Source organism: Nicotiana tomentosiformis, chromosome 5, assembly GCF_000390325.3.
Source record: "Nicotiana tomentosiformis chromosome 5, ASM39032v3, whole genome shotgun sequence".
In the NCBI taxonomy this organism is placed as follows: domain Eukaryota; kingdom Viridiplantae; phylum Streptophyta; class Magnoliopsida; order Solanales; family Solanaceae; genus Nicotiana; species Nicotiana tomentosiformis.
The window spans coordinates 1,212,952-1,285,040 of record NC_090816.1 but is presented as its reverse complement, the minus strand read 5'-3'; the positions used below and the strand labels follow the sequence as shown (position 1 = coordinate 1,285,040).

The 72,089-nt window shown below is 37.9% G+C and overlaps 4 protein-coding genes across 4 annotated transcripts; 2 read left to right on the top strand and 2 right to left on the bottom strand.

Annotated features, from left to right (window-relative positions):
• The first annotated feature begins 15,834 nt into the window (after window positions 1–15,834).
• LOC104108765 (basic endochitinase) lies at window positions 15,835–17,421 on the top strand. Its single transcript, XM_070201902.1, has one exon. The coding sequence runs from the start codon at window positions 15,885–15,887 to the stop codon at window positions 16,422–16,424; it is 540 nt and encodes a 179-aa protein (XP_070058003.1). The 5' UTR covers window positions 15,835–15,884; the 3' UTR covers window positions 16,425–17,421.
• Window positions 17,422–28,377: 10,956 nt separating this feature from the next.
• Window positions 28,378–30,567, bottom strand: LOC104100927 (uncharacterized). Its single transcript, XM_009608294.4, has 2 exons — window positions 30,158–30,567; window positions 28,378–29,195 (listed from the first exon to the last, which is right to left on the bottom strand). The coding sequence occupies exons 1-2, from the start codon at window positions 30,436–30,438 to the stop codon at window positions 28,697–28,699; spliced, it is 780 nt and encodes a 259-aa protein (XP_009606589.1). The 5' UTR covers window positions 30,439–30,567; the 3' UTR covers window positions 28,378–28,696.
• A 14,123-nt stretch (window positions 30,568–44,690) lies between these two features.
• On the top strand, window positions 44,691–45,083 carry LOC138891709 (uncharacterized). The gene has a single exon (XM_070175463.1). The coding sequence runs from the start codon at window positions 44,691–44,693 to the stop codon at window positions 45,081–45,083; it is 393 nt and encodes a 130-aa protein (XP_070031564.1).
• Window positions 45,084–57,103: 12,020 nt separating this feature from the next.
• On the bottom strand, window positions 57,104–57,484 carry LOC138891708 (uncharacterized). Its single transcript, XM_070175462.1, has one exon. It carries the CDS (start codon window positions 57,482–57,484, stop codon window positions 57,104–57,106), a length of 381 nt encoding a protein of 126 aa, XP_070031563.1.
• Window positions 57,485–72,089: the final 14,605 nt, after the last annotated feature.

Genomic DNA, 72,089 nt, shown 5'->3' with positions numbered 1-72,089 from the left:
AGTACAGACGTCTCCATACCGATCCTTCAGACTCTACTAAGCTTGCTCGTGACTCTTGAGACCTATGTAACCTAGTTCTCTGATACCAACTTGTCACGACCCAAAATTCCCACCTTCGGGACCGTGATGGTGCCTAACATTTCACTTGCTAGGCAAGCCAATGCTAGAATAATATTAGCCATTTTAAAATAATTTTTAAATTAATTAATAACAAAGAAACAAATGCGGAAGTAAAGTCTGAAATATAGTGAATAATCCATAATAATAGCGATGTCTAAATACCATCCCGGAATTGGTGTCACAAGTGCACGAGCTACTAGAATAATACAAATAAAGGTCTGAATGAAAATAAAGCTATCTGAAAGAACTACACAGGTATGATAAAGTGGAAGGGGACTTCAGAATTTTGAACGCCATGCAACTATACCTCAAGTCTCCTGCGAATAGCTGAATCCGAGCAAATCTATTATACGCCGCTGGGACTAACTCCGGTATCTGCACAAGAAGTGCACAGTGTAGTATGAGTACAACCGACCCAATGTACCTAGTAAGTGTCAAGCCTAACCTCGACGAAGTAGTGACGAGGCTAAGGCATGTCACTTATATTAACCTGTACGCTATAACAATAATAACAACAATAATAGAAATAAAATAAGTATCGCTTTTCAACAGTTGAAGCCAACTCAGCAGTCATAACTAATTATTATTTCAATCAGTTTCTGTTGCGGCGTGCAACCCGATCCCACAATATATACATATTCAATTCTGTTGCGGCGTGTAACCCGATCCCCATATATCGTTTTAATCAATTCTGTTGCAGCGTGCAACCCGCTCCTCCAATATATTCATTTCAATCAATTCTGTAGCGGCGTGCAACCTGCTCCTCCAATATATTCACTTTCATTTCCGTTGCGGCGTACAACCCGTTCCTCCAATATATTCATTTATCAATTCTTATAAAAGAAATTACTCCAATAAATACAACAATTAATATAAAATTATAAGACAACAAGCATACAATAATTATGATTTATTAGAAATTAGTGATAACAAGTAGCAATTAATTGTGAAAATTAAGGATGTAATAGGCATTTTAATAATTAGTATGCTAAACGTCAAGTGAAAGTTAAGTCACATAAATCAAATAATCATATAGCAATTATAGCATGGATTCAAGGCATGATATTGAGCAAAGAACAAGAGAGAAATAATTAATATAATAATTAATTCATCATTTAAAACGATTTATGATTTTTCAAATAATTATGTAAATAATTAATTTGACGACATATAGACACTCGTCACCTCACCTATACGTCGTTCACATGTATTTCACATAACAAATAATTTAAGAGTTATATACCCTCAAGTCAAGGTTAACCACGACACTTACCTCGTGTAACGACCCGGCCAGTCGTTTTGAGAATTTAAGTCCCGTTCGGTAACATAAGGCCTTGAGCAGCTTCGTATTATGTGTATTGACTTGCGTGCGTGGTTAAATTCAGTTACCAGATGATTCGGAGTGTTTTGGGATGCTTAGTCCCTTAAACGGAAGCTTAAGTCTTAGGATTTTTGACCGTAGTCGGAAATGTGTTAAGACGAATCCGGAATGGAGTTCTGTCAGTTCTGTTAGCTCCATTTGGTGATTTTGGACTTAGGAGCATGTCCGGACTGTGAATCTGAGGTATGTAGCTGATTTAGGATTGAAATGGCGAAAGTCAAATTTTTGAAGATTTTGACCGGAAGTGGACTTTTTGATATCGGGGTCGGAATATGATTCCGAGAGTTGGAACATCTCTGTTATGTTATTTGGGACTTGCATGCAAAATTTAACGTCATTCCGGGTTGGTTTGATAGGTTTCGGCGTCGTTTATAGAATTTGAAGTTTCAAGTTCTTTAAGTTTGAATTGGAGGGTGGTTCATGTTATTAGCGTTGTTTGTTGTTATTTAAGGGATCTACTAAGTTTATATGGTATTTTAGGACTTGCTGGTATGTTTGGTTGAGGTCCCGGGGGCCTCGAGTGTGTTTCAAATGCTTAACAGATTGAGTTTGGGACTTATGCAATAGCTGGAGCTGTTGCACCTGGTGTAATCGCACCTGCGCACTTTGGGCCGCAGGTGCGGCGCCGCATAAGTGTCCATGGAGCCGCAGAAGCGGTTTTGGCCCTGTCCGGCTGGGACCGCAGGTGCGGCCATAGATCCGCAGAAGCGGACGCGCAAAAGCAAAATAGGAGCGCAAATGCAGGCTCGCAGAAGTGGCCCTTGTTCGCAGATGCGGACTCAGTCCCCCTTAAGTGATTTTTGCACATGCGATGGGATTTTCGCAGGTGCGGTTGAAGGCTCGCAGGAGCGAGTTTATTGGGCAGAAAAGAGAAATTCGAGGGTTTGTTTCCCATTTCGATTTTAGGACATTGAGAGCTCGGAATTTGGCGATTTTTCGAGGGATTTTCAGAGGAAGCTTTGGGGTAATGATTCCTAACTCGTTTTTGGTTGTATTCCATTAATATATAGTTGTTTTCTCCATTTAATTTTGGATTTGGGGTTGAAAATGGGGGAAAAGTTCTTCAACCGATTTTCTGAGTTTTGATTGGGATTTAAACATCGGATTTGGATAATTTTGGTACGAGTGAACTCGTGAGTAAATGTGTGTTCGTATTTTGTGACTTTTACCCGATTTTGAGACGTGGGCCCGGGTAGACTTTTTAGGACGGATTTCGAAATTTTTATTAAAATCTTGATTTCATTAATTAGATTAGCCTATTATAGTTGTATTTATGATATGTAATTATTTTAGCTAGATTTGGGCCATTCAGGGTCGGATATTCGTGGGAAGGGCATTGCGACCGATTGATTGAGCTTGATTTGAGGTAAGTATCTTGCCTAAATTCGTGTGGGGGAACTACCCCTTACAATTTGAGTCTTCTATGTTGATTGCAGTCCGTGTACGCGAGGTGACGAGTGCGTGCTTGGACTTCTTTGTGGAAATTTGGCCTTTTAGTATTCTTAGGTCCTTGTATTCACTGAGTATAAAGTTGTTCTTGATATGGTTAAGTTCCTATTTACTAGTTTCACCTCTACATGCTTTGATTAGAATTAATTGCTTTAGGATTCACTCTTATTGCCTATTTGACTCTTATTTGACTTAACTGGAGATTTTACCCCTTCTCTGGTCATGCTATCTTTCCACAACTGCCTATCTCTATTTGGAATTATTTGACTCGTGTTATTTTCCTTGTTGTTGAATTATATATTATGGGATCATTGCTACATATTAGTTTTCCCTTGTTGAGCTGTTCTCTTTACGCTTAGCATTCCTTACTGTGGTTATTCCTTGTGAACTGGTTCTATCGTTTCTTTGTGATTTAAAATTCTTGAGTTGATTTACTTGTCGTACCTTGTATTAGTATTATTATTGCTATTGTACTTGTTGTTCTTGCATATTTACTTTGGGACTACGGAACGGTATTCTGGGAGATCCCCCCGACTTGCATATTTACTTTGGGACTATGGAACGGTATTCCGGGAGATCCCCATGTCTTGCATATTTACTTTGGGACTAGGGAACGGTATTCTGGGAGATCCCCCTATCTTGCATATTTACTTTTGGGACTACGAGACAGTATCTCAGGAGTGCCCTCTGTTGACATCTCTTTGTTATGGGGTTACACGAGGTTTCTGCCGTGCTATTATTACTATTGATATTTGCACATGCAGCGTGATAAGGTGGGATATATATATATATATATATATATATATATATATATATATATATATATATATATATATATATATGTGTGTGTGTGTGTGTGTGTGTGTGTGTGTGTGTGTGTGTGTGTGTGTGTGTGTGTGAGAGAGAGAGAGAGAGAGAGTTGCGCATGTGATGAGACAAGGTGGGAATATTATTATGCATGTGTGGCGAGACAAGGCGGGCATTTACTTTACTATTGCACATGTGGCGAGACAAGGTGGGCTATGTCAGAGATTGATTTGTGATGATTTGTGATAGTCTGGGGGCATTCCTGTTGTTGATATTTGTGTAGTGGTACACTTACCTGTGTGAGCTTTATCTTGTGAAAGTTGTGAGAAAATATTTTATGTGTTGTCCGTTCTTTTACTTATGCTTACCAGCTGGTATGAACTATGTTAGGACACTTGCACAAGCATACACGTAATTTAGCACTCTTATCGGATAAGAGGTTTTCTTGATATTGTTGAGTATAAATGCACACCCTTGCCTACTATGTGAAAATGGCTCTATTTGGCATGCGAGTCGTCAGTGCGGTTATGAGGTGTAATGAGGGCACATGATGCCAAGTATTAGAGTTCAGGTATTGAGACTCGTGAGTTGTGAATTATCCGAGGTTCGGTACCTCGTGGAGTTTGTTGACAAAAACCTGATGTGAAAGCTGTCGTTGTTGCTGAGTTATTATTTGTTCTTGTTGTATTTGTGATTTCGGATTCAGGTTGTGTTCCATTCACTCTTCAGTGTCATTTTTATGGTATTCCGCTGATACTTGTTGTTTCCCTTCTTATTGCTATTACTGTATTGTGAGCTATATTGCATAGTCTTTATGTAGATATCATATTTCTGTTGTTCATATACTTATACTTGCTCAGTTTATTTAGACCAGTGGGTGTATTGACTGTTCCTTGTCACTATTCCACCGAGGTTATTCTTGATACTTACAGGGCACAGCTGTGGTGTATTCATTCTACACTTCTGCACATTTTTTTGCAGATCCAGGTATTTGTTCGTTAGTAGCTGTGCGGGTCGTTGCTGTGGAGACTCAAGGTAAACCTGCTGCTGCGTTCGCAGGCTTCGGAGTCACCTTCAAGTTTTCGTTTGCACTGTTTATTCTTATTTCTGGACAGTTGTATTTTTAAAAGTTTTCTAGTAGATACTTTGTAGAGCTTATGACTTGTACTACCAATTTTTGGGAATTGTAAGAGATTTCTATTTTATATTGTTAGATATTATTTAAAGAATATTATTGTTTCAATTAATGTTAGGCTTACCTAGTCCCTCGAACAAGTGGCATCACGATACCCAAACGGAGGGGAAATTGGGTCGATACACCTCGCTTTGCAAATAAATTTCAAGATTCCAATACACCTTTGCCTTGCGAATTCGTGTCTGAAAGCTTCAAATCTAGTCACAAACAATTCAATATACTCAATTCGAATCGTAGAAATTAATTTCATATGAAATTACTAATTTTCCAGATTAAAATCCGAAATTCATTTTAAAAATTGACAGTGGGACCCACATATCGAATCCAAGAAAAACTCACAAAATCTGAACACCTGTTCCGATACGAGTTCAACCATATAAAAATTATCGAATTCCGACATCGGATTGCCTTTCAAATCCTCAATTAAAGTTTTGTTTGAAGATTTCTACCATTTTCAATCCAATCTTGACCCATTTGAACTCAACAATCTACCCATAACCTTATTGGTACAAGCATGTATAACTAATACTCTCACATGTAAGAATCACACTCATAATCATCCATCTTTACCCAAACTCGAAATTGAAGAATAGGTGTTAGAACTTTACCTCTTGGGTGAAGATCTTGTGATAGTTTCTTGTTGGATTTCAAAGCTTGAACAAGATTTTTGATGAACAAAGCACTTGAGCTTCTTTATCTCTCTAAAACACTCTCACTTCTCTCTAAAATCATCACATAATTACCCCAAAATAAGCCCCAAAGTCTATTTATCAAAATGGGGTCGGGTTATAAAAATAGAAATATTAACCCTCCGAAATCGGGTCTGCGGTCGCATAATGGACCGCAGAATGGGTATGCGGGTCGCACAATGCACCGCAGAATTGGTGCCCAGAAATGGGCTTCTCTGGACAGGTATGCGACTAGTTTTGCGGTCGTATAACCACTTCTGCGATCACATAATGGTTCTGCGATCGCAGATTTGGCAGCAGACTCGTATTTTACTAGCCTTTGGTAATTTGGTCATAACTTCTTGTAGAAGTGTCCAAATGATAAACGGTTTGAAGCGTTAGAAACTAGACTCTAATATCTTTCATTTTATAGGTAGATCATCACACAATTCGTTATATATAGGTAGATATGCTCATTCAAAATATGGTATTATGCGTACCCATTTGAAACTTTAGTCTATTATGAAAATTTCCAACTTAACTTAGACTTAGACTTCTCCTTAGACCACACATCACTTATAATATGCCTCGTACACTTGTTATCATATCCAATTGGTATTCATAGTATTAATTATCCTCAAATGAGAAGTAGAGTCTTCCCCCAAACACATAACATAACTTATCTCTTCTTTCACCCATTTCAATTTCCCGAATTTTTACTAACTCCCAAAATTTTTAAAACTTTTGCCAGAGTTTCCTTTGAAACTGGGCCTATCCACCTGCCAGAGAATCCCAAAAACTAATCCTAACAATACATACATAATCCAATCAACATAACACAACATGAAAACAATACTAACAGTGGCATCATAAGCAATATATTACTAGAAAAGGAACGCCATTAACATCAACTATTCAGGTGATACGTAACTCATAGCAGGTAAGCTCTCGACATCTTCATAGTGCCAAATGAGAGTAAAAGCACGAAGGGTGGTGCCGTGCCATTTTCATATCATCAGTTGCTCATTTTATTGTTGAGGAATTATAATTCTCCTGCTGAAATTATTATATCAACTCCCTTCACATGTTCCCTCCCAAATTTATAAAGTGTTAATTTATTGTTTTATTGTTGCTTCGTATTTGTATATACTTGTACAAGTTGTTTACGTACGTGTCTTGTCATAGCCTCGTTACTACTTCATCGAGGTTAGGCTCGACACTTACGGAGTACATGGGGTCGGGTGTACTCATACTACACTCTGCAGAGTACCACAGACTTGCCCGGATTCAGCTACCCAGAGGAGATTTGAGGTATAACTCCACAGCGTCCGCAATTCTGAAGTCCCCTTCTATCTTTTCTTAGTTGTGTATTATCTTTCAAACAACTTGAATTTTATTCTGACCTTTATCTGTATTGTCCTAGTAGCTCGTGCACTTGTGACACCAGATTCGGGGATGTATTTTGATAATTCGGTATTTATGGTCTTCCGCACTTTATTTCATTAATTGACTTCTATTTAATTTAAATTGCGTAAAAATGGTTAAGATTATTTTTAACGTTGGCTTGCCTAGCAAGTGAAATATTAGACGCCATCATGGTCCTGAAGGTGGGAATTTCGGATCGTGACAATAAGTTATATTTGACTAACATAGTCAAATATAGAATAAAGTTACCATATACATACATACACACACACACACACACACACACACACACACATATATATATATATATATATATATATATATATATATATGTATGTATTATAAATTTTGAATTTATAAATAAAGTTTTTAAATTTGAATTAAAATATAAAAAAAATTATCTTTTGTTATCATGTTATCATACTTAATTCGGTTAATGATCATATGCAATCATATTAGAAACTTTTGTTATCTTAATTCAAATTATTTAAACACTACTTCGCCTCTGGCAAAAAAGAAAAAAAAATATTCCATATACCTATAAAACTCTTTTACATTTAAAATCTTATAATTATAGTTCTTTAAAATCATATAATTATAGCTCTTTAAAACACTATAGCTAAATTTGAATAAAGAGAATTTCTTTTCAAATAAATGTAATATATAGAGTACACGTCTATGTTTATCCAGATAACAAAAAAAAGTTTAAAAGTTGATAAAAATTTACTTACATATATAATGAAGTAAACCTACATGCTGGAGAAAGAAACATTACAAAAATCAGTCAATATTCAAAACAAGTTTTTTTTTATTTTTGAAAAATATTAGTTTGAAGAGTCACTTTGTATAAATAAATATTAAACAAATAATAAAACTTTGACTATACAATTGCCATCATTAATTTCGATTTAACACCTTCTTGGAATTGAAGGATATAAGTCGAAACCTCTTCATTTAGTTGTAGTCAAACCAACATTGCAAGGGTATAGTATTTTTTCATTGAAGAATATTAGTTTTGAATCATTAGATTATATGAAAGATTTTTTTTCTCGAATTCAACAAGAGGGATATTGGTTCTAATTGATAGTTTCTATATCGATTTTCAAGTGTAACAAAAAGTATATTTAAAAAATATTGGTATGACGTGAAATAGTTATTTTAAAAATGTAAACAAATTATTTCGAAATGGGATTATTTTTTAAATTATAATATAATTTTTAAAATAAAAGGTAAGATTTTTTAAATTTTAGTAGAGAGTTTTTAAAATAATTATAATAGAAGTCATATCATGGATAAAATCAAGAAACCGAAATCTTATGGATTATTACATAAATATCCGGCTATATTTATTATTTACTTTTTATAGCTAATATACATAGATGATATACCGACAATACACGATTATACACCTGTTATATATGAATTATATATAAATTACATATCCTCAACTTTTAAATTTACGTGATTGGGTGAGCACCTGTTTAGGTTGATAAGATAAAGCTAAAAGAAAAATATGACAGAATTTTAACCAAAGACTAAATATATATATCTATATCTATATATATATTAAAGGAATATATATATTAAAGGAATAAAGTTACCATATATAATTGACATTGTGGTTAAGCCAAGTGGCAAGCTAAGAAATGCCAATAGTATATGATAACTTTATTCTATATTTGACTATGTTAGTCAAATACATATATATCTAAAATAAGTTCTGAATTTATAAATAAAGTTTTTAAATTTGAATTAAAATAAAAAAAATTATCTTTTGTTATCATATTATCATACTTAATTCGGTTAATGATTATATGCAATCATATTAGGAACTTTTGTTATCTTAATTCAAATTATTTAAACACTACTTCGCCTCTGGCAAAAAAGAAAATAAAATACTCCATATAACTATAAAACTCTTTTACATTTAAAATCTTATAATTATAGTTCTTTAAAATCATATAATTATAGCTCTTTAAAACACTATAGCTAGATTTGAATAAAGCGAATTTCTTTTAAAATAAATGTAATATATAGGGTACACGTCTATGTTTATCCAGATAACCAAAAAAAGTTTAAAAGTTGATAAAAACTTACTTACATATATAATGAAGTAAACCTACATGTTGGAGAAAGAAACAATACAAAAATCAATCAATATTCAAAACAAGTTATTTTTTTTTCTTTTTGAAAAATGTGTGTTTGAAGAGTCACTTTGTATAAATGGACATCAAACAAATAACAAAACTTTGGCTATACAATTGCTATCATTAATTTCTATTTAACACTTTCTTGGAATTGAAGGGTATAAGCCGAAACCTCTTCATTTAGCTGTAGTCAAACCAACATTGTAAGGGTATAGTATTTTTTCATTGAAGAATATTAGTTTTGAATCATTAGATTATATGAAAGATTGTTTTTCTCGAATTCAACCAGAGGGATATTGGTTCTAATTGATAGTTTCTATAGCGATTTTTAAGTGTAACAAAAAGTATATTTAAAAACAATTGGTATGACGTGAAATAGTTATTTTAAAAATGTAAACAAATTATTTCGAAATGGGATTATTTTTTAAATTATAATATAATTTTTAAAATAAAAGATAAGATTTTTTTAAATTTTAGTAGAGAGTTTTTAAAATAATTATAATAGAAGTCATATCATGCATAAAATCAAAAAACCGAAATCTTATGGATTATTACATAAATATCCGGATAGATTTATTGTTTACTTTTTATAGCTAATATACATAGATGATATACCGACAATACACGATTATACACCCGTTATATATGAATTATTTATAAATTACATATCCTTAACTTTTAAATTTACGTGATTGGGTGAGCACCTGTTTAGGTTGATAAGATAAAGCCAAAAGAAAAATATGACAAAATTTCAACCACAGACTAAAAGTGTGAATATATATATAGTTTTTATGTAGACAATTTCTATTAAAACTCATCCTTTTATTACGAAATAAATTAATTTTTTTTAACAAAAGAAAGAAAGACATAAAAAATAAAATAAAAGAAAATAAATACAGAAAAAAATGTATGAAAAATCTAAAAATCAGAAATAAGAGACGATAATGAATTTTTTCTTATGTTTTATCTTTGTTGAGTGTAAAAATTTCGAAGCCGATCTCATCAATTTTAAATATTTATTTCAACTCAAATACATAGATTATAAGATAAGGATATCTTAGAATATTTTTTTATTTACATTGTGTGTCATTTTTAAAAAAATTACTATTACTAACAAACTGATATGATATTCGAATTTGAATTTAAATGCAATTTAAGTACTTTTCATTGAGGTTAAGCCAAGTATGGTGTCGAGAAAAAACTACTTGGCAATTTTAAGACAATATATGCAATGTTATATAATAACAATCAATTAATCTAATATTTAATGATTCAAAGAACCAAAAATATGTATATATAGTGTCACGACCCCAAATTCCCTCCGTAGAAGGTCGTGATGGCACCTAGTCTCTAAGACTAGGTAAGCCTATCAATGCGGAATAATAATAGATATCTGAAATAAATAAACTACAATTACAACTCCCAAAAACCCGGTAGAAATAAGTCACAAGCTTCTAAGAATTTATCCTCAATGTCTCTATATATATATCAAGGTCTAAAGAAAATAAGGAAGCAACATGATAATGATAGAAGGGGACTCCGGAGTATGCGGACGCTGGCAGATATACCTCGAAGTCTCCGTATACCGGCAACTCACTGATGTCTGGACTGGTAAGATGTACATGTATCTGCACAAAAAGATGTATAGAAGCGTAGTATGAGTACACCACAACGGTACCCAGTAAGTGCCAAGCCTAACCTCGGTAGAGTAGTGACAAGGTCATGTCAGGCCCTACTAAAAAAATAAATAATGGCATGGTAAAATGTTTAACAATATAATAAGATAAAATGACAATGAAAATGAGTCAAGTAGTATGTCACTATTTAATTATACCAAATAATGGCAATTAATACCTCGCGAAAATAAAATAAAATTCTTTTTAACTATAAGAAAATCACAACAATAATCAAAGGCAACTGCGGCCATAAATCAATATCAACAAGGGCACTCCCGTGGTACCGCCTCGTAGTCCCAAATCATAAATAAATTCACAATATCTCATTTTCTTATATAACCGCGGGAGCCTTCATAATTTATTTAAAGAAAATATTTTTTTTCCGAAATAGCATCCCGCGTTTTAGCCACCCTTATCACACCCCATGACTTCTAGTAGTTCCCCTACTAGCCACGCGTATCAAGCCACCCTTATCTCACCGCATGGGTTTCAATATCCAGACCTTATACCGCCGCATGCGTATCAATATCACAATATATCATAATTTGCACCTCAAGTGCCCAAATATTTTAATTTGCCAAAATAAATCAACAACAATATTTTTTCCATAATAAAGAGCTCACGGCTCATGCCAAAATAATTTAACAATAATATTTTTTCATAAGAAAGAGCTCACGGCTCATGCCAAAATAATTCAACAATAATATTTTTCCATAATAAAGAGCTCACGGCTCTATCACAATGAGTACGAAATCTCACAAAAATATTCGGGAATAAATAACTCAACAAAATAGTATTTCAAAATTTTAGTACGTTGCTTCAATACCAAATTTAAAATATCAAATAATTCATATTAAAAATAATTAATTTTAAAGAAAACCAACCTTCAATAATGCACAGAATAAAAGAAACCAAGTTTCAACTAAACAAGTAAAACAATTAACATGAAAAGGTCAAGCAAATTTAAAATAAAAATATTTAAATCAATGATGAAGGATATAACAAGGTAAAATTATTTAATTAATATGTAACAACGATCTACACAATTTAAAGACATAATCTTTCACATTTAGCCCGTGTACATACTCGTCACCTCGTGTACACGATTTTCAATACATTTTAATTTATCACATCAATATCAATCCTAGGGAAAATTTCTCCCACACAAGGTTATACAAGTCACTTACCTCGACTTGCTCCAATTTAACCAAGTAGTATGCCTCTTTCTCGACTTTTCGACTCCGATCGACTCGTATCAAATCATAATTAATTCGATACAGTCAATAAAAATTATAGAATCAATTCCATAAGAAAATACTATATTTTTAAATAAAATCCGAGATTAACTCAAAAATTGTCCGTGGGATCCACGTCTCGAAATCCGGTGAAAGTTACGAAATATGAACGCCCGTTCAACCACGAGCCTAACCATACCAAAATGACTAAATTCCAATAACAATTCGACCCTCAAATCCTCAAATCTATCCAAGAAGATTTTCAAAAATTTCCAACTTAAATCACCAATTAACTAATAAAAACAGTGATGGATTTGGGTAATCTAACCAAAATTGAGATAAAAACACTTACCCTGATATTTTCTCTGAAAATCTCCCAAAATTCGCCTCAATCCGAGTTCCAAATCGTTAAAAATCGAGTCCCATTTTCAGAACTTAAACTCTCTGCCCAGGCTTTTTCTCCTATGCGATCGCGGCCAAAGGCACGCGATCGCGAAGAACAAAATAAGGTTACCTAGAATTAAGCTTCTGCGATCGCGGATAACTCTATGCAATCGCGAAACACAACATTCCTAGACCTACGCGATCGCTGACGCATCCACGCGATCGCGAAGGGTTAAGCGTGTGGACCAAGTTCTGCCTCGGTTCCTCTTCACAAACACGGTCTTAGCCACGCGTTCGCATAACACAGCTTGCCAAACCTACGCGATCTCGCACTCGCCCACGCGATCGCTTAGCACAAATTTTCAGCTTCCCAATTAACCCTACACGATCGCATACCTTCTCACACGATCGCGTAGAAGAAAATCAGAACCTGCAGAAACCAGAACTTCAGCTATCAAGCCAAGTCTAAAAATAATCCATTAGGCATCCGAAACTCACCCGAGCCCCTCGGAACCTCAACCAAATATACCAACAAGTCCTAATATATCATACGAACTTAGTCGAGTCTTCAAATCACATCCAACAATACTAAAAACACGAATCACACATAGATTCAAGCCTAATGAACTTTGAAACTTTTAATTTCTACAAAGGACGCCGGAACATATCAAATCAAGTCCGATTGACCTCAAATTTTGCATGCAAGTCATAAATGACATAACGGAGCTACAAAAATTTTCGGAATTGGATTCCGACCCCGATATCAAAAAGTCAACTCCCCGGCAAACTTTCAAACTTAAATTCCTATTTTAGCCATTTCAAACCTAATTTAACTACGGACTTCAAAATAAAATTTCGAACAAGCTCCTAAGTCCAAAATCACCATACGGAGCTGTTAGAATCATCAAAATATTATTCCGGGGTTATTTTCTCAAAATGTTGACCGAAGTCAAACTTAGCATTTTAAGGCCAACTCAAGGAACTAAGTGTTCCGATTTCAACCCGAACACTTCCAAATCCCGAACCAACCATCCCCGCAAATCATAAATTTATAAAAGTACATACGGGAGTTTTATTTAGGGGAATGAGGTTCTAAAAGTAAAAATGACCGATTGGGTCATTACATAAAGGAAAATTCAAAATTCAAAATCCGTGGCTAGAGATATCGACAAAATGGAGTCATACTGAAATAAATTTTCACTGGACAAAGAATCACTTAAATGTTTAGATAGCCGATTAAAGTGGATTTTAAATTAAGGATAATATCTTCACATGCATCATTATAAATATAATCATTATTGAAATAGATACTATAGTATTTTAGAAATTGAAATTTCAAAATAGAAATATTTTTTTAAACATAATAGCATACCAAATAAGAATTCAAGTCATAGTAAAAGAGTCATGTCGTAATCAAGGAATCTTCATATTGTGCCAACCTTTATGCTTTGCCATAGCTCATAAATACGAGTTATTATTTCGCTTTGTGACTATTTTTAGGTTTCAATGACACCAATAAAAATGGTACAAAAATAAAATTATCACTACGAGATTTGAGAAAATGTTAGCCCTTTTACATGTAGTGTTTCTTTATTAATATCTAATGATTATCTATAATTATCTAGAAGGTTTAAATTTTAAGGATATTTATATATAATTCAAATATTTAACATTGTTAATGTCAAATATCAAATGGAGTCATACTAGGAAAAAAAATCATCGGCTAAAGAATTTTTTAAATTTTAGATAGCCGACTAAAAGGAGTTTTGAATTAAGGATAATATTTCACTTACATTATTATAAAAATAATTATTATTGAAAAATAAAGTTTTAGAAACTGAAATTTTAAAATAAAAATATATTTTGAAAAATATCAACACACCAAATAAGAGTTCAAGTAATAATAAAAGAGTCAAGTCGTATCCAAAGAGTCCTTAGTAGTTTCAACCTTTGATTGTGTTTGCCATAAATATGAGTTATTATTTTGCTCCCTCACTATTTTTTGAATCCAATGACAACGACGATAATGATACCAAAAAAATAAAATAAAATTATAACTAGAAGATTTGAGAAATGTTTAATCATTTTCATGTAGTGTTTTTTAATTAATATCTAATGATTATCTATATTTATCGAGAAGGTTTGAATTTTAAGATTATTTACATATAATTTAAATAACTTAAATATTTAATATGGTTAGTGTCTACGCGGATAGGATACTAATACCAGTTAGTAGATTAAAACGATGACTAGACAACAAAAAGACATTGACTCGCAAGTCAAGCACACGGTATCAATTACTCCTTTAGTTAGTACAAACTTAGAAGCGTAGGACCAATTATTTAGAGGAATAGTTATCACAATTTGAAATAGTATCAAAAGAATATATATTTTTTTCGTTTTATTAATTATTCGCCTAACATTGTTTGATGGAAGATGAAATTTAAGGTGTTAACCACTAACTACATCCGTTTCAATTTACGTGACACATTTTTTTTATTAGTTCGTTCAAAAAATAATGACATATTTTTATAATTAGAAATAATTAAACTTTAAACTTTTCGTTTTACCATTTTACCCTTAATAAAAAGTTTTTATAACATGACCCCATAAAATTTTTATCCCTTAAGTTTTTATGATCACAAATTTCAAAATTCTCCCTCTTTTTTTGTTAAATTCTATGCGAGTCAAACTAACTCATTTAAATTAAAATAGAGGAAGAATATATTAGTAATGATGGCAAAAAATATTAAGTAGTGAACGGTGATTAACAAAAAGCAAACATCACATTAAAATTAAAGTGTAATAGTTTAATTAATTTAATTTTTTTTAAAATTGTGAAATTTGTACAAAATTATATTTCATTTTGAACCCAAAACGTCATAAGTGTAATGGATTCATTAATAAAAACTTCTAGGCCGAACCCAACAACAACAACGATTTAGTAAAATTTTACAAGTGGGGTCTGGAGAGGATAATGTGTACGCAGGCCTTAACCCTACCCTGATGGGACAGAGAGGTTGTTTCCGATAGACCATCGGCTTAGGAAGACGAAAAAAAAATAAGAAAAGATAATATATCAGTACCGTCAACAGAAACCATAAAAATAATCAACAGAAACCATAAAAATAATAACAACATCATAAAAATCAGAAAATAGATTACGTGTACTTCGAGGCCGAACCCGTCAAACTAAAATCATAGACACGTCCCTGATGTCAGAGTGCGTATTTTTCACTCAATTTTGAGCGTGTGAAACCCGAAAAAAAGTGAAGAAATGTCAAGGAACCCTCTAAAGTTCCAAACTTTTTCAAGGCTTTGCCTATAAAACACATGTTGCATACTCCACATTACTCATCCAATTGAAAAATATAGGTTCTTCCCATTGAATTAAACAATGAGCATTAAGCTATCTTTACTTTTCATTCTACCAATATTCTTGCTTCTCCTAACCAGCAAATTAGTAGAAGCTGGAGATATTGTGGTCTATTGGGGCCAAGATGTAGGAGAAGGTAAATTGATTGACACATGCAACTCTGGTCTCTACAAAATTGTCAACATTGCCTTTTTATCTTCTTTTGGCAATTTCCAAACTCCTAAACTTAACTTAGCTGGCCATTGTGAACCATCTTCTGGTAGTTGCCAACAGTTGACAAACAGCATTAGACATTGTCAAAGCATAGGAATTAAAATCATGCTCTCCATTGGAGGTTCAACTCCTACCTACACATTATCCTCAGTTGATGATGCTAGGCAAGTTGCTGATTACCTATGGAACAATTTTCTCGGCGGCCAATCATCTTTTAGGCCACTTGGAGATGCTGTGCTAGATGGCATAGATTTTGACATTGAACTTGGCCAACCGCATTATATTGCACTTGCCAAGAGACTTTCAGAACATGGCCAACAAGGTATGTCAAACAGACTTTTTTATTAAAGCCGAACAGAGGTGGAACCAGGATTTGAAACATATATGTTCAATATTCTGATTCTTTTAAGTTAATAATTTGTGCACAATTCAATAACTTTTTAAGACAAATACAGAGTTTGGACAAAAGTTACTGGGTTCAGCCGAACCCATACCCAAAGGGCTAGCTCCGCCCCTGAAGCCAAAGGATGGATATCATGATGTGTTGTAGAATAACCAAGAATTGCAGTATCCCATGTTAACCAAGCACAAAGAAAATAATTGTAATTTGGTTGTTGAATAGGTTGAAGGGGAGCCTTTGCGTAACTGGTAAAGTTATTTTCACGTGACTAGGAGGTCATGAATTCGAGCCTTGGAAATAGCCTCTTGTAAAAATGCAGGGTGAGACTGTATACAATAGATCCTTGTGGTTCGACCCTTCTACTCCGCGCATTAGCGGGAGCTTAATGCACCGAGTTGTCTTTTTTTGTTGTTGTTGAATGCAACACTTTGGTTCAGTGGTAAGTACAGAACACCTGATGCATTGGTTAATTAGACGAACATCACTGGTTTGAGCCCTGCCACAGAGATATTTGGTAATTAAGTTGGAAGAAGGGTAAAAGGGCGAGTTCAAACACTGTGAGCCAACTGGTGTCGGGCCAGAAGCGCGCAGGGAATTTCTCCGGAAGAAATGTTCTCTGATATAAACTTGTGCACTAACTAATATCGTGCCAGAAGCCCACGAGGGATTTCTCCAACATAAAATGAAAATGTCATTAAACATCAATTCTAGATTTTCAAGCCATTAGAGTGGCAAAACTCATTCCCTTATTATGTTTTTTACAGGTAAAAAAATATACGGGGCGCCCCTGTATCGCTCTAAACCATCTTTAAGACCTAAATAAATCAAGTTAATTTGTTGTTATCTGCCTAGAAAGTACATGTAAGAGTTAGAATTTTTACTGATGAAAATGTGAAGGTCATCTTATTTCCTTCTTGATAATAGTAGTATCTATGGTTCTCTTTATATTCTCTTTATAACAGTTATCCTTAGTAACAATACTTCACTATAATAGCCAAGTTTTCGTTGAAACCAATTTTTCATATTATATTATAATATATGTTTCTTATAATAACACTTTATTATAACAGACAAACAATATCGAAACAAACGAGACTATTATAAAAACGTTTGATTATTTTTCAGTCAAATAAAGGAACTTTAGAGGTTTCTTGATAATAGTATGAAGCCTGATTTCAAATTTGAACTATTGGAGTCATGTTAAGCAGCAAATAGAGAACAAAGGAGGGACGTTTCTTTTCATTTCATTTCTCATATGTATAAAGTTATTTAGAGAAGAACCAAGGCAAAGAATAATGGCATAACTGGATTTTGTTTTATACTATGGTTAGCTCTTAGGACTAATAAGTTATATTCTGTATACGAAAGATTGAGAACAATTTTTCTTCCGGGCAACAGTAACATGTTAATAATTGAGCGTGAATTCTTCATTCTTACATTTGGAAAAGTTAGACAACAAAAATTGACTTCAAGTCAAGCAACAAAAGTACACCTATTCTGTTAACTCATACCAGACATTCAGACTTCACAAGTTGACTTCAAGTCAAGCAATGACAGTACACAGATTCAGTAGACTCAAAACACATTTTTTTAATCATGAGCTGCGTTTAACTTTAAGGAAGGGGAGCTTGGCGTAATTGGTAAAGTTATTGTCATGCGTTCGAATCGTGAAAATAATCTCTTGCAGAAATGTAGGGTAAGACTATGTACAATAGACTCTTGTGGTGCAGCCCTTCCCAGAGCCCGCATAGCGGGAGCTTAACTTTAAGGGCTAGTTGGGGCGTCAAATATCATATTAGTATTTTCAAATAATGAACTTCACTATCTGCAAATACTGGTTAGCCATCGGTACTTGTAAATAATGAAAGTATCGTTGTTTTTGGGAAAAATTTAAAAAGAAAGTGTATCGCATGAAATTGAGTACTAATCATACTAGTACTAGTACTAGGAGTATATTATAAGTGGGGATACCCAAGTTGTAAAGTTGATTTACTAAAATGTCCATAAAAAACTGAATGACATTTTTAGCCCTCATCTATATATACTACTCCTATAATATTTTTGTACCAAATAGAAAATTTACCTTACGATAAGTGATAAATAAATCAAATTTAATGAGAAGTGGCATGATGCCAAGCATTTAATGTAGTCTATTCGTTTATGCACAATGAAGTTGGCTAATTAATTTGGATCTTATTAAATGGTAAATGATGGCTACAAAACGTGAGAATTGGAATGAATTTCTTATCACCACATGAGCATTTTCAACTCCTACAAAAATAAATGCACAATGAAGTTGGTTAATTAATTTGGATCCTAAATGGTAAATAACGGCTACAAAAAGTTGGAACAGAAATGAATTTCTTATCACAGCTAGCATTTTCAACTTCCACCATTAACGTTAGCTACAAAGTGCTGTTAGTAAACTTTTGGTTTTCCTATGTTTTATCAATCATGATTCGGTTGAAACATTAATAAAGTCAATTGTTATCAAATTTAATTGCTAATTAATTAGTTTATTTGCTAAAGATGATTATTTAATGACCTTATATAAATGAATTTTAAATTAATAATATGCATAACCATCACCATTAGAAGAAACAGTAGAGAGAGTTTGTAGATTTACTAGGTAAACTTTTTTTCCTTTGTTACTTCCTATTCCTATGAGTATTCATGAAATTGTATATTTTGGTTCTTGCTATGTTTTGCCAAGCAATACTCTCCACTGTTATTAATCATTTTTGTTGCGATTGATGATTAGAAACTTAAAGGTATTTTTTATTTGACTCTACACCTGAAACTTTATTGACAAACATGTTATGCGCCTAGGGGTGGCAAGTGGGCCGGGCCGGTCCTAAGTGGGCCGGTCCTATGCGGTTCGGTCCTAAACGGTCCTGGGTTTCGCGGGCTTATTGCTGGAACCGGCTCGGGACCGGGACCACGAACTAACGGGCCCGGGTTAAGTGGGCCTAAACGGGCCCAAACGGGCCTAAACGGGCCCAACAGAAACTTTCTATTTTTAATTTTTTTTTATAGAAGTTAGAGAAAAAATAGTAATAAAGATATATAAGCTATATTCGATTTATATACTATATATACATCTTAAAATATACTATATATACATCTTAAGATATACTATATATATATAGTATAGTATAGTAGATCTTAAGATATATATACATCTTAAGATATATATACATCTTAAGATATATAAGCTATATATATATATAGTAAGATGTATATAGTTATATACACACGATACTATATATACATAGTATATAAATATGACAAATACATCTAACATGAAATATATTACTAAATACAGGACTTAGTATCGTGGTAAGCAAGACTACAGCATTTGTGTTACTAGTAACATTATCCATTGAAACTGATATTATTTTATCACTAATGCAAAAATATCTACAAATATCCGCAATCGTGCTAGAAATAAACTGCCCTGTGTGACGTGAATTAATTATTCTATAAGCAATAATGCGCTTTTGCATTATCCAATGCTCATCAATCCAATGACTGGTAACAGTAAGGTAATCACAGTCATTACCACTTCTACCAATATCAGTTGTAATAGCAAGACGACAATTTATATGAGTAAATAAATAGCGCAAATATTGTTCATATTCATGTTTATATTTATAAATATCACTCTTTACGGTTGTGCGAGGAAAACCTTTATAAGTAGGATTATAAATTTTTTTAATATAATGCACAAAGTGGGGGTTAGAAGGAAAACTATAGGGTAAGCACATAACAGTGACCATTTTTGCCAATTCTTTTCGATCTTTTTTGGATCATAATATAAAATACCACCGGTAACAGTGTTAATTCCCGGTTGAAATTGATTTGACCCGGTACTAAGGTCAGCCTGACTAGGTGCACTTGTCCCTCAGCCAAAGCTTTCATACGAAAATATCTAGCTTTATCTTGAGGGTGTAGCAATATGTGCCTAGTCAAACTTTCCGTCTCCCCCGCCCCCCCCGACTTCCAACATATTGAAAAACTAACTCTTTGCCACAAGTTTTACACTTAGCCCTATTTTTTTCTCTTAGTTGAGTAAAAAATTGCCAAACAAGAGATGTTTCTGCCCGTTTAGGAGGTTGTCTAGAAAAAGTAGGGGCACTAATAGGAGGGTCAGATGGGAGATCATCTAGATTATTATTAGTTGGGTTAACTTCAAGAGCAGGACTAGTGGGTGTATCATCATCCGGTTGCGTTTCATCAAAATCTATTTCTTCATCATCATTTTCATCAATAGTTGGATTACCATAAAGAGCATTCATATATTCATGGTTTAATTGTTCACCGGGTGCTATATTATGGAAAAATTGACTCTCGGTAAATTGTAATAAACTATTATCGCTATCAAGAATAGGAGGTGTAGGACGGGTAACATGTTTGGGTCGGGGAGCCGGGGGAAGTGGAGGAGGAACATATTGGCCACTAGATTCACCACTCTTTGATTTTTCCTTATTTTTACTAAACATATTTTTTAAGGAATAAGCCATCTTAATTAATCAAGCAAAATAAATAAAACAAACAAAATTATAATATTAAAACTTAAGAGTTGGAACGAGTTTACCGAATTGACGAACAACTTGTTGGAAATTGATTATCGTTGAAGACTTCAATTCACCAACTTCACAATTGTTTCACAAATTGTAACAATAAAGTAAGCAATAGTAGAAGTAAATTAGAGAGAGATTGTGATAGATTGATGATTTTGTAAGAAAATATGAAAGAATGATGGGGTATTTATAGTTGAAAATAGGGAAAAAGTATAATTATAAAAAGTTTGAGATTAAAACAAAGTTGAGGGGTTAAATGGCTATTTCAAAAATAGCCAGCCCAACGTTTTTTTTTTTTAAAAAAAAAAAAAAAAATTTAAAAAAAAATAGCCGTTGGGCCCGCTAAGGGACCGGGCCGGTCCCGGACCCTGGCGGGCCAAACGGTGCCGGGCCTGACGGGCCCAATCATAGGACCGGCCCACGAGACCGGACCAGGCCCGCTAAAACCGGACCAAACGGTCCTGGCCCGTTTAGCCGTTTGGCCCGTCTGGCCCGCGGTCCTGGGCCGGTCCCGGGCCTGAACCGGCCCACTTGCCGGGCCTATATGCGCCTATAGACTACTGTTTAACAAATTCCATGTTTAGCATCCAGTTCACTACTTAGTATGTTGAAAATGTGCTTCCGTTTGCCTCAGTGTTTTTCTTCTATGATCAGCAGAATTATGTTTTAGTCCTATAGATGTCATGCTTTAAGTTTATATTGCATAAGAGATCATGCTAAAAGTTTATTTTTTTGGAGTTAAAATTTATGGGGTTCTTTTAAATTTGATTATCTGAGACATGGGTTTACAATTTGGTTTAGCCATTAAGAAGTTTCCCTTTGTTTCTGCTAATATGGAGGACGCTAATACATCCTTTAATGTGATTTAATATAAAAGGGAATATCCAGATGCGGATCCAGGATTCGAAGGTTGCGAGTGCCACCATGTTATACATACAGTATACATGTTAGTAGCTACAAAGACAAATTAGGAATAATGGGTCGGTTCGCTTAGTTTTTGGTTAATTTGAATAGGCCTTTCATTCACAAAGCAAATAAGTTCGATTTTAGTTCAAATTTTTAACGCTTAATTTAAACACATTCTAAATAAAAATGCAAAAAAAAAAAATATTTCATGAAAGAGCGACTCCAATATAAATATTTGCTTAAAGAGTAGCTTAACTACACTATATATTCTTTGTTTGACTAGATTGATTTACTTGTATTGTTCTTTGTTTATTTTTCTATCTTAATTGTTGAGTTATATGACAATTATTTTCAAAGAAAAATCTTCAACATTCAACATATGATATTCGACTCAAAACGACTATCAATCAAGCCATTTAATTTTTTTTCAAAACCCAATAGAAGATATTGCTCAAATTATATTCCAATATATAAATTAATATCGTTTCATTAAAAATAAAAAAATTATATGCTAATTAAAATCAATTCAAATTACCTATAGAAAATAATTGTTCATAAAGTAATGTATAATGATAGAAACAAAATGAGGACTGAAAGTTAAAAAAATAAAGAAGAGAGACTTAGCAAGTAATAAAAGGAAGAAAAGGAGGGAAAGAGCCGAAAAAGAAGGAAAAGAGGTGAGGCCCTAGGCCCAGCTGAAAATAAAGAAAATCTTAATAAGTAGAAAAAATAAAAAATCAAAGGAGTTGTTCCAACGGGGAATCAAACTTACATTCATGAGGCCAAAGAAAGCCTTCAAAGGGAAGGCTAAACCAATAGCACCTGCTTCTACTTTATGACTTTTGGGTGCCACTCTATTCATATATACGTTTCTTCACAGAGATATTATATACATAGTAAGAATTTTAGCGAAGCGAGCGGGTGCCGTGGTACCCATACCTCATAAGGTAGATCCGCCCCTGAGAATATCACAGATCATATTTGTGATGGCCCAAAATATCATCTTTAAATTTAATGATTAATTATGTGATCTAAGAACTATTTACCATTACTCGACTTGAGTGTGCAGTCCGTAAAAAAATTTCGGAAAAGTTTTCAGGTGAAAAATGGATTAAAATATGAATTAGAGCTTTAAAACTCAACTGAATTGACTTTGGTCAACATTTTGAGCAAACAGACTCGGATCAGTATTTTGACAATTTTGGTAGGTCTGTATCGTGATTTGGGACTTAGGTGTATGCTCGGAATCAAATTCCGAGGTCCCTAACCAGAGATATAGAATTTTGATGAAAAATTAAAAGTTTAAGTTCAAATAGTGACCGGATATCAAATTATGTGCAAACGACCCCTGAATAAAATTTTGATGATTCCAACAGCTCCGTATGGTGATTTTGGACTTAGGAGCGTGATCGCAATTTTATTTGAAAGTCCGTAGTAGAATTAGGCTTGAAATGCCGAAAGTTGAATTTTTGGGAAGTTTGACCGAGGGGTTGACTTTTTGATATCGGGGTCAAAATTCGATTCTGAAATTTTTTATAAATCCATTATGTTATTTATGACTTGTGTGCAAAATTTGAGGTCAATCGGAATTGATTTGATATGTTTCGGTGCAAAATATAAAGGTTGGAAGATTTGAAAACTCATAATTCGATTCGATGCGCGATTCGTAATTTCGGCGTTGTTTGGCATGGTTTGAAGCCTCAACTAAGTTCATATTGTATTTTGGGATATGTTGGTATATTTGGTTAAGGTACTGAGGGCCTCGGGTGGATTTCGGAAGGTTAACGGAATGAATTTCAGACAAAAAGGAGCTGCTGGAATTTTTCTGCTGCAGAAGCTGTTTTTGGACAGCAACCGGTGCAATCGCAGAGCTGACTTTGGAAGCTTATATCTCAAAATCTATAAGGAATCTGAACATTTTTAAAACATAAAAGTTGTAGCCCTTTGATTCTAGTTTTCAGAATGATAAACCATTTATCATTCAGACATTTATACAAAATGTTATGATCGATTGACTAAAGCTGCTACTGCAGATTTTTGCTACAGCAGTGTGCATCGCCAGAAATTTCTGCTGCACAGGGCTGACTTTGGGAGCTTATATCTCGCAATCTATAAGGAGTTGGGCGATAAGCAAAACATGAAAGTTGTAGTACTTTGTATTTAGTTTGCAGAACTTTTAACCATTTGGCAGTTGGAGTTGAGTACAAGAAGTTATGATTGATACACTACAGGCTGTCGAGGAAGAGTTTGATGTTTTCAACATAAGTATGTAATGATCCAAAAGTCCATTTTTAGTTCTAGAGATCGAAATTCGATTTCGAGACTTTCGACATTTTGATAATGAATTATAGGAGTGATCTGGAAAGTTTGGTCTAATTTCATCAAGTCACGATTGAGTTTAAGCGCGAAATATGAGTTAATTGTTTAACGAGCGAAATTTGTATCACATTGAGCAAATGAGCTCCGAATTGAGTTTCGATTGAACGAATGGGTTCGTAGTTTTATTTGTGACTCATAGGAATAAGAATCATCGAATTCCGGCTTCGAATGATGGAGTTAGAGCTTTTTTAGTGAAATAAAACTGTTGGTGTAAATAGTCCTGGTGTGCACCTTTAGCGACCAGATGTGACACTTTTAGCGACGGGATTGGACTTTTAGCGACCGGAATAGTATTTTTGGGGCAGAAACTTAAGGACCAAAAATGGTCATTTCCTTCATTTCGTTTTGGAGTTTTGGAGCACGGTTCTTGGGCGATTTTGAGGATTTCTTCAAGACTTCAACTTGGGTAAGTGTCATATATCTAAATGTGATTATATTTCATAAATCCATGGTCATATTCATCATTTATTTCGGATTTAAATGGAAGAAATCAAGATTTTTGCAAAATCTTTCAAAAACGAAAATTTAAGATTTGGAGGTCGAGTTTTTATCGGATTTTGGTAAAATTGGTATGGGTGGACTCGTAATTGAATGGGTTATCGGATTTTGTAAGTTTCGCCGGAGTCCGAGATGTGGGTCCCACGGACAAATTTTGAGCTAATTTCGGATTTTAATGAAAATATAATATTTTCTTATGAAAGTGATTACTATAATTTTTGTTGACTGTATCGAATTAATTATGACTAGATACGAGTCGATCGGAGTCAGAAATTCGAGGAAAAAGCATAATACTTGGTTAAATTGAAACAAGTCGAGGTAAGTGACTTGTCTAACCTTATGTGGGGGAAATTTTCCCTGGGATTGGTATTGATGTAATTATTAAAATGTGTTGAAAGTCGTGTGCACGAGGTGACGAGTGTGTACACGGGCTAAATTGCGAAAGATTATATTTTTAAATTGTGTAGATCACTGTTGCACATTTATTAAATTATTTTATCTTGTTATATTCTTCATCATTGATCTGAGATATATACTTCAAATTTATTTGATCTTTTCTTACTAATTATTTTACCTGTTTAGTTAAAACTTGGTTTCTTTTATTCTGTGCATTATTTGAAGGTTGATTTTCTTTAAATTAAATATTATTAATATAAAGTATTTGACATTTTTAAACTTGATATTGAAGCAACGTAGTTAAGATTTTGAAATATTATTTTCCTAAATTATTTACTCCTGAATATTTTTATACTCATTGTGAGGGAGCCGTGAGCTCTTTATTGTTGAAAAATATTATTGATGAATTATTTTGACATGAGCTGTGAGCTCTTTATTGTGGAAAACTATTATTGATGATTTATTTTGGCATGAGCCGTGAGCTCTTTATTATAGCAAACTATTATTGATGATTTATTTTGGCATGAGCCGTGGGCTCTTTATTGTGGCAAACTATTATTGATGATTTATTTTGGCATGAGCTGTGAGCTCTTTATTGTGAAAAAATATTGTTGTTGAATTGTTTTGGCAAGTTAAATTATTTGAGCACTTGAGGTGCAAATTGTGATATATTGTGATATTGATATGCATGCGGTGGTATAAGGTCTGGGTGTTGAAACACATGCGGTGAGATAAGGGTGGCTTGATACGCGTGGCTAGTAGGGGAACTACTAGAAGTCATGCGGTGTGATAAGGATGGCTAAAACGCAGGATGCTATTTCGGGAAAAATATTTTCTTTAAATAAATTGTGAAGGCTCCCGCGGTGATATAAGGAAATGAGATATTGTGAATTTATTTATGATTTGGGACTACGAGGCGGTACCTCGGGAGTTGCCCTTGTTGATATTGATTTATGGCCGTATTTGCCTTTGATTATTATTGTGATTTTCATAAAGTTGAAGGAAATTCTGTTTTGATTTCCACGAGATATTATTTGCAATTATTTGGTGTCATTAAATGTGACATACTATTTAATTCATTTTTAATGTCATTTTATTTTACTACATTGATAAACATTTTACCATACCATTATTATATTCCAGTAGGGCCTCACCTGATCTCGTCACTACTCTACTGAGGTTAGGCTTGACACTTACTGGGTATCGCTGTGGTGTACTCATACTACGCTTTTGCACATCTTTTTGTGCAGATCCAGCTATATTTTACCAGCCTAGACGTCATTGAGTGACCTGCGCACGGAGACTTCGAGGTATATCTGCCAGCGTCCGCAGACTCCGGAGTCCCCTTCTATCATTTTATGTTGCTTCCTTATATTTTAACTAGACCTTGACATATAGAGACATTGAGAATAAATTCTTAGAAGCTTGTGACTTATTTCAACCGGGTTTTGGGAGTTGAAATTGTTTGAATTGTAGTTTATTTATTTCAGATATTTATTATTATTCCGCATTGATAGGCTTACCTAGTCTTAGAGACTAGGTTCCATCACGATATCCTACGGAGAGAATTTGGGGTCGTGACAATATTTCCTTTTGTTATAAAGATTTCAGAGTTATGTTCTAATAAGACTGTATAAGAATTGTGATTTAGGAACCTTGCTGATAATTGTACTAATTGAAATTAAAGTATAGCTTTTTAATCATAGATACACTGATCACTACCTTTTAACAAGATCTTTTACATATTTCATATGTTTATATCAAAGTTCTTTGTTCGTGAATTGAAAACATAGCAAATGAGCTCTTCCTAACATAAAAGTTTTATTACTTTGTATGGGTATCAAACTTTTGATTTTATACTAAGGCTTAATTTTGTGTTACAATCGTTTTAACATGTTACTTGGACAGCTGCATCACAAAATCGGTAACAATTCTACACATTTACAATTACTTTTTTAAAGAAAGTTATTAAGATAGTGGTACATATACCAATTGAAATTGCTAGATTTTCCAATCGAACCACAATAATTAATCTTGTGTTTGTACCATTTTAGATTGCAAAAATTAGATAAGAAAAAAAATAGTTTGCACTATTTGCATGGGACTCACGTTCAACACACGTATTAAAAAATTAGTTTTCTTTAAGCTGCACAGTGGAAAAGCCTTGTAACAATGTTGTAGGCATACAGGAAAGCGACAAAGTTTGTTTTCTATGTCCTATTACAGACATGAGATTACGTAGAACAGTATACTTCTACTCCATAATTTGGCAACTCTAGAAAACATTGTATTTGAAAAATTGCTTTTCAAAAAAATAACAGTTTGTGTTTGGCTAATCAATTTGAAAATTACTTTTAAACAATAATTTATGTTTGGTCAAACTTTTCAAAAAGCACTTTTAAGTATTAAATTACAAATACGGACATGAACAGATTTGCTTAATAGTTAATATTATATAAGTAGATAAATAATTATAAATATTTATTATTAAAGATAATAATTAAGTTTTTTTATTTTATTTAAGTAAAATATAAAAATAAAATTGAAAAGTACTTTATTCTTTCAAGATAATTTAAATATATCAAAAAATCATTCAATAAATATGAAAGTTCATCCCAAAAGTCATTTTATATTACTTAATAGTTTAAACTAAGTAAGGTTATTTTGGTATATATAATATTTTGCAAAAGATATTTTTGGTAGGAGGAAAAGTCAAAATTGCTTCTACTTCTGCTTCTCGAAAGAAACTATTTTTTTTCTGCTTCTTCAAAACTACTTCTGCTTCTAGCTAAAAACACCCTTTTTCCCAAAAAAAAAGCTTGGCCAAACACCTAGAAAAAAAATACTTTTTTGAAAAAAAAAAAGCACTTTTGGCATGGTAAGAAGCTTGGCTAAACAGGCTATAAATTTCATCCCAAACACAACTTCAACATCCAAATACTCTTTTTGAAACTTCAACTTCAGATACTCATTTTTTCCAACTTCAATCAAATATTGTCCAAACACCTACTTGTATAATCTTCAAGCTCAACCTACTACCAATGAAATATCTTCAAACAAAGAAAATAATTGCAGGATGCCATAGAGTTCTAAACAAGAAGTGTCAAAATAGCATCAGAACAAATAGCAGAATAGTAAATTCTCCAAAACTATTTTATGTGTTGGATATTATCACTACTTCTATGCAGGGAAATATTTCATTACAATTTGTGGAGAACATATTCAGCTAGAAAATAACTGCAAACTCAGTAGTAAGATATACTGTACAAAAATTTACAGCTGTAAAATTTTCAAACTCAGATGAGAAGTAGAAACCAGAAGACAAGAATGAACTCCAGATACATCGAGCTGACCCTGAAAGTTATATATAATATATATGTATAAATACGTAGAGCACTGGTGCAAGTCTGGAAACCAGCGCTAAGCTCCATCAAAACTTTTAGCACTTTGTCACAATGCTATTTTTGCTGTGATTCTTCCTCCTCATCTCTTTTAACGGAGGCTAAAATTGAACCAAGTTGAAGCCTGAACTCGGCAAATTTCTCCATTGGCATAATGTTATCCAGAGAATGGAACGAGATCTCAAAGAAAGTCGGCTTTGGTGTGGAGGGACAGCCGATATATCCAATTAATTCCTGCACAGCAAGTACATGGAACTTTTGGGGTCCATTCAGCGCAATGTTGTGAACCCGGTGCTCATAAATCTTCCCATCTTTGTCTAGTTTATACTCTGAAGTGCCATCAAATCGACCACGACTCTCCCATGGAACACGGGGAATGCCATGAACAGTCCATCGAACCATTATCATGCCTTCCACAGGCTGCCATACACTAACAATATCTATCCACAAAGCCCTAAAGAACATCCTGCCATGGAATCGTAAAGCCCAAAAGATCGATTTATAGTTCTCGATGCCAGTAAAAGTATTGAGGGGATCTTTGAAGACTATATCATCCCTGTAGAGAAAGAAGAAAACCATCAACAACTAGAATTATTATATCACAATAATAACTCAAAATAACAGCAATAACAATTGCGTCTCCTGGAGCAAAGGAAAGCACGAGCAATCAGAAGCACAAGCAAAGGAGAACCACTTGCAGAGAGCTTTGCAAACACTTAGAGAACACAACCTATATGCCAAATTCTCTAACTGTGAGTTTTAGCTAGACGCGATGGCATTCTTAGGCCATATGAATCCTTTATGTTCATTCCGCTTTATTTGAGCTTGTTTCATTCCTGTATTTAATATTTGTCTTGATTATCTAAAACTAGAGGATCACCAATCTTACCTTATTCCTAGATTGACATACAACCATATATAAACTAATATAAGTGTGCTGATACAGCTAAATCTATATATAAACTAGTTGGCATCACATATATGGATCATTTGCTTTGATTATGTTCTGTTCTTCGTTAATCCACATGGATTTCTAGAGATTGTAAGTGTTATGAGGCAATTCATCTCTATGCGATTTTAGGTTTACCTCGTCCATTTACATCTGTCAGGTCAAAATTTAACTACAATAATATCAGCCTACCATTAAATTTCAACTAACAAAGCTAGAGCAACAACAGTTACATGTACAAGTAATTGCCGTAGCATCAAGGTAAAGAAAGATTGACATAATACCACAAAGAAAAAAGAAATTACTTCTGGAGATCAACTAAAAGATTGAATTCAATTAGTAATGCTTTAACATTTCTATATTTTTTAATGAAAAGTTTTTATAGCCACAAATATGTTAGAAAATGTTTAAAGATCACAACTTTCAAAAATCTTATAACAAGACAAATGTTATGGAATATTTAGCTCCATATATTTAAAAAGACTATTTTTTTCTTAAACAAATTATGCCAAACAAATGGAAACAAAAGGGATTAGCTGATTAGGATATTTTCTAAAGAGAATTCTTACCTGTAGATATCAAAGTTTAGCTCTTTATAGAAAAGCGCAGGAAACTCTTCTCTGAGAATCCGAATAGCGTAACCCGTATTCAGATAGTAATTCCGCTTCTGCTCTTCCTCCTTATCCAGCTTCGTAGACGACATCGTACTAACCTTCAACGGAGCTGATAATTGTCCGTTTGGAATAGCGAGTTTCTTTACATTTCTATGGTTTACGCCGGAAAATATACTGGACGGACGGCGACCGGTGGAGAACGAGGAAATGTCCGGCGACGGTAAGAGAGTGGCCATAAAACGTCAAAATTAGAGAATTGTGAAACTGGAAGTGAACATTTTAGTAAAAATTGTATGCGAATATTCGAGAGAGAGGGGATTTTGTTTGGTTGCTGAAAAATCTTATCGGAAAAAGACAGAGCAGGGGCAGAAAGTGAGAGGGAAGGAAATAAAGAAGGGAATTTGGATAAGTTTTTGTTTGGATTGGATAATTGAAATTATGGGTTCCAATTGGTGGATGAAATTGAACATAGAACAGTCAAATGTCTAATCAACATTATTGTAGGACTGATTTGAACTTTGCAGGTCTTCACATGTTTTTTCTCAATTTGTTTTCCTGAATAATATTTTATACTTAGCAAATATAAATGGGTAATTTGGTCAAATCGATATACTTTTACATTTTTTGACAAATCACTTTTAGCCTCTTTGGCCAATTATTTTTTGGTTCAAAAGTGTATTTTTTTTTTTTTTGGCCAAAAATGTTCTTTTCCAAAGTTAAGACATTTCGTCTAACTTTTAGAAGGAAAACAAATACGTTAGAGTAGAAGTATAATGCGCAGAGTTCAGGATTAGCCGAATCACAAGGGAACCTTAACCTGTATTTCTGCACGAGATTCATCTCCCAAAATGTTCATTACTTCATCACAATTAAGTAAACCATCAATTAACATTTCGTCAATATATTCTATTATATCATTAATATGAAAAAACGATAATAACCTGCTCTATTTTTTGTATAGTTTCTAAATATCCAAGTATTGATTGAGAAAATGATTAATTTAGTTCAATTGAATAAAAGCATCAGTTAAATTGATAGTTCATGAACAAAAACAATAAAGTATATTGTAGCAATACGAGGTGTAGCGACGAAAAAGAAGGGTTTACCTTATATTAGCAATGCAATATTATAGCTACTAAAAGTCAATTACAATCTTTTACAACAAATTCTGAATACCATATATGACCTTAAAATAACTGGGGTCAAAGGTTAACTACGGAGCTGCCGCCTTAAGATAAAAAAAAGTAGAGGTGCAGATACAAATAGAAGGTTTTGCCAATAATCAAACTACCTAACAAAATTGCATATAATATAACTTAATAATCGAGTTCTTAACAAAACTATAATAGCCTGTTTTGTCAAGTTTCTAAAATTAGCTTATTTTTAAAAAGTGTTTATCAAAAAAAAAATTTTAATGAGACTTCTTTTGTGGTTGGCTAATGAATTTGAACAACAATTAGTGTTTTGTCAAGTTTTTAAAAAGTGATATTTTATAAAAATTACTTTTTAAAAAAATACTTTTCGATAAAAGCTAATACTCTTAAAATCTCATCTCATACTAGGTCACGGACATACCCTCCTGGCTTAGCTGCTCGAAATGCCTACGTAACTCCTCCCTTCGGCTCGGTGGCACAAACTTCTCCAAGAAGAGAACGGAGAACTCGTGCCATGTAAGTGGTGCAGCATCGGCTGGCTTGCTCCGCTCATAGGTCTCCCACCTTCTGAAAGCTACTCCCAACAACTGAAAAGTAGTAAATGAGACCCAACTAGTCTCCAGAATACCTGTCATGCGAAGAATCCGCTGACACCTATCCAAAACCTGCGGGGCGTTCTCTGACTCAGCCCCACTGAATGATTATGGCTTGAGCCTCCCAAACCTCTCTAGTCTCTTCTGCTCCTCGTCACTCAAAATGGAACCCACCTGGGCCTGAGCAACTGCAACTGACTGGGCTAGTAGTACCTCGGTGTCTGAAGCCCTTGCACCACCTGCTCTAGAGTACGGGCGGCGGGAGTCTAAGCACCTCCCCCGGCCTGAGAAGTGGCTAGTGCGGTCGGAACTGAAACCGCTTGAGCAAGGCTAGTACAAAGAGTCAATATCTGGGCGAGAGCCTCCTGAAGGCCTGGAATCACAATGGGCACAGTTGGTGCCTGAGCTGGTCCCACCGGCTCAACCACATCTGGAATCTACTCATGAGCTGGAGCAACTGGTGGGTGTACAGGTACTGCTCTAGCTACTGTACGAGTTGCACCTCGGCCTCTACTGTGGCTCCGGCCTCTCGTGGCCCTAGCTGGTGGTCGTCCGCCCAATCTGGTAGCAAGTGTCCTCACCATCTGTGAGAGAATAGAATAACAGAAGTTTAGTTTCCAGAATCAACAAATTCGCACGACAAGAATACAAGAAAGTGAAGTTTTCCTAATGGTTTGGAAGCCTCTCGAAGATAAGTACAGACGTTTCCGTACCGACCCGCAAGACTCTACTAAACCTGCTTATGACTCGTGAGTGTAACGACCCGACCGGTCATTTTGAGTCCTAGCGCGTCGTTCGGCAGTTTGAGGCCATGAGCAGCTTCACTTCAGGTATTATGACTAGTACGCGTAGTCGGAATTGAAATTCAAGGAGTTCAGAATTGATTTGGAAAGGAATCCTCATTTCAAAAGTTTTAAGTTGGAAGAATTGACTAAGGTTGGATTTTGAGTAAACGATCTCGGAATCGGGATTTTAAGGTTCCAACAGGTTCGTATGATGATTTCAGACTTGGGCGTATGTCCGGATCGGGTTTTGGATGACCCGAGAGTGTTTCGGCGACTATTGTGGAAATTAACATTTTGGAAAATTTTCATAAATTTGGGTCGAGATGTATTTCAATGTTATCGATGTCTATTTGGGATTCCAAGTCTGGGAATAGCTCCGTATGGTGATTCTAGAATTGGGAGCGCGTCCAGAAGTAGATTCGGAGGTCCGTAGGTCATTTTGGAGTTATTTGGCTAAAGCTAAAAATTTGAAGGTTTTTGAGAAGTTTGACCGGAAGTGAACTTTTTAATATCGGGGTCGGAATTCGATTCCGGAAGTTGGAGTAGGTCCGTAATGTCTAATGTGACTTGTGTGCAAAATTTGAGGTCAATCGGACGTGATTTGATAGGTTTCGACATCGAATGTAGAAGTTTAAAATTTTAAAGTTCATTAAGCTTGGAATGGGGTGCGATCATGAATTCAACGTTGTTTGATGTGATTTGAGGCCTCTAGCAGGTCCGTGTTATGTTATGGGATAGGTTGGTGTGATTAGGCGGGTCCTGGGGGCCTCGGGCGTGTTTCGGGATGGTTTCAGACCATTTTCCTTAGTTTTATGATCGCCGGTTTCTGGTGTATCGGGTATGCATCGCGATCGCGGAATGGAGGACGCGATCACGAAGAGCAAATTGGACTAGAGGGGTCAGATGTTCTATGCGATCGCGGAAGTGGACTCGCGATCGCGTAAGAGGGAGTTCTGAGCTGGGAAATCATGTCTTCGCGTTCGTGAAGTTTGGTCTGCGATCGCGTTGTTCTGGATTGTTGTATATTGCGAACGCATGGGAAAGTTCGTGTTCGCGAAGAAGAAGCTTTTGGGCAGCTGGTTGTTGGCCTTCGCGATCGCGAGGTGATTTTCGCGATCGCGAAGTGGAAGGGCCTGGGCAGTGTTCTTTTAAAATCGGGGATTTGGCTCCTTTTCACTTCATTTCTTCCATAGGAGGCGATTTTGGAGCAATTTTGGAGTGTCATTTTCATCATCTACTATGTGGTAAGTGATTTATTCTCATTGTGTGCTATATTTAATATACCAATGATATGATTTAAGCATAGATCACGAAGAGCGGCTGTAAACCTAATATCATGAAATGAGTAAACAATTCTTTTGTTAATAAGAGATGTCCAAATTCCTATTTCATCATTTATCAATTTATCTCAGACCAGGGAGGCAATATCATTTTTTAAAAATTTCAAGGCAAGCAATACAAGCATGTGTAAATCATGCCAAGGTCGTACGGTCCGATCCAATAAATATTTAAACTGTGCACTGCCAGAGAGTCGAATGACGCGAATCATAGATGTATCTATTTAATCTGCCGAGGCGAACGACCCACTCCCATGAGAGTAGTAGGAAATACCCCGCTCGCGAATCATACGTGCGACACGGTCAAACATAAATTTAAGAAATCACCCCACTCGCGGATCATACTTGCGACGTGGTCAAATATAAATTTAACATTAAAATCATATCTCTTTCTTGATTCTTTTCAAAATAAGGGAAAATTCAGTTGTTATATTATTCCTCAATTATTTTCGAAATTATGAAGTTCAAATGAAATCTTTTAAATCTTAAGTTCTTCAATTTCAACTTCTTTCAAAACATTTAATAAGCAAACTTAATCTCGCTCCCTTTCAAGGCAAACAATAAACATAAATCAGTAACAATATCAACAAGGCATGATGTGAGCCTAAAACTTCCCGGACGTAGGCATAGCTAGTAGTTACGTACGGACTCTCGTCACCTCGTGCGTACGTAGACCATACAAATAGAAGCACATAATAATTTAGTTCACCTATGGGGTTAATTCACCCTTACAAGATTAGAAAGGAGACTTATCTCGCTCCGAAGTTCCACAACCGGCTTTCGAGCCCTTCAAACAACTCGAATCGATGCACAAAGCCCCAAAACTAGCCAATAATTATGTAAACCCATTAATATATACTCAATATATTCCAATTTAATATAATTTCTAACCCCAATCGAAAAGTCGATAAAAATTACACTCGGGTCCACGTGCTCGGATCCCAAAATATTTCGAAGATAAACTTTACACATAACACCACGAACTCAAATATATAATTTATTATCAATTTCATGCCCAAATTCGTGGTCGAAATCCAAAAATATAAATTTCTAGGTTTTCTTCCAAATCGAACAAGTTTTCTTAAAAGTTATAACTCACATGTTTATTCATGAGTATGGGTCAAGGACTCGTTTAAGCTTCTTACTCTAATGGGATCGGGCCGTTCACCTAGGCAGAATTTATGTACCACACTCTCATGGAAGCGGACAGTTTGCCTCGGCAGTTTAATAGATGCATCTATGGTTCGTATCGTTTGACCTTCGTCAGTGCACAATTTAATAATTATGTTGGATCGGGATGTATGCCTCGCCATTTCTAAAAATATCCTCATGGAATCATGCGAAATATTTGGCAAGAAGCCAGGGTATCTATAAATCTTTCCCTGATTCGAATTATAACAACCTATTTGGTAAGGTCCATTATACACATATATATGCTCCGGTTGAGGAGGAATTTGCTAACTAAGAGCTTGAGTTTATTGTAAGAAGGATAATTGTACCACATATTTACACTTGTTTATTTTATTTATTTACTTTGCCTCATATTTGTTCACCTCCTTACTGTACTTGATATTGTCGGACCACTAGTGAGTGTCGATGTCGACCCCTCGTCACTACTTCTCCGGGGTTAGGCTAGATACTTACTGGGTACACATGGATTTACGTACTCATACTACACTTGTTGCACATTTTTGTGCAGGTACATATGTGACTAGTGGCCTTGTGAGAGCAGAGGCATGTATGGATGTGCGGAGTTACGTGAGTTGCATTCCATATTACGACCCGCAGCCGATAGAGTCTCCTTCAGAGTATTTATATTTCTCCTGTCCAAATTTGTATTCCGGACAAATTTTGTATTTTATTTTACATTCCTAGCTGATGCTAATGCACTTGTGACACCGGGTTTTGGGGTGATTATGGGTTGTCATGTATTGAAATTGTTAAAAATATTATTATTTACTCTGTAAATTCCATCTTTTACTATTTAATTGAAAGAAATATGATTTCAAAAAAATATTTAAATGATAACCAAATTAAGTATTTATTTTTGGCTTGCCAGACAACGGTGTCCGGCGCTATCACGACCTTTAATGAATTTTGGGTCGTGACAATATGGTATCAGAGCACTATGTTCACTTAGGTCTCATGAGTTATGAACAAGTCTAGTAGAGTCTTGCGGATCGGTACGAAGATGTCTGGAGTTATCTTCGAGAGGCTACAAGGTTGTTAGGAGCCCTTCCCTTCTTGATTCCTCATTGTGCGACTTGATTCCTTTGAGGCTTATGCCTTAATTTCTTTCCTATTCAATCTTATGTGATGTACAACGCTTGTTAGCAATTAGGGATCGAGAAATTGTGATGGTACAGCTGAGGTGGTGCAGGATGTTTCTCCCTGCGTATCCGATTGGGTTGATGTCATCGCCTTGCGGAAGGATGTCCTATCGTTTTAGCTCAGTATTAGTAATCCTTATGTTTTGGAGATTGGGCACTGTTTGTTATGATGTCTATGAGTTATTATAGCACAATATTGATGTAATGGTAGGATACTTGTCTACGTGTTGGGGCAGTGAATGATTCGAGAGAGTTTCTTCTCAATGCATGATTCAGAGGTTCAGTGTTTTATTTCCAGCAGAGGAAAGGCAATCGGACTAAGAATGGTTAGGGTTGGGTTGATGGAGTAACGAGGCTTGGTATTTTCGAGCATGGTGGAATCTTCACCCGTGATGTGGTGTCGTCGTCCTTGATTGAATGTGTTAAGCTCACCGGTGTTATGGCCTTCTTCAAAAATCACCTTTAGGGCAGAGTATTGTGAATAGTGCCGGGAAAGCGGCTGTCAGAGATCGCGGTGTGCAATGGTTCAGGATCGAATCGGTGTTCCTAGTGTTGATGGTTCGAGAAGGATGATCTTCATAGAGGCTTTAAAGTTGGGAATGATTTATTGGTTCAAGTGCTACAGAGACGGATTTGATTTAAGGCAACAACTGGGCAGCGGAGAATGAGCAAGGATATGTAGAAGGTGTCTTGTGGTGGTTAAATTTCTAGAAGGCCAAATGTGAGAAGTGGAAGTCGAGAAGTTGCTTAAAGGAGAGGGTTTAACCAAAGTGGGAGAGTGGTGGAGTAGCATATGGGTTCTATGATAGGATAGCCACACGCCTTGGGGAAAGTTTACAGCAATTTGGGAATTCATGGTGGACAATGACTAGGTCCACGGATTTTATTTGGATGCAACATGACTTCGGATTTGAAATGCATTATTGCACCATTAGTTGATGGCAATGGGGAGTGAACTGACTTGTACAGTTGGCAAATGAGCACGGGCTCATGATGGTTTACTAATTTCGTGGTGTTGACAGAGCTTCTACGAAGAATACTACTGGCTATCCAGCAAGAGGTCGAATATGTGAATGTGGCTGGTGATTTAAAATGTTCACGAAATGTTTAACAAGAGGATTTCGAGCAATTTGGCAGGTCGATTGTGCTGGCTCATGTCTACGAGGAAGGAGGAATATTGGTCGGTTCCGGGGTTATGTAATCGTATCTTCAAGCTAAGTGGAAGATCCCCCCCTCCCCCATCTACGATTGGTTTGCATAGTTGTCTACTTGTGAGGTTTCTGGTTATCGGCATATTAGTGGGTTATTACGACTAAGGGAACAAAATATCAGTGGTAATTTGAGAAAAGGATTGGAGGAATGTGTGCTATACTTGGGCCTTATCGGTTCATGTTCAGTTTTGAGAAGACTTAGAGTTTCTGCTTCTGGTGGAAGTAATGTACAAGGGAAAAGAATTAAGTTGGTGCTTCTTTGATAGGGTGTTCACGTGCTGGCAAAGCGCTAGAGTTTGGCTTATACTTGGGACCAAGACAGAGTGGGTGACTCTCAACAGTGGTCCTGGTGGGTTCAAGAATTTGAGTAAAATGCCTAAGTACTTGGAATGTTCTATGTTATCATTGGGTATGCGGTGCAGTATTGGAGGAAGGGAATAAGTAGCTCCGGATTTACGGAAAGTCTTGTAGAACTGGTGTACCAGTTGGCTATGCTATTGAGCGCTTAAGGAGAATATGAGACTGTTCATGGGTATTGAGATGATGTGGTCTCGTGGATTGGGTCATTCGGGATGAGTGTTGTTGGGTTTCGTTACGTTAATGAATGGAGCTATTGTTGTTTCTAAGGCACGTTGAGAGTAAATTGGATGTTGAGGATCAAGGTTGCAGTTGATGTCAGCAAGAATATCAAGAGCTCGGATGAGCAGGGAAGAATTCAGATGTTTAGAGTAAGCTGGTATTATCTTTAGCATCACCTGAGATCGGTGTCATGTGGAAGAGGATTTGTGTATTGACTTGTAGATTTTTTGACTCACTCTACAGAATTAGAACGGTTGGTTGTATGGATGTGCAGACCTTGTTACCTGGTGCGGAAGGTCGTGAGAGTGTATCCCATGGGAAGATTGTATAAGTGTGACATGTAGTCGCTTGATTGGTTAAAGATTTAAAACCAAGTATGGAGATTGTGGTACTATCACTAATGTGAGAATTTATACCTGAAGGACGATCGGTTCTTTTGGTTGTGGACTGTGGAAGTTTGTTCCGTATTTGATGACTGTTCTTGTATGTCATGGGAAAAGGGGTTTTTGTGGATCCTTGAAAGGTTATTAGCCCAGTGCGGTACGATCAGAATCGTCTTGAGGTCCGTGGATGGATCTAAATGTGAATATGGGATCTATATCAGGCCGGAGGTGTTCATTTCAGCATAGCGTTCTTTTCGGAGGGGTCTTCAGGCCTTGGATGTTATTTCTGTTGTTGGCCCTTCCGTGTAGTCTCTATTATGCCATGTGGGTTGTGAGGCGGTTTGATTATTCACACTCGTATGGAGATCCCGTATAGTATGCGGTGTTATATGAGCAGGATGGCTCTCGAGATGCAGGTCATTTATTACACCTTAGTCGTGCTTGAGTTTTGTAGTGTATGGCGCTATCTGTTTCCCTAGGGATGGTATTGTACACTTGGCGTGGCTTGTGGTCGACATTCGGGTATTTTGTAGTAATGAGCATTGTAGCTCGGTAAGCATTTCCTTACAGGTTATTATGTGTGGATCGGATGGAATGCCACAACGGGTATCATGTTTGGATCAGGTGGCACGACGCCACTGGTATCATGTTTGGATCAGGTGGCACGGCACCACGGGTATCATGGTTGGATCGGGTGGCACGGCGCCACGGGTATCATGGTTGGATCGGGATACACGTCGCAACAGTGTGATGTTGAGTACAATTTCCCATATCTATTATTGTGTGTTTTGCTTCTCATTTTCTAAGGAAGGTTCATAACATCTTTTCGGTTGTTTAAATTAGTTACGTGGGTTGAGTAGTTCTTTCCAGAGTTCGTTTCCTTATGTATCACATTTCAGTTTGTAGCTTGTTGGCAAATTGTGGCATCATATGAGACTTTTGGCAGTGTCTGAGGTAGCTTATTTCCTGAGCAACTTGAACTGGGTGAGACGAGATTATTGGACCTGGGATCAATACGATCAGATTTATATGGGGCACATTAAAGAGTAAATATCGATATTTAGTCCAGAATGAGGTAATGGTTCTTGTTGGGAGGAGAGACTCAATAGATTGTGACTCGGCAGGTGGTTACAAGTTTCTACACGCCTCTTCTATCGTGGTGGTACTTCGAGAGCTGAAGCGGGACTTATGCGCTTCATGAGATGTGTTGTGGGCATCTAATTTGTGGGATTCCGGCTATTGTTGTCAGGGGAAGTCATTATGGTCGTGTGAAAAATGCGATACATGGTGTGAATTCGGTAAAAGTATACAATCATGTGTTGGTACATCATGTAGTGATGGATACGGTGTTCGTATGTTGGGGACAGACCTGGTAGAGAATTTCAGATGTTGGAATTTGGCTCTAAGGCTTATTTGACTAGATAAAAGGGAGGATTTTCTGGTTGGCTCGAGCTAATGCGCCCAACCGTATTGTGGTGGCACAAAAAGGTGCACGAGATGTTGAATAGGGATTTCGGACAACTCCAGAGCAGTTCTAAGCACGTTCGAGGATGAACGTATGTTTAAGTGGGAGAGAATGTAACGACCTGACCGATCGTTTTGAGCTCTAGCGTTCAGTGGTTTGAGGCCCTAAGCAGCTTCACTTCAGGTATTATGACTTGCACGTATGGTCGGAATTGAATTTAGGAAAGTTTGGGGCTGTTTTAGATGGGAAATTATAATTTCGGAAGCTATAATTTGGAGGAATTGACTAATGTTTTACTTTTGAGTAAAGGTCAATGGAATCATGATTTGAAGGTTCCAACAGGTTCGTATGATGAGTTTGGACTTCGGCATATGTACGGATCAGGTTTCGGATGACCCGGGAGCGTTTCGGCCTCTATTATGGATATTGGCATTTTGGAAGGATTTCATAAATTTGGGTTGAAGTGTATTTCAATGTTATCGATGTTCGTTTAGGATTTCGAGCCTGGGAATAGAATCGTATGGTGATTCTAGTCTTAGGAGCGCGTACGGATGTAAATATGGAGGTCCATAGGTCATTTCGGGATCATTTGGCGAAAGTTGGAAATTTGAAGGTTTCTGGAAATTTTGACCGGGAGTGGACTTTTAGATATCGGGGTTGGATTCCGATTTACGAAAGTTGGAGTAGGTCCATAATGTCAATTATGACTTGTGTATAAAATTTGAGGTGAATCAGACGCGATTTGATAGGTTTCTGCATCGAAGGTAGAAGTTTGAAGTTCTAAAGTTCATTAAGCTCGAATTGGGGTACGATTCATGATTTCGATGTTGTTTGGTGTGATTTGAGGGCTCGACTAAGTCCGTATTGTATTTTAGGACTTTCTAGTATATTTGGTTAAGGTCCCGAGAGCCTCGAGTGAATTCGGGATGGTTAACGGATCGAGCATGGACTTGGAAGAAGGGTTGAGGCAGCTGATATCTGGTGCAATCACACCTGCGTGAAAAGGGTCGCAGGTGAGAGCCTGCAGGTGCGACGATGTGGTCGCAAAAGCGACATTTAGATGGAGCTGGGATGGCCGCAGATGAGAGGAAAGCTCCGCAGAAGTGGAAAGTCTCCCCATGTGAGAGACCGCAGGGGCGCGTTAGGCATCGCAGGTGCGGAGCTGTGCTGGGCAGAGGGTATGCGTAGGTGCGAGGTTTTGGCCTCACCTGCGAGACTGCAGATGCGGTGAAGCGGCCGCAGGTGCGGTAGTCATGCTGGGCAGTTTTCTTTTTAAACAAAGGAGTTGGATCAATTCCACTTCATTTCATCCATGGGAGCCGATTTTGGAGTGCCATCTTCATCAGCTATTACGGGGTAAGTGATTTCTTCACATTATGAGTTAAATACATGATTTTTATATGGATTCAAGCATGAAAATTTGTAGAAATTTGGGATTTTGAAGAAAACCCTATAAATTGGTATTTTTGAATTTTGACCACGAATTTGGGCATGAAATTGAGAATAAATCATATATTTGAGTTTGTAATGTTATGGGTAATATTTATCTTCGAAAACTTTCTGAATCCGGGCACATGGGCCCAAGGGTTGATTTATCGACTTTTCGAGCGGAGTGGAAATTTGTTTAAATTGATTTGTTGCGAGTATTAGAGTATATGTTTATGGGTTTGCACATTGTTTGACTAGTTTTGGAGCAATGTGCATCAATTTGAGGTGTTAGAGAGACTTTGGAGCCGGTTATTGAATTTCGGAGCGAGGTAAGTCTCATGTCTAACTCTATGAGGGGGAAACTACCCATAGGTGATATATTTGATGTGTACAACTTGTTGCAGGGACTACGTATGCACGAGGCGACAGGAGTTCGTACGTAGCTAGATTCATGTTATTGTCCGGGTAGACTTAGGTTCACACCATGTTGTACTTGTACTATAATGATTATCCTTGCTCATTTAGTTCTTTATTTTGCATTATGACTTGAGACTAGACATGCGTAGAGTGATAGACTTGCTATTGTAGAGTTTTTGAGGGTTTCATCATTTTCCACAGAATAATGGTGTTCCTCTAACGGATTTCTCATGCGTTGTGCGTTTTCATCGAACAATTTTCCTTAAAAGTTATAATTCACATGTTTATTTGTGAGTGGGGGTCAAGGATCCATTTAAGCTACTTACTCTAATGGGATCGGGCCGTTCGCCTCGACAGGAATTATGTACCACACTGTCATGGGAGCAGACCGTTCGCATCGGCAGTTTAATAGATGTATCTATGGTTCGTGCCGTTCGACCTTCGTCAGTGCACAGTTTAATAATTATGTTGGATCGGGCCGTATGCCTCGGCATTTCTACAAAATATCCTCGCGGAATCGTGTGAAATATTTGGCAAGAAGCCATGGTATCTATAAATCTTTCCCTGATTCGAATTATAACAACCTATTTGGTGAGGTCCATTATACACACATATATATATATATATATATATATATATATATATATATATATATATATATATATATATATATATATATATATATATATATATATATATATATATATATATATATGCTCCGGTTGAGGAGGAATTTGCTAATTAAGAGATTGAGTTTATTGTAAGGAGGATAATTGTACCACATATTTATACTTGTTTATTTTATTTATTTACTTTGCCTCATATTTGTTCACCTCCTTACTGTACTTGATATTGTCGGACCACTAGTGAGTGTCGATGTCGACCGCTCGTCACTACTTCTTCGGGGTTAGACTAGATACTTACTGGGTACACGTGGATTTACGTACTCATACTACACTTGTTGCACATTTTTGTGCAGGTACATATGTGACTAGTACCTTGTGAGAGCAGAGGCATGTATGCATGTGGGGAGTTACGTGAGCTGCATTCCATATTACGACCCGCAGCCGGCAGAGTCTCCTTCAGAGTATTTATATTTCTCTTGTCCAAATTTGTATTCCGGGCAGATGCTGTATTTTATTTTACATTCCTAGCTGATGCTCATGCATTTGTGACACCGGGTTTTAAAGTGATTATGGGTTGTCCCGTATTGAAATGGTTGAAAATATTATTATTTACTTTGTAAATTCCATCTTTTACTATTTAATTGAAGGAATTATGATTGCAAAAAAATATTAAAATGAGAACCAAATTAAGTATTTATTTTTGGCTTGCCTGACAACGGTGTCCGGCGCCATCACGACCTTTAATGGATTTTGGGTCGTGACACACAGACTCCCATCGCTGGTACTCCAGAGCAGTGGGTTCAGGTCGACCAGGTTCCAGAGATTATACCGATACAACCAGTAGCTCCAGCTCAGCCCAAGGTTAGGGCAACAGTTTATGAGGCGGAGTATCTCAGACTTGAGAGGTACAAGAAGTACCACACTCCCACCTTCAGTAGATTGGCGTCAGAGGATGCCAGGGTTTTCTGGAGGAGTGTCACCGTATTCTCCGTACTATGGGTGTAGCGGAGTCGAGTAGGGTTTCTTTTACTATATTCCAACTTAGAGGAGCAGCCTATCAGTGGTGGCGTGCTTATGAGTTGGGTAGTCCAGCTGAGGCGGCTTCAATTACATGGACTCAGTTCTCAGACACATTCTTAAGCGAGTATGTTCCCTAGAGTCTCAGAGACACATGGCGCGCGGAGTTTGAGCAGTTGTGCCAGGGTATTATAACTGTGTCAAAGTATGCCGTTTGCTTCAGTGATTTGGCCTGACATACACCAGCCCTGGTTGCCACAATTCGAGAGAGGGTTCGTCGGTTTATCGAGGTACTCCACCCCAATATCAGGCTTAGCATGGCCCGGGAGTTGGAGATGGATATTTCATACCAGCAGGTTGTGAATATTTCCAGGAGATTCAGGGGTATGCTTGCTTAGGAGAGAGGGGAGAGGGAGGCCAAGAGGTCTCAAGAGTCTGGAACTTATGGTGGTACTCATTCCCCAGATGCAGTTCGTTATGGTAGGGGTTATATGGGTCGCCCCATTCATTCAGCACTTCCAGCCGCCAGTGGTATCCGGACCCTCCTAGGCCCTAGGAGCCTTATTATGGACCGACAATATCTAGTGCGCCTCCTGCACGGGGTGCTTTTAGCAGTCAGTCTAGTAGACCTGGCCCGAGCCAGTCACAACAGTCATGCCCTCCAAGAGCTTTTTTTGAGTATGACGACACTCGCCATATGGTGAGGGATTGCCCCAGACTTAGGAGGGGTGCACCTCCATAGACTTCTCAGCCACCGCGTGCTCCACCGGGTCCTCAGGCTATGATTACAGCACCATCTACCATCCCACCTTCTCAGCCAGCTCAAGGCGGAGGTCGGGGAGGTCGAGGTCACCCTAGAGGGGGAGGCCAAGCCAGATATTATGCTTTTCTCGCTCGTACAGAGGCAGTTGCTTCCGACTCTGTCATTGCAAGTATTGTTCCGGTGTCATAGAGATGCGTCAGTTTTATTTGATCCAGGCTCTACCTATTCCTATGTGTCCTCTTATTTTTCTTCATATTTGGGTGTAGCCTGTGATTCCTTAAGTTCTCCTGTTTATGTGTCTACACCTGTGGGAGATTCTATTATTGTTGACCGTGTGTATCGATCGTGTTTGGTTGTTCTTAGTGGTTTTGAGACCAGAGCCAATTTATTATTGCTCAGCATGGTAGACTTTGATATTATTTTGGGCATGGACTGGTTGTCGCCCCATTATGCTATTCATGATTGCCACACCAAAATTGTGAAGTTGGCTATGCCAGGATTACCGCGATTAGAGTGGAGAAGTACCCTAGGGTATACTCCCAGCAGAATTATTTCATTTCTTAAAGCTCAACGAATGGTTGAGAAGGGGTGTAAGGCGTATCTAGCTTACGTGAGAGATGTTAGTATTGATACCCCTACAGTCGAGTCAGTCCCAGTGGAGAGGGATTTTCCAAATGTATTTCCAGCTGATCTTCCGGGCATGCCGCCAGACAGAGATATTGACTTTGGCATTGATTTGTTGCCGGGAACTCACCCTAGCTCTATTCCTCGATATCGTATGGCTCCTCCCTGAGTTGAAGGAGTTGAAGGAGCAGTTATAGGAGTTGCTTGATAAGGGCTTCATTCGGCCCAGTGTGTCACCTTGGGGTGCTCCTGTCTTATTTGTGGAAAAGAAGGATGGTTCTATGCTGATGTGTATTGATTACCGCCAGTTGAACAAAGTCACAGTGAAGAATAGGTATCCATTGCCTCGTATTGATGACCTATTTGATCAGTTACAGGGGTGCCAGAGTGTCTTTCAAGATTGACTTACGTTCAGGATATCATCAATTCAAGATTCGGGAGCCAGATATCCCAAAGACCATTTTCAGGACTCGCTATGGTCACTACGAGTTTCTTGTGATGTCATTTGTGCTGACCAATGCCCCTCTGGTATTTATGCACTTGATGCACAGTGTGTTCCGACCTTATATTGACTCATTCATCATTGTGTTTATTGATGACATTCTGGTGTACTCCCGGACTCGGGAGGATCATGAGCAGCCCCTGAGGACTGCGCTTCAGACCTTGAGAAAAAAGAAGTTATATGCAAAATTTTCAAAGTGTGAGTTCTGGCTAGACTCAGTGGCATTCTTGGGTCATGTAGTATCGAGTGATAGGATCCGGTGGATCCGAAGAAGATTGAAGCAGTGCAGAGTTGGACTAGATAGTCCTCAGCTACGGAGATCCGGAGTTTTCTTGGTTTGGCGGGGTATTACTGTCAATTTGTCATCTATTGCGAGTTTTCTCATCTATTGCAGCACCTACGACCAGGCTGACCCAGAAGGGTGCTCCGTTCAGGTGGACAGAGAAATGTGAGGAGAGCTTTCAAAAAGCTGAAGATGGATTTGACTACAACCCCAGTATTGGTATTGCCTATAGGTTCAGGGTCTTATACTGTATATTGTGATGTATCGCGGATTGGTCTCGGCACGGTGTTGAGGCAGGATGGTAGGGTGATTGCCTACGCGTCCAGACAGCTAAAGGTGCATGAAAAGAACTATCATGTCCATGACCTTGCGTTAGCAGCTATTATTCATGCCTTGAAGATTTGGCAGCACTATTTGTACAGTGTCCCTTGTGAGATCTATATCGATCACCGGAGCTTGTAGCATCTGTTCAAACAGAAGAATCTTAACTTACATCAGCGGAGGTGGTTAGAGCTGCTTAAAGATTATGATATCACCATTATGTACCATCTGGGAAGGCCAATGTGGTGGCCGATGCTTTGAATCACCGAGTGGAGAGTTTGGGGAGCTTAGCATATTTACCAGTAGTAGGGAGACCATTGACGTTGGATGTTCAGGCCTTAGCCAACCAGTTTGTTAGATTGGATATTTCTGAGCCGAGTCGAGTGTTGACTTGTGTAGTCTCTCGGTGTTCTCTTTATGATCGTATCAGGGAGCGTCAATATGATGACCCCCACCTGCTTGTCCTTAAGGACACGATTCATTACGGTGATGCTAAGAAGGTCACTATTGGAGATGATGGTGCAATGAGGATGCAGGGCAGGCTATGTGTGACCAATGTAGATGGTCTGCGTGAGTTGATTTTCCAAAAGGCTCACAGTTCGCGGTACTCCATTCACCCGGGTGCCACGAAGATGTATCAGGACTTGAGACAACATTACTGGTGGAGAAGAATGAAGAAGGACATAGTGGAATATGTACCTCAGTGTCTGAATTACCAATAGGTAAAGTATGAGCATAAGCGGCCAGGTGGATTGCTTCAGAAGTTAGAGATTCCATAGTGTAAATGGGAACATATCACTATGGATTTCGTTGTTGGGCTTCGACGGACTTAGCGGAAGTTTGATGCAGATGGTACCGTATGAGGCCTTATATGGGAGGCGGTGCCGATCTCCAGGAGGTTGGTTCGAGCCGGACGAGGCTAGACTATTGGGTGCAGACCTGGTTCAGGATACTTTGGAAAAGGTTAAGGTTATTCAGGATCGACTTCGTACAACCCAATCTAGACATAAGAGTTATATGGATCGAAAGGTTCGTGACGTTGCATTCATGGTTGGTGAACGGGACTTGCTCCGAGTTTTTCCCATGAAGGGTATTATGAGGTTCGGGAAGAAGAGCAAGTTGAGACCTAGGTACATCGGGCCTTTAGATATTCTTAAGATGGTTGGAGAGGTGGCTTACAGACTTGTACTACCACCTAGTCTCTCTACAGTTCATCCAGTATTCCATGTTTCTATGCTCCGGAAGTATCACGACGATCCTTTCCATGTGTTGGATTTCAGCTCAGTCCAGTTGGACAAGGAATTATCTTATGTTGAGGAGCCGGTGGCTATTCTGGATAGGCAGGTTTGAAAGCTTAGGTCAAAGAACATTGCTTCTGTGAAGGTTCAGTGGAGGGGTCAGCCGGTTGAGGAGGCGACTTGGGAGACCGATCATGATATGCGCAACCTCTATCCTCATCTTTTAACCACTTCATGTATGTCTCTATGCTCGTTCGAGGACGGACGATTATTTTAAGGGGGGGGGGGTGTAATGACCCGGCCGGTCGTTTTGAGAGTATTAGCCCCGATCCCCTTTTTTCTGCTTCCCCCGTATCTTTTTCTGCTTATGTGACATGCCGAGAGGTTTTATTGTGGTGTCGGAGTGATTTGGGACACTTAGTCCCTAAGACGGAAGCTTAAGTCTTAGGATTTTGACCGTAGTTGGAACTGTGTAAAGATGACTCCGGAATGGGGTTTCGTCGGTTCCGTTAGCTCTGTTGGGTGATTTTGGACTTAGGAGCGTATCCGGATTGTGTTTCGGAGGTTTGTAGCTACATTAAGCATGAAATGGCAAAAGTTGAATTTTTGGAAAGTTTGACCGAAAGTGGAATTTTTGATATCAGGGTCGGATTCTGATTCTGAAAGTTGGAGTAGGTCCGAAATGTTGAATATGACTTGTGTGCAAAATATGAGGTCAATCGGACATGGTTTGATAGATTTCGGCATCGGTTGTGAAAGTTTGAAACTTTGAAGTTATTAGGCTTAGATCGATGTGTAATGCGTGTTTAATGTTGTTTGATGTGATTTAAAGACTTGACAAAGTTCGTATGGTGTTATAGGACTGGTTGGTATGTTTGGTTGAGGTTTCGGGGGTCTCAGATATGTTTCAGATGCTTAACGGATTGAATTTGGACTTATGCAAATTGCTGATGTGTTTCTGGTGTTTTCGCACCTGTAGTGGGGAGACAGCTGGTGCAGACTCGCACATGCGGAAGGAGGAGCGCAGATGCAGATTTGGGCAGCGAGGCTGGGTTCGCATGTGCGGATCTATTTGTGCAGAAGTGGTCTCACTTCTGCGGTGGGATGGTGCGCAGGAGCGGTGAGGGTCGCAGGTGCGGTTCCTTGGTCGCAGGAGCGCATCCACAGGTGCAACGCTTGTATCATAGATGTGGACCCAGGGGACTTAAGTTAAGTCTGCACCTGCGATAGAATTTCCGCAGGTGCTGTAGCATAATTGCAATTATAGGCCCGCAGATGCGAAAAAGCTGAACAGAACACTTAAATGCAAGGGTTCACGATTTTTGCTCATTTTAAACGTTTTGAGCTCGGGTTTGGCGATTTCTTGAGAGCATTTTGGGGGGATTTCTTGAGGTAAGTCCCTTGTGCTTAAGTTTTATCAATAATCTTGCTTCCCCATTTATTTCTCCACCTAGTTAGTATGTATTTAATGTGGAATTTGGGAGTTTGAGGCTAGGGATTTGGAGAGTTTGATTTGAGGATTTGAGGGTCGAGTTGATGTCAGATATTGGTAATATTTGTATGGGTGAACTCGTGGTCGAGTGGGTGTTTGTATTTTGTGATTTTTTTCCGATTCCGTGACGTGGGCCCGGGTCGACGTTTTGGGCAGAATTTTTGATTCTTTGCTAAAGTCGTAGATTCATTATTTAAATTAGTTTCTCGTAATTATATTCATGATATGTAATTACTTTTGGCTAGATTTGGGCCATTCGGAGTCGGAAAATCGAGGGAAAGGCATCCTTATCGATTGATTGAGCGAGATTTGAGATAAGTGGCTTGCCTAACCTTATGTGGGGGGAAATCCGCTTAGGATTTGGTACTGTTGTTATATGTGAGCGCCGTGTACGCGAGGTGACGAGTGCGTACACGGGCTATTTGTTGTAAAACCCAATTTTTACTAAGTAGTAACCTGTTTTTCATTCTTAATTGAGTTATACCAATATGTGTAGTTATCCTGTTTAGTGTAATATCGCATGTCTACGTGCTTTAACTGCTTATTTGAACTCTATGCACCATGCCTAGTTGATTTCCTGTCTTTCCTTGTTCTTTATCAGTCTTAACTGTAGAATTCTTGCTGTTAAACTGTGGTATTTATCGGTTAGAGCTGTGTGTTTACTTTTGAGACTACGAGGCGGTTCCTCGAGAGTTCTCCCTGAACATTTACTTTTGAGACTACGAGGCGGTACCTCGGGAGTTCTCCTTGCACATTTACTTTTGAGACTACGAGGCGGTACCTTGGGAGTTCTCCCTGCATATTTATTTTTGAGACTACGAGGCGGTACCTCGGGAGTTCTCTCTGTAAATTTACTTTTGAGACAACGAGGCAGTACCTAGGGAGTTCTCCCTGCATATTTATTTTGGGACTACGAGACGGTATCTCGGGAGATCCCCAACTGTTTATCCCTGTGTGTTGTATTATTATTTCGCTGTGTTTTCCTTTTGTTAAATTCCAGTCTCTTATTATACTGTTATATTCTCCTGCTTTATTTATTATATACGAGTGGGCCTGACCTAACCTCGTCACTACTCTAACGAGGTTAGGCTTAACACTTACCGGGTACCGTTGTGGTGTACTCATGCTACTCTTCTACACATGTATTGCGTGAAGATCTAGGTGCTTCTTATCAGCCCCGCTATTAGCTGAGAGCACTTGCTGTTGTACGGAGACTTCAAGGTACATCTGCCACGTCCGCAAACCTCGGACTCCCCCTATATTCTCTCCTATGTCAATTACCTTCTGTACTTCTTTTATTAGATTCTAGTGTATAGAGATACTAGTTTCCTTCTGTATCTTGTGACTTATGATGTTCCGGGTTTTGGGAATACTGTGTATTACTAGAGTGTTGGTCATTGTACATGTCGAGCGGCATTGTTACAAGTTATTTAGTTATCTATTATAGTTAGTTGTTAAGTTTTACTTCTATTTTTGTTATTTCTGCATTTTTGTTAGGCTTACCTAATCATAGAGACTAGGTGCCGTCATGACGTCTTATGGAGGGAGAATTGGGTCGTGACATAAATAAAGAGAGATTAGAAGTTGAAAAGTCTTATTAAAACATATGAGGATCGGTACAAATCTTAGCATGACTATAAGGATACAAATACATTGGTCTATATTAAACGACTAAGTGTGGGTGTCAAGTATGTAAAGAAAGGGGGTTCTAAGTTTTTTAAGCCTAAAGGATCACCCTGTGTAACATAAATAATACTTCGCAACTTCCTTTAGGAAGGAGTTGCTCATATTATTCAGCGGTCACTGACTATCATCTCCTGCTACCTGATTACTATGTTGAAGTTGTTTACCTAAAAGCTTTCTAATTCAATTCTAAGTCGTACCCTATCCGTGCGCTACTCGTCTTATACCTCTGGTCCAAGAGGCTTTAGACCTACTATTTGGGTGGTTCTAGACTTTACTTAGGTTGCTAAAAAAAATGATAAAACTAAGCGACATTCAAAATAGACAGGACTTCACGTAAAGACAATTAAAGGCCCAAGTTAGCCTCCACACATAACAACAAATGCACGCAGGTAGATTTCTGGTTATGCAGTAGATGATTTCAGAATTAAAACATATTTGGGTTGTTAAATCCTATAGGCATGGTTCCTATGTGATACTGATTAATATTATCCAGATAGTACTGCAACGTATAGGCCGGTTAATGCAGCGCAAGTCCTATATGCATGATTTCTAATTGTTTACGCGTTGAGGCAGTGAAGCGATATGAGTTACTAGATTAGTAGTGCTGATTTTATAAGCATGCTTCTTAGGCAGACATCAATGTCCTATAGGCATGGTTTCTAATAGTTGAGATATGTTTTATATAATTATCCCTACATGCATGTCGTCTAAGTATGATAATAACAAAATGACAGATTAATTGATTAGAATCCATAGTCATGATAACTAAAGGAGCAGCGCACTAAAAGCAATAGAAGTAATTAATTGATCGATAAAGTAAAAACCTATAGACATGGTATCTAGATGGGCAGTAACAAACATGTGTTATTCATCCTATAGACATGTTGTCGAAGTGTTGAATAGTAGATATGGAAACAATGTAGCAATTATTTGAGTCGACATATTTTGACAAGTTAAATGAAGTGTGTGTGCTTGAGTCCTATAGACATGATTTCTATTTATGTGCAGAAATAGAGCAAGTTTAACAAAATAGCACATAAAACACTTAGACCCTATAGGCATATTTTCATCTCTTTTATGCAAATATTGGAATACCCAGCCCCCTTTTATTAACTTCCCCATCATTCGTCATTACAAGTTATTACATACCATATTGAATGATTATAGACCTAAACATGAATACAGAATAATCGAGCATCACATCTGGGCCTTCAAACAGGCTTAGAACTTCATATGGACTGCAGGTCCAAACTCCAAATGCAGACAGCGCATCCCAGACTTCCAGTACCAGGACAGGTCCAAGATACCAGGCCCAAATAAATGACTTACTTTACCCAAATGGATGTCAAGTTCAGCCATACAAGCGACAAACTATTTATAGAATTAATTGGACATCTTATACACCCAATTCTTAAATCTATAGCTAACAACATCCCTAGTTAAGACATATAAACACGACTAGGCTAGATTGAAGGCACGCAAAATACATATGAGGCAAGTTTAGGCTTGTAATTCCAGAAAGATAGTTTAAGAACACAGAATTGACCATTATAGGATAATGAACCATTCCAAAAAGAGTTTCAAAGTAAAGCATGACCCAAAACTAGCCTAAAGGACTTTAGACATAAGAGCTTTACATGAAGGTCTAGCAGAATCAAGGATAGGAACAAGTGAAATAGCAGTCTACACATAGAAATTCTAACATGGGAGCCTAGTGAGCACAACAAATAGACTAGTGGGCATAGTCTACAATGGTTGACAAAAAATCACATGAGAAGACTTAACATGTTGAGCATCAGTCATAATACCAAAGTTCAGAAACATTACCAAAATTAACAGGATAGGTAGGCATCAAGACTTAGACTAGTTAAACATATAAAAAGAAAAGGCTATGTACTGAAGTCTTTAGGAAATATTTGAGAAACACAAACTTGAACAAATACATTATGCTTTACAAGTAGCAAGGAAACATGTCATGCTGGTTTAGAAGTTCAAGAAATACTAGCATTTAAAAGTTACATGCATAGATCGACCATAAAGAAATTAACAAGATGTACAGGGATGGCACAATAGGAAATAATACATTAGTATAGATTCTAGGTGTTAAATAATCTATCACAAGAATCTGAAATAAGCAGGGAGATGAACTCATGACAAGCAGCAGAATAGCATTCAGCCATACACAAACATACTAAGCTAAGCAGGCTTAAGACAATACGAAACATAGCTTTAGGCAAGTTCTAATTCTAGGAAACATAAGGCTACTGGACTTCAAAACAAATAAGGCCATAAACATAGTAGAATATTGGTTCATCAAAGTTTGAGTGACATAGATATACAGAGCATGAACACAAGCACAAAAAAATTGAAATTGCGAGAGTCAAAGGTACTTACCAGTTACAAATTAATGAGCAAACAAATGAGAAGAGCGATTTCCAGAGGTAATTCAATTAACAGTAACAAAGAGCAGCAGAATCCCCAAAATCCCAGTGCGTCAGAGTTCCCAAGGGTTTCGAATGAACCCCAGGCAGTGCTCGCACTGAGAAAGAACACAATCAAATTCGAATGGCCCTGTCTTTCAGCCAGCCAAGGTCTCATATTTTAGAGTATAACGAGTGAGAATGAAAGAATAATAGTGATTCAGGTCCCCCCAAAAGGGAATTGGGAGGGGTTTATATAGCATCAAAATTAAGTACCCAGCAAGGAAAGGCAGTAAATTAAACACAAATAAGAAAAATGTAGCATGCAAAATCAATTAGAATCAGTTTTAGGGCAAAATCCAGGAAACCCTAGTTTAGAAGAAGAACAAAAATGGCAAAACATCTCACTGGATCGGAGCCATGAGGCCTGGTAGAAGGTGTATATAGACAAAATATCATCTAAACTCGAAGGTCTGGAGATGGTTGCTTGATTTAGGACCATATACTTGCCAAAGATAGGCAAGTATTATGTGAAACCAATACCATGTAAATAACGGAAAGATCGAACATATATGGAAGGAAAAGCGTGGGGAGATTCCATATTATAACTGGAATTGGGGAAGATTTGAAGAGGCGACTGTTAGGCTTTGAGAGGAGAAGAAGAGAGTAGAGAGGATTTTAGGGCGGTAGTTTAGGGAAATGGGTTAGGGTTTCGGGGGTTGGGTAATTAAAAGGGTAGGGTGATTGTAGACCGTTGATCTTGAGAGATCAACGGTCAGGATCAAGGAATTGGCGGGGCGGGTCGTCCAACGAGTCGCGACCGAGTTATTTTAAAGAGGGTCGTTTGGTTTGGGCTGGGGCGTTATTGGGCTGAGGTGTGGGTATTTGGGCTATTGAAGTGGTCCAGAATTGGCTCCAAAATTGGGCTATAAATTACATTCATGAAATTGTTTTAATAAAAATGATTAATAAGTAATAAAATATTACTTATGCAATAAAATGATTTACAAAATTGCTTAACATTGTAAAAAAAATATAAAAATGCTATTTCAGCATGAATAATGTAATAATTGTAATTATGCATAACATATAGACTATTATTGTAAAATTATGTAAATAGCTTAAATATTTTAATGTAATTATGTGAAATAAAGTAAAAAATATAATAAAATATATATGTGGGTGTAAATAATAAATTTGGATGATTTAGTCATCACAAAATAATTTGAAGGGATAAATAATAAATATTTGAATAATTTAAATACAATAAAATCAATTTTAAAGCTTTAAAAATTATAAAAGAATTATAGAAAATATTTATACGACTCTTATAAATTAAATAATGATGTAAAATGCTATTTTGAAAGTATATATACTATTTGAAAAAATATGAGGGCAACATTGAGTATCAACAGCTGCTCCTCTTTACCCGGGAAGGATGAAAGAGTTGTCGGGTAAAGAAAATGATGACCAATTTTGTCTGCAGTGAGTGAGGAATGATGTACTTTGAAAAAATGGGGGCCTAACCCTGGTTCTTGAGTTGCTTACATATCCCTGGTTTTATGGGTATCAGGCTGTGTGTAGTTCTGGATCCAACGACGAACAAAACCGATGGAGTTGTTATAGGAGTGGTCGTATGTTTCGAAAAGGTTCTTTTTTGGGTAGGATAGTGTTGTAAGTAACGGATAATTTTAGGTGGAGTCATGAATGCGAGTTTGGACGTTACGGGTGTATCACAAGGCAGATATTTGATTGGTTATAGAGTACAAGGTAGTCAATTACTGGTCGTAGGTTACGTTTGAAGGTAGTCAAAAGACGTGAACGTTGTGAACGGAAATCGGAGCGAAGATTGCTCCTGTTTATAGAACAGTTACCTTCTGAGTTACATGCAAAACTTAAAACATGGTGCATGCAAATATATATAGGTTATTGAGAAAATTTAAACATGATGCAAATTCCCTTTGGACCATGAAAGCTGTCCTCGGACGATGAGGATGATGTCCTTGGACCATGACGTCCTGGGCCATGAAGCATATCGTAAAGGATTCGCAGGCCATGAAATGGTGTCCTCGGGCCATGAAGATGGTGCCTCTAGACTATGATGCCTTTGAATAATGATGTGCAGTTTCGAGAGATCCTTAGGCCATAGAATGGTGTATTCAGGCCATGAGGATGGTGCCTTCGGACTATGACGCCTTCGGACTATGTGGTAATGTTTTAGCCCATGAGATGTAAAGATATAATCGTTTGATAGAGGAACCATGTGATTCTTAGTTATATGCGAGGACAAGACAAGACAAGGCTTAGTCTTGTATGAGATGAGAGTAGTGCTTAACCCTATACGAAGAAGGGAGATAGTGCTTAACCTTATGCAGTGTAGTGGAGATAGTGTTTAGTCTCATGAAAAAAAAAGCAATGTTTAGTCTTATGCAAGGTGAGGGCAGTGCCTAGCCCAATGCAAAGAGTGGAGACAATGCTTAGTCTCATGCAAGGAAAGGAGACAATGCTTAGTCTCTGGCAAGGAAAGGCAATGCTTAGCCTTATGCGATAATGGAGGCAATGCTTAGCCTCATAGAAGAAAATGAGACAATGCTTAGTCTCTGGCAAGGAAAGGCAATGCTTTGCCTTATTCAATGATGGAGGCAATGCTTAGCCTCATGCAGGGAATGGAGACAGTGTTTAGCCTCATGTGAAGAAAGGTGATGCTTAGCCTTATGCAAGGTGAGGGCAGTGCCTAGCCCTATGCAAGGAGTGGAGACCAGTGGCAGACCCAAGTGATTGATAGCGGGTTCAACTGAACCAGCTTCACAAAAATATAATATTGTGTATATGTATAAATTAGGATTAAAGCTATGTAAATTTTGCATAAATATTTTATTTGAACTCACTTGATAACTACTATTTTACTACTAAATTTATATACTTCTAAGATTGAACCCACTTGCACAAAATCCTGGGTCCGCCACTGGTGGAGACAATGCTTAGTCACATGTAAGGAGAGGCAATGTTTAGACTTATGCAGTGGTGAGGGCAGTGTTTAACCTTATGCAAAGAGTGGAGACAATGCTTAGTCTCTGGCAAGGAAAAGCAATGCTTAGCCTTATGCAACAATGGAGGCAATTCTTAGCCTCATGCAAGGAGTGAAGATAATGCTTAGTCTAATGCAAGAAAAGCAATGAATAAATGCGAGAGAGTAAAGTATTTCTTAGCTTGATGTATTTGCGTTTGGAAACTTTGTCGTTATGAAGGTAGTGATTTTGATGTGTGTCTGTATTTGTGAATTTTCCTATCGTGTTCATTGTGCCTACATCCAAAGAAAAATTGTGAGTTTTGTGAGGGAACGGTTGGTTCGTGCTCTCGATTTCCTTGCTTTGACTTTCGCCTTGAGACCCTGCTTGAGTTATCCTGGGTAACGTCTGGCTACCATAGAAATGAATTTTCAAAAACCGTGCATGCATTTGACAAATTATTATTTTCGGAAATTCAAGTAAAGCAAATGGCAGCTTCTCGTGCCATTGTTTGTAATTGTCCACCATTTTCCTCAATATCTTCTTGATGTTCTTGTTGGCGGCTTCTACGGCTCCGCTCATTTGCGGCATGTATGCTATGAAGTTCATATGCTTGATATTGAATGTTTCACACATAGTTTTCATCAAATCACTGTTAAAATTGGCAGCATTGTCGGTAATGATTGACCCCGGTACTCTAAATCGACAAACAATGCGGTCCTGAACAAACTTTGCTACAACCTTCTTAGTTACAACTTTATAAGATGCAGCTTCAACCCATTTTGTGAAATAGTCTATGGCCACCCGAATGAACCTATGCCCGTTTGAAGCAGCTGGTTCGATTGGGCCGATGACATCCATACCCTAAGCGGAGAAAGGTCAGGGTGAACTTGTTGCATTGAGTTCATTTGGTGGTACTCGTATCATGTCAGCATGTATCTGGCATTGGTGACACTTCTGAACATACTTGATGCAGTCTGTTTCCATAGTCATCCAAAAATACTATGCTCTTAGTAGCTTCTTGACTAAGATGAAACCATCCATGTGCGGTCCGCAGGTTTTAGCATGTATTTCCTTGAGCAATCTGGATGCCTCATTGGCATCGACACACCGTAGTAATCCCAGGTCACGAGTCCTTCTATACAGAATTCCTCCGCTTTGAAAGAAATGGTTGGCTAATCTTCGAAGCGTGCGCTTCTGGGTATGGGTAGCAGTCTCTGGGTATTCTCCCTTTTCCAGCTACTTCTTGATATCGTGGAACCACGGATTTCCATCAGTCTCTTCTTCAACATAAGCACAATAAGATGGTTGCTTATGAATTCCTATTGGGATAGGATCAATGAAATTCTTGTCTGGGTGTTGTATCATGGAAGACAAAGTGGCTAACGCATCTGCGAACTCATTTTGGATCCTCGGAACATGTTTGAATTCTATATTTGTGAACCTCTTGGTTAGCTCTTGTACACAGTGCAAATATGGCAATATTTTGGTGTTCTTCATAGCCCATTCCCCTAGAGCCTGGTGTACCAAAAGATCTAAATCTCCGATTACCAGCAGCTCCTGAACGTTCATGTCAATGGACAACCCGAGTCCAAATATGCAGGCCTCATTTTCCGCCATATTGTTGGTGCATGTAAACTTGAGTTTAGCGGATACCTGATAGTGTTGGCCGGTTTCTGATACTAAGACAACTCTGATACCTACCCCTTTGAAGTTTGCTACTCCGGCGAAGAACATCCTCCAACCATCATATGCCTCAGTGATATCTTCTCCTACAAATGACACCTCCTCATCGGGAAAATACATTTTTAATGGTTCGTATTCTCCGTCTATGGGATTTTCTGCCAGATGATCCACCAATGCTTGCCCCTTGACTACCTTCTGAGTCACATAGACGATATCGAGCTCACTCAGCAATATTTGCCATTTTGCTATGTATTTTAGCGGATCCATCCTTGATATGAGATATGTAGTGTATATCCATGTCAAAGCACAGCAGGTGCATTCCAGCAAAGAGTACCGGGCTTCATAAGGCGTGAATTTCTTACTCAGATAATATATCGCCTACTCATTTCATCTAGTTTCATAATGTTGTCCCAAAACACAACTAAAATCTCCATCTAATACGGATAAATAAAGCAACAGAGGTATTCCCGGTTCTGGAAAGACCAAAACGGGCAGTTTGGATAAATACTCCTTGATTTTGTCGAAGGCCTTCTGGCATTCTTCAGTCCAGCTTGTTACAGCATCTTTCCTCAGCATTCATTGGCTCTTATATCACGGTTGATTGTGCTATGAAGCGGTTGATGTAATTGAGGCACCCTAAAAAGCTCATCACATCTTTCTTATTCTTTGGAGGTGGCAAGTCTTGGATAGCTTTGACTTTTGATGGGTCTAACTCAATCCCTCGACGACTGACGATGAATCCTAACAACTTTCCAGCAGTGACTCCGAAGGCACATTTTGCAGGATTCAACTTCAAATTGTATTATCCCAGTCGAAAAATTTCTTCAAGTCTGCTATGTGATCCGAACTCCTTTTAGATTTGATGATAACGTCATCCATGTACACCTCTATTTCCTTGTGTATCATGTAGTGGAAGATGGTTGCCATGGATCTCATGTAGTTGGCTCCAGCGTTCTTCAGACCAAACAACATCATCTTGTAACAGTATCTCCCCCACAGTGTGATGAAGGCTGTCTTTTCGGCACCCTCTTCATCCATCCAGATTTGATGGTATCCTGCGAAGCAATCCACAAAGGATTGGAGCTCATGCTTGGACAATTTTCAATCAGTATGTATATGTTGGGCAACGGGAAATCATCTTTGGGACTTGTTCTATTCAGATCTCGGTAATCGACACATACTCTAACTTTCCCATCTTTCTTCGAAACTGACACAATGTTGGCCAACTAATTCGGATATTCGACCACTCGGAGAACCTTGGCTTTGATTTTCCTGGTGACCTCTTCTTTTATCTTAAAACTCATATCCGGCTTAAACTTTCTGAGCTTCTGCTTTACCGGTGGACACATGTGATTAGTGGGTAGCTTGTGAGCCACTATGGATGCGCTTAAACCAGTCATATCATCGTAGGACCATGCAAAGATATCTTCATTATTTTAGGAATATGATGTACTCTTCCTTCTCTGATGGTGATAGATGAATACTTATACGTGTTTCCTTGACCGTTTCGAAATCCCCTAAGTTAATGGCCTCAGTTTCCTCCAACTTAGACTTTGGTTTATTTTCAAAGTTTTCTACTTCTCTTATGATTTCCTCCAGATATTATATCATCTTCCAGATCCTCTGAATCACTATCCTTATGTTACGTTGTCTCATTACACGTCACAGTCGTAGGTCCATCGGGATAGGTAATAATAATGCTGGCAAAAAATGTAAAAATAATAATAAATACGAAAAGCACTCTCAATTACCTAACCTTAGGGTTAGGATAGCAAAGAGAAGAACCCCAGATTGATGGCTTCATAGGATTGGACTCTGCACAAACCTGCATGTTTATTTGTCTCATTCAGTATGCGATTAAGGTACTTTCCAATGGTATTAGCATTGTCCCATGCTCATTCTGGGGGTGCTTTGACAGTGTATAGAAAAAATGCGATAAGCAGGTGGGGGATGGTACAATTTATCCTACTTCTGATATGTCCAAATGCTAAGGAAAATGCTAAACCCATCATATGGTATTTTTGGAGATTGTTGAATCATTTCTCAGTGGTATTAGCATTCTTTCATGCTCAATCTGAGGATGGTTTAGCAATGTGTAGAATGATGTCTACATTAAAGGTTCTAGTAGGGAAGGATCTGAGCTTACAAGATCACAAAAAGGCACAATTTCAAAGCCTGGCCTTTGCCTTGCAAAGCCTGCTTAAAGCTAGCTCATTCCTGGCTTTTGCCTTGCAAAGCCGGCCTAAAGCCAGCTCATGCCTGGCTAAAGCCAGCTCTTGCCTGGCTTTTGCCTTGCAAACCCTGCTTAAAGCCAGCTCAAGCCTGGCGTTTGCCCTGCAAAGCCTGCCTAAAGCCAGCTCAAGCCTGACTTTTGCCCTGCAAAGCCTGCCTAAAGCCAGCTCACGCCTGGCTTTTGCCTTGCAAAACCTACCTAAAGCCAGGATCCTCTTATACACATTAATTTTGATGAGTTAGCACATGATTAATACTTGGACAAAATCAGTCCACTGCATATGGAGATCATATTGTAGCTACACTTGGAAGACTATGCTAGCTTCAACTCTGTGGTGGAGATGTTTGAAATTCATTTTAGCCTATGGACAGTATACCCTGGCGCCTAGTGAGAGCTTGATAGGTGCTGCTTGGTATTTGCCAATGACAATTGGATTCACATACACTAATATGAGAAGGAAGCATTCAACTTATCATGTTATAATAGTTAGTTCGTTAGATTTTAGCTTTTCTATCTTTTTAATAGCTAGTAGCTTAATGCAACTTCTATTTTGGTTTGGACATCTTGTAAGCTTTGGACCCATTTTGGGATTTTATTTATATATTAGTCACTAGGCAAGTGCTGCCGAGTGGTATAGTTGCAAAAAAATAATAACACGAAAAGCAGTAATGCATTAATAAAATCTTTAAAATGTCAACAAGTGCAGCTCGATGGCTCGAGAAATCATTTCAAAACAAAATACTGAAAATTTTCTCAAATGCTCAAAACTATTTTTTAAAGTAATTCATGGATATTTTGCCAGGCTACCCAGGAACTCGATGGGCCCGAGATGGTGTAGCGGTCCAGTTCTTGAGAACAACTCCTTTCTCCATGGTTTGAATGGTAAGGTCTTCCTCCTCATCCTCCTCAACTATTGCACTGCAGTCCATATCTTCTTCATCTAGAAACAGCTTCCTCATGCCAACTAAAACTTCATCTTCCTCAGAACCCCACATCATGTCAGCTTGAGGGAATGTCTGGTGCAGAGGTAGAACCATTTGTTCCAATGGATAATAAGGAGAACGCCATGATGGTGACCAATCCTAGTATTCCTGCCATGTGTAATCATATCCGAGCCCAAAAGTCATGCCATGATGCTGTGGTTGTACAGGTTTGGTGATCCCTTGAAGATTTTTGCCGATACCCTTGCTGGGTTCATACCCTATCCGTAGAAGTATGCTTTCTATCTTGTTGCTCCACCATCGGTTCTTTACAATTGTGTTGACTCGTTCAATGCGATGGTATGTTTCTCCACCCAGCTCTTTTCTATTTTCGAAGACCGGAACCGTCTGATTGGTGTAAATAGGGTTACTTCCATCTCCATGGATGATCACCTCCTGATGATTCCACTCAAACTTCACAGCCTGATGCATAGTCGAAGCCACTACCCTGACGGCATGTATCAAGAGTCATCCCAACAATAGATTGTAGGTAGCAGTTATGTCTAGCACTTGGAACTCGACATCAAACCAAGTCGGACCCATCTGTAGACTGAGGTTGATTTCTCCAATGGTGGCTCTCTGAGATTCATCAAATGCCTTCACATTCATGCTTCCCATCCGTATCTCATGCAGGCCTTACCTAGTCTCTTCAAGGTAGTCAATGGGCATATGTTGAGACTTGAACCTCCATCTATCAAGACCCTAGCAATGAACTTATCCTCAAATTGCACCATGATGTGTAACTCCCTGTTGTAACTCAGCCCTTCTGGTGGTAATTCATCTTTATGAAAAGTGATTTTTTAGCTCTCCAATACTTGTCCGACCATGTTAGCCATCTCCCCACTAGTGATGTTAGTGGGTACATAAGCTTCACTGAACACCTTCATTAAAGCGTTCCTATATGTGTCTGAGTTTTGCAGTAGTGATAAGATGGATATCTAAGCGGGAGTCTTGTTCAAGTGGTCAATAACGGAATACTCCCACGCTTGTACCTTTCTCCAAAGGTCGTCAGGGCCAGTCTAGACAACATGCAGCTTAGGTGCAGCTTCCTTGCTTGTTCCTCCCAGATTCTCAGGTGTATAAACTCTGCCAATTCTAGCAATACCTTGTGCCGCATATGTTTCCTCCATTTTTGCTTTTCCCTTTCTCCTTGCTTCCGCAACATAGTCCCATGGGATGGCATCAGACTTGTAAGATGGTGTGGGAGCTACCATCACAGTGAAGGGTGTAGTTATCTCGACTTCAAACGGTGCCTGGGTCTGTACCACAACTGGTGTGAGGGTGACCGGAGATGTTTTAGGAGCATCTCCCTCTCGAATGAGTAAGATGGACCCTTCCTGATCCCATTCTTCATCAATTTCTATCACATTCGCTCATTCACCTCTACGATCTGGGAGAGGATTGTTATGAATATTTGGTGCGGCTTCTTTGGCCTGTATGACCTTAGTGTCGATAAGTGTCTGAATCTTGTCTTTCAACGTGTGGCACTCATCGATGGTATGACCCTTCATGCCTGAATGATAGGCACATATTTTGTTGGGGTTAATCCAGTGGGAGGAATTTTCCATAATAACAATAGGGATAAGAGTAACATAACCAGTGGCCTTTAGTATCTCGTACAGTTGGTCTATGGGTTCGGGAATCGGGGTGTATTGTCTAGGCGGTTTGTGGTCGAAATTTGGTCATGGCTTCAGGTAATTTTGGCGGGTGGGTGGTGGTGAATGGTAATATGAAGGTTGAGTATTATAGGGATGGTAGGTGGTAGCAGGCTGTTGGTAGCTGGGGGGTAAGGGTTGGTATGTGGGTGGAGGTGTTTGGTATGTGATAGGAGACTTAGGCCCCTGGGCTACCATCACGGCACCTACTTCATCTAATACCTCATGATTGCAAAGCTTTATTCGTGGCCTTGCAGTGCCTCGAAATTGGTCACCATCCCATTCTTAATCCATTTTTCTATTCAAGTGTTGGCCTTACTTTCGCGGCTTCTGATCTCCAACAAGTAGCATACTCGCGGAAGGTTTCTGTCGGCTTCTTCTTGAAGTTTTGAATGTAGAAAACGTCTGGCGCGTTTTCCGTTTTGAACCCAAATCTATCCATGAAGTCTGACGCTATACTTACCCAACTAACCCACTTCTTTGGGTTTTGACTGATGTACCAAGACAAGGCATCTCCCGTAAGGCTTCGTATGAATAGTTTTATGCGGATTTGTTCATTCTTGCCCACTCCTACAGGCTTGTCACAATATGTTCTTAGATGTACTTTCGACTCACCAGTTCCATCGAACATTTCAAACTTTGGAGATTTGTAACCCTTTGGCAGTTCCACATCCGGATGAGTACACAGGTCCTCATAGTTTAGACCTTCAACACCTTTACCACCCTCTACACTCTGAACTCTATCAATGAGCTTCTTGAGTTCCTCCTCCATGTTCTTAATGAGCAGGTCCTTCTCAATTAATTCGGGTATGTATAGGGTTTGCTGCGGGATGTGGGGTAAAGTTTTCACATATATCAGATTTGTTTGATGGATTCCTCGCACTTGGGTATAAGGGTGGTCATTGGTTGAGTTTGGGGATCGGGAGTAGGTTATGGCTCATTCTAGGGAGTGTGATACGTAGTGATTTGTGGGTATTGAGTTGGATTATGGTGGTGTTGTTGAGGAGTCGGTACTGGTGGCGGGTTAAGTTTCTAGGGTGGGATACTGGTGTGGTGCGGGAGGATTTAGTGGTGGGTTTTGGTTTTGTGTATTTTGTGGTGGTGTTTGGTTATGTGTAGTCGGGTTTTGCTGGTTAATGTCGGGGACATTGAGAGTGAGGGAGAGGTTTGCTAAATTTCGGACCTGCTCAAGCTCGCCTTGTAAGACCAACTCATTCAGTGCCGGAGTACTTCGGTCATCTGAAGTTTCAACGTTTTCCACCATGGTGGCATTGTCTTTCCTCATACCACTCAAATCATCCATTTTCCCTTTCCCTTTGCTTTTTCTTTTAGGATCGCTTGGTGGAGGAGGAGGTTGAGGACCTCTGGATCTAGTGTGATATGCTGACGATGCCAGTATGCACGAACCAACCTTTGGGAATGGGAATAATCAAAAGAAAGTAAAAGGCAAAAGGTAACCAAGTTAGTAAGGTGAAACAAAAGAGTATATTACACAAAGTCATGCAATGATTCACGTCCTAATTTGGCGACCTCGTTGTGCCTAAGGTAGGCCTAAGCGACACATAGACTTGGAGAAAATATATGCCAACATTTACGTCATTTCATTAATGCAAAAAATGAGTCAAACCTTTACTAAATCAATAATAAAAATTACTATTGCCATTTAGCCTTATTACAATCGAAATCTAAAGCTAAGTTAGAAAATAGTAAAGAACATCATTTCCTAGTCTACTTGGTCCTGAAGGACCTTTTCCGTGCTTGGCTCTTTTGACCCCATCAATCAGGTTTCCTAGATCGCGCATATCCAACAGTAGGTAAGCTTTTGCTAGATGTCCTCCTTCACTGCCATTTTTGTCTTGACAATCTGAGAGTCTCTTTCTCATATTTCCTTCGAGCTCCATCAACCTTGTTCCAAGTATTCTAATTTTTCTGTTGACTTGGTGGCAATCTCCTTCCATTCCTTTATTGCTTCCATGTTCACTTTGTGTTGTTCCAGATGTTTAGCTTCAGACTCTAACACCCTTTTGCGTAGCCTTCTATACTTAACCTATGCTTCAGCTACTTCATCTATGACCATATCCTTCATATTGACTCCCGGCTGGACGTCTCTTGCAATGTCATCCTCCAACCATGATAGATAGTAGTACATATGATCGGCGTGATACCTGTCTGGCTCAATGATTTCTTTTTCCACAATGACCTTTTGGTTCCACATATGTTGTGCCTCAAACTTCAATGGAATAACGTCTCCTTTGAAATCTGCCTTGTACTGGACCATGTTGGAAACTTGAGGTATGACCTATTTTCTCCCCGCTTGCCTCATTACCCTTATGGGAGCATAAGGATAGATGCCTTGCAACCTGATTAGTACCATATGAGTAGTCCTTCTTGACTTGATGATGAACTAACTGCTAGGAAACCACTCGAACATCCAATGTACCTGCTCGTCCGTCAGATTGCTGAAGAAATGCACCCAACTTACAGCATTTCTCGGTTGTGCAAAACTGTCTGGGATAAACGTCATTTTCTTTGGGTGATGGTAAGTTATGTAGTCATTCAACGGTCATCGTAAAAGCTCTTGACGATAATCTCCTCTCCGAAAGTGTTCCATCAGCCAGATTTGTAGTAACATATTACAACCCTCAAAGTGTCCAAATCCCTGCTTATACCAATCTAGAGCGCGGTACATCTCGGCTAAGATCATAGGGACGATAGTATAAGTTTGTCCCTTGATGTCATCCATCAAAGTCCTGGTGACCATGGCTAAGCGAGTATGAATCCTTCCCCCTTTCATTGGAAATATCAACAACCCCAAGAAGTAGTCGACGAACACATAAACCCGGCGTTGTGTCCAACCCAAGAAAGTAATGGAAAGTTCATCATGATGAAGACGATATGACTTGATATGCCCATAACGCTCGTAAAGAAATTCAAAAGGGATATATGATTTCTTTAAACAGAGAAACTTATCATTTTTCTTAAAACCAACATCCTTAGAAAACCGTGGGGGTGCGATTCTCTGGTACTAGTAATCCCGGACTATCCCATGGTAACTTGGCGAAGCCTCCTATTTCCTCTAGGAGAGGAGTCATTTCTATATTGCCAAATCGAAAAACGGCTCTTTTCTTGTCCCAGAACATGGTAGCGACCTCAATCAATGCCCTATTTGGTCGAACGTTTAGCAAGGATGGCAGGTCACCAAGTACTCTTCTCACATGATACTTGTCGCAAGGTGCAAGGTCTTTCCACCAGTCAAGTAGCAACGGTGGGATGTTTTGGACCATACCAAACCTGGGGACTTCATGCTTCATTTTCTGCAAGCCAACAAAGGTTAGCCCTTTCCCCATCCAAATTTGACTACTTATGAAATAATGATCAACATATTGGCGTATTTTCTCCAAGTAATGCACATAATATGATAGTGTCCATTGGGATTGTGGAAATCCCGTCGGACTTTGGACAAGGTTTATCTTAGCGGGTTGTTACGTTGATAACGCTTCAGCCCATGATAGGTTTAGCATGATGTATGTACATTTCAAGTTGGATTAGGGTTTCTAGAATGGTGTAGACTGATACTCCCAAGTGGACAACTTGAGAGGGAAAGGCACGGTACTGTCGATTGCACCGCTGATCGACTAGTCTACCGCAAATAATCCTTTCCAATTTAAAAAGGGTTAGTTTTTGGAAGAGCATGGACACTCATCAAGCGCCGCTATGTTGATAATTGGCACGAGTGGAGTATGATGTGGATATAATAACATGTTGCCAAATATTTGCATGATAGAAAGTAGTAAATAGGATAGCAAAAGTAAACATAGAAAGAATAGAGAAGAAAGACAAAAGGAAGAAGTTAGTTAGTTCATACAAATATATGAGGGAATTTAATAAAGCAGGAAGTAGGGATGGGAAAGGCATGATATAGCAGTTTTAGATAGGATGAAAAGAGATGAAGGGTGGTTATAGCAAATAAATGTGAATAGGGAAGGGATGTGCATGTCATAGCAAATTCAAACAAATAAAGGTGAAGAAGGGAAGGGATGTGCATGTAGCAGCAATTTTAGAACAAATAAATAAAAAGAGATTAATCCACATAAGTCAAGTTCATTATGGTAAGAGCCTAAGTGTGAATCCCCAGTGGAGTCGTCATGCTGACGCGCCCCGTTTTCTCGTGAAAGCGGGTTTCGACGTGTAACAACTCGATGATCAAATAAATAAAGAGAGATTAGAAGTTGAAAAGTCTTATTAAAACATATGAGGATCGGTACAATCCTAGTATGACTATAAGGATACAACTACACTGGTCTATATTAAACGACTAAGTGTGGGTGTCAAGTATGTAAAGAAAGGGGGGTCCTAAGTTTTTTTAGCCTAAAGGATCACCCCGTGCAACATAAATAATACTTCACAACTTCCTTTAGGTAGGAGTTGCTCATATTATTTAGCGGGCACAGACTATCATCTCCTGCTACCCAATTACTCTGTTGAAGTTGTTTACCTAAGAGCGTTCTAATTCAATTCTAAGTCGTACCCTATGTGTGCGCTACTCGTCTCATGCCTATGGTCCAGGAGGCTTTGGACCTACTATTTGAGTGGTTCTAGACTTTTCTTAGGTTTCTCAAAAAATGATAAAACTAAGCAACATTCAAAACAGATAGGACTTCACGTAAAGACAATTAAAGGCCCAAGTTAGCCTCCACACATAACAAAAAATGCACGCAGGCAAATATCTGGTTATGAAGTAGACGATTTCAAAATTAAAACATATTTGGTTTGTTAAATCCTATAGGCATGGTTCCTATGTGATTCTGATTAATATTATCCAGATAGTACTGCAGCGTATAGGCCGGTTAAAGCATCACAAGTCCTATAGGCATGATTTCTAATTGTTTACGCGATGAGGCACTGAAGCGATATGAGTTACCAGATTACTAGTATTGATTTTATAAGCATGCTTCTTAGGCAGACGTCAATTTCCTATAGGCATGGTTTCTAATAGTTGAGATAAGTTTTATATAATTATCCCTACATGCATGTCGTCTAAGTATGATAATAACAAAATGACTGATTAATTGATTGGAATCCATAGTCATAAAAACTAAAGGAGCAGCGCACTAAAAGCAATAGAAGTAATTAATTGACCGATTAATTGAAAACTTATAGACATGGTATCTAGATGGGCAGTAACAAACATATGTTATTCATCCTATAGACATGTTGTCTAAGTGTTGAATAGTAGACATGGAAACAATGCAACAATTATTTGAGTCGACATATTTTGACAAGTTAAAAGAAGTGTGTGTGCGTGAGTCCTATAGACATGATTTCTATTGATGTGCAGAAATAGAGCAAGTTTAACAAAATAGCACATAAAGTACTTAGACCCTATAGGCATGGTTTCTACCATTTCATGCAAATATTGGAATACCCCAGCCCCTTTTTATTAACTTCCCCATCATTCGTCATTACAAGTTATTACATACCATATTGAATGATTACATACCCAAACATGAATACAGAATAACCCAACAACACATCTGGGCCTTCAAACAGGCTTAGAACTTCATATGGACTGCAGGTCCAATCTCCAAATGCAGACAGCGCATCCCAGACTTCCAGTACCATGACAGGTCCAACATACCATGCCCAAATAAATGACTTACTTTACCCAAATGGATTTCAAGTTCATCCATACAAGTGACAAACTGTTTATAGAATTAACTGGACATGTTATACACTTAATTATTAAAGCTATAGCTAACACCATCCCTAATTAAGACATATAAACATGACTAGGCTAGATTAAAGGCACACAAGATACATATGAGGCAAGTTGAGGCTTGTAATTCCAGAAAGAAAGTTTAAGAATGACAGAATTGACCATTATAGGATAATGAACCATTTCAAAAAGAGTTGCGAAGTAAAGTATGACCCAAAATCAGCCTAAAGGACTTTAGACATAAGTGCTTTACATGAAGGTCTAGTAGAATCAAGGATATGAACAAGTGAAATAGCAGTCTACACATAGAAATTCTAACATGTGAGCCTAGTGAGAATAACAAATAGACTAGTGGGCATAGTCTGCAATGGTTGATAAACAATCACATGGGAAGACTTAATATGCGGAGCATCAGTCATAATACCAAAGTTCAGAAACATTGCCAAAATTAACATGATAGGTAGGCATCAAGACTTAGACTAGTTAAACATATATAAAGAAAAGGCTATGTACTGAAGTCTTTAGGCAATATTTGAGGAACACAAACTTGAACAAATACATTATGCTTTACAAGTAGTAAGGAAATTAACAAGATGTACAGGGATGACACAATAGGAAAAAATACATTAGGACAGATTTTGGGTGTGAACTAATCTATCACAAGAATCTGAAACAAGCAGGGAGATGAACTCATGACAAGCAGCAGAATAGCATTCAGCCATACACAAACATACTAAGTTAAGCAGGCTTAAGACAGTATGAAATTTAGAGCTTTAGGCAAGTTCTGATGCTAGGAAATATAAGGCTACTAGATAACTTCAAAGCAAAGAAGACCATAAACATAGTAGCATATTGGTTCATCGAAGTTTGAGTGACATAGATATACATAGCATGAACACAAGCACAGAAAAAATTGAAATTGCGAGCGTCAAAGGTACTTACTAGTTACAAATTAACGAGCATACAAATGAGAAGAGCAATTTCCAAAGGTAATTCAATTAACAGTAACAAAGAGCAGCAGAATCCCCAAAATCCCAGTGCGTCAGAGGTCCCAAGGGTTTCGAATGAACCCCGGGCAGTGCTCGCATTGAGAAAGAACACAATCGAATTGAAGGGCCTTGGCTTTCCGCTGGCCAAGGTCTCAAATTTTAGAGTATAACGAGTGAGAATAATAGTGATTCAGGTCCCCCACCCCCCACCCACCCCCAAAAAAAAGGGAATTGGGAGGGGTTTATATAGCATCAAAATTAAGTGCCCAGCAAGGAAAGGCAGTAAATTAAACACAAAAATAATTAATAAGTAATAAAATATTACTTATGCAATAAAAGTATTGAAAATAATAGCTTAACATTGTAAAAAATATAAAACAAATGCTATTTTAGCATGAATAATGTAATAATTGTAATTAAACATAACATATAGGCTATTATTGCAAAATTATGTAAATAGCTTAAAAATACAAATGTAATTATGTGAAATAAAGTAAAAGATGTTATAAAATATATATGTGGATGTAAATAATTAGTTTGGATGTCATCACAAAATAATTTGAAGTGATAATTAATAAATATTTGAATAATTTAAATACAGAAAAATCAATTTTAAAGCTTTAAATATTATAGAAAGATTACAGAAAATACTTATACAACTCTTATAAATTAAATAATGATGCAAAATGCTATTTTGAAAGTATATATACTATTTAAAAAAATAAAAGGGAAAAATTGGGTATCAACAACTAAGTACATGAGCATCTAAATGACAACATAGTTTGACTACTAAACACTGTCTAGGAAGATAGCTACCTCGATAGTCTCTAATAGATAAAACTCCAAGATAGTAACCGCCGTACCCGGATGTACCTGGATCTGCACACTAAGTGCAGAGTGTAGTATGAGTACAACCGACCCAATGTACTCAATAAGTAACAAGACTAACCTTGGGCTGAAAGCAGTGACGAGCTCAACAGGTATAGTCCAAACACAGATTTTTAACAGTACAGAAATATAGACATGCTTTCAAGTTTAACAGTTTAAGTACAACACAGATAAAATATGCCAAGTGTGACTGATATGAGTAATGATACATCACTATATCTATATGTCAATTATGCATGCCAACTGTAATGCAACACAGTGATAAAGTCATGTGCATACTCTTGAAGTATTTGATTTCACTCAACACGCTTAATCACTCAATCCTCCCCGTCACTCAGTCCTCTCAATCACTCAGTCCTCTCAATCACTCGACACTCGCACTCGCACTCGCACTTAGTAGGTACATGCACTCACTACTGGTATGTCAGACTCCGGATGGGTGGATCATGCCCAAAAGCTAATATAAGCCAATCATGGCATGAATGAATAAAGCCTGTTTCGGCGTGCTACCTGATCCCATAAATATCGCTAACAATCAGGCCTTCGGCATCACTCATTCATCAATCTCTACAGTCTCTCGGGCTCACAAAATCTCATAACAATCAGCCCAAACCATGATAATATGATGTAACAATAATGGCAACAAAGACTGAGATTAGATATACAAATGATAGATGTGGCTGAGTATATGATTGCAAATTAGCAAATAATTCAACTACAAAACAACCTCTGTAGTTCTCAACAGTACCAATATATAGCCTAATCATGATTTCTAACAGGAATCACAGCTCAACGCATCTAACACGTGGAGAGTACACGAATAATAACCAGATTTGATGACTACACAGTTCCATTGAATCGACTGAGTCACAGTTTCTATGGTGCACATGCATGTGCGTGACCTCAAAATCAACCACATAACAGGTAATTCAAGGATTCATACCCTCAGAATCAAGTTTAGAAGTATTACTTACCTCAAACCGTGCAAATCTCTACTCCAACAAGCCCTTGCCTCACGAATCGGCCTCCGAACGACTTGAATCTAGTCATAAGAAACTCAATACAATCAACACGGGCTATATGAATCAATTCCATATGAATAAACTAAGTTCTTTAACAAAAGTCAAAAAGTCAACTCCAAGCCCACATCTTGGCACCCGACAAAATTAACAAAATCTAAATACCCATTCAACCACGAGTCCAGCGATACCAAAATTACCAAATTCCAACACTAAATCATCACTCAAATCTCAAATTATTACTCTCCAATACATGGGTCAAAACCCCCCAATTTTCACGTCTAAAATACCCAATCTATGGGGAAAATTCAATGGGTATTCAATATTAATAGATAAAAATGATCAAAAGTTGCTTACCTCTCAAAATTTAGCGAAAAACCCTTCAAAATCGCCTTACTCCGAGCTCCCAAAGTCCAAAAATAAAGAAATAACTCTAACCCTTGATTTTATATTCTGCCCAGGCACTTTCGCACCTACGGACACCCTAGCTGCACCTGCGGCTCCACTTATGCGAAAAAATGTCCGCTCCTTCGGACCCCTACCAGCCGTACATGCGGCCCCAAAGCACGCACCTACGAGGCCGCTTCTGCGGTCCATCCTCGCTTCTGCGCTTCCGCGCATGCGTGAACCCATCCGCTTCTGCGAACCCCGCCACACATACCCAACTCCGCATTTGCGGAGCCTCATCGCATCTGCGGGCTCGCAGATGTGGTAAACATCCTCGTACCTGCGACCACTGCCCAACTCCTTCAAGCCCTCAGCTGCGAACACTGGCTCCCTTCTGCGGTCTTGCACCTGCGACCAATCCTCCGCAGGTGCGATAGCACCAGACATCAGCAGCAAGAGAATTCTCCTAAGTCCAATTCCAATTTGATTTCCATCTGAATCATCCCCGAGGCCCCCAGGACCCCGTCCAAACATACCAACACATCCCAAAAAAATGATGCAAACTTAGTCGAGGCTCAAATCACATCAAACAACATCAAAAATACGAATCGTACCCCAATTCAAGCCTATTGAAACTAACGAATTTCCAACTATTACAATCGATGCCGAAAC

Bases quoted from the DNA above. Each gene is read 5' to 3' on its own strand.
- LOC104108765 (XM_070201902.1), top strand. From the start codon at position 15,885: ATGAGCATTAAGCTATCTTTACTTTTCATTCTACCAATATTCTTGCTT.
- LOC104100927 (XM_009608294.4), bottom strand. From the start codon at position 30,438: ATGGCCACTCTCTTACCGTCGCCGGACATTTCCTCGTTCTCCACCGGT. The intron at 29,196-30,157 runs GTAAGAATTCTC...CTTTCTCTACAG, and splicing joins CTAAACTTTGATATCTACAG to GGATGATATAGTCTTCAAAG.
- LOC138891709 (XM_070175463.1), top strand. From the start codon at position 44,691: ATGGTAGACTTTGATATTATTTTGGGCATGGACTGGTTGTCGCCCCAT.
- LOC138891708 (XM_070175462.1), bottom strand. From the start codon at position 57,484: ATGGCGGAAAATGAGGCCTGCATATTTGGACTCGGGTTGTCCATTGAC.